The sequence below is a fragment of the Epinephelus lanceolatus genome, chromosome 11 (assembly GCF_041903045.1).
Source record: "Epinephelus lanceolatus isolate andai-2023 chromosome 11, ASM4190304v1, whole genome shotgun sequence".
NCBI classification, from domain to species: domain Eukaryota; kingdom Metazoa; phylum Chordata; class Actinopteri; order Perciformes; family Serranidae; genus Epinephelus; species Epinephelus lanceolatus.
The window spans coordinates 43586969-43659057 of record NC_135744.1 but is presented as its reverse complement, the minus strand read 5'-3'; the positions used below and the strand labels follow the sequence as shown (position 1 = coordinate 43659057).

Here is a 72089-nt window from a genome sequence, read left to right as displayed (position 1 = left end):
GGGGACATCTGTCCCAACTTTCTGCTTCATTTGTCAGAAAGTAAAAACCTCCATCGTCAGATAACGAGCCGAGAGAGACGAGACGCTAATGAAGGAGCGTAAATCACAGAGCTCTTCAGTCTGTCTCTGCGGACGGAGACAAAGACGGAGACAGACAGAGGACTTACATTTATTCAGCACATTTACAGAAATATCTAGAACGTTTCTGTTCTCTCTCAGGCTGCAACTTATTGTGTTATTGAAGCTGAAATTATTTTCACATCATTTTTATCATTTAGTGTCATTACAGAGTGAATTATACTCTGTGTTTTCATATATCTGATGATGCAGAGACATAATCTGACAGCAGTTTGGACTCCTGAAGTGTTTGGTTAAATTTTCATTTATTCGTCCATGCAGGCGACAGTTGGTGAAACTCCCTGATCATTTAAAATCAGCTTACTCACAGTGTTGTTTTAGAGTTTATTAAACACTTTAAACATGTTCATCAATATTTACGGCAGCCTTTAGCCGTGTTTAAAGTTTTACAGAGACATTATAAAATCAAAATATTCAGTGACTCAGACACCTGAGACTTTACTGTTGAGAGAAATAAACTAATTTCCCCAAATGTTGAATTGCTCCTTTAAAATAAAGCAGCTTCACTTTATGAGTCGTTGAAACAGAAACACTGAAAGTCAAAAGTCCCCCAGCAGTCAAATGTACCTACAGACAAACGGCAAACATGGCGTGCACCAAAAATATTCGACAGTTTCTACAGTCAGGCTTCCACCTCACCATCGATGCCAATTTCCCGCCTCCAAAAACATTTTTTCCATCAAGTCTGTTTTTATACATCACAACTTCTCTGAAGTGGTGTGCGCCTCTCTCTGGCCTCGTCATGTGCGTACACAGTGTTTGTAAATGACACCTCCAGGAACACAAAGTCGCTCTGATTTAGTGCCGCTTTTTGTCCTGAACTGTCAGAATCACTCAGTTACATCCTGAAAATATCAGAATGAGCCTTTAAAACCCAAAAAACCTCCCTCAGGTAAAACCACTGATATTTACCAGAAGATAGTACATGAGGGGAGTACATGAAGAGTATCAGTCATGAATGTTTTTTACTGCGTTCCTCTCCTGTTGAACAGCTCACAGCATCTCAGATTTTTCACTGAGCTCGTTTAGTATCAGGAGCCCTTTTTAAACAGGAGTTGTGCAAATTTGCAGGAAAGCCCAATCAGTCTTTTTTCAGCATTGGCAGTATAAAAACAAAATCGGGGAGTGCAGCAAAATGCCGCCTACCTACTTTTGTTTATACAGAATGCGCCTTTTTCGGGGCAATGGGGGGCGTGAGCAAGTAACAAAACGTGTAGCTCAGCGTGTGACGTAAACAGTGACGTGGGAGGGAAGCCGCGGCTGCTCAGTCCTTCGGCGATTCTCTCGTAAGTCGGCCCGTTCTTCACCGTCCCCGTCATCTGACGGTTAATGGCCTCTTCGTTTGCGAGGACAAGGAGGGCGCGCAATTCCTTGTCTCCCCAGTTGCTCATCTTTACGGTCCATACATTATTACTATCCACCACCAGTGGCTCGCACGTGCGGCGTCATCAACAGCTCCTCCCGTTGCAGAAGGCCGCCTCGGTCTGTTTAAACTAAAAGTGTTCCACCAATATGTCTACCCTACGAGGAGGAAAATTGGGCACCTCGGATCAACTCGCCAATCCGGCTCTGTGTGTCTAAACGCTCGCAGCTTGCCGGCAAAACGGCCCAACATTCGCCGAAAATCTGGCAGTGTAAAAGGGGCTAATAATTATCAGGACAATGAGTTCTGATTTAAACATTCAGCTCTGACACTTTCAGACAGAAACACAGGCTCATCAGAGTAACGTTAACAGATGTACTGAGAACACCATAAAGTCACAGTATTTATAGTCTCAAAACTATAAACAAACACATGTCAGTATTCAAACTACACCAGATTGATTTTTCACTGTTAATGGACAGAAGTGTATCAGCAGAAAAAGTGCACAAGTATCGTCAGCTTCATGCAGTAACAGCACATGGTGACATGTGATTGTGTGACGTCATTGGTGTCGGAGCAGTGTGGAGACAGTTTGAGGTACTTTGTGTACAGTTAGTTAGTCTGGTTCCCAACATGAGGGGTCGGGCCCCTCCAGAGGGTCGACAGGTAAATCTGAGGGGTCGTCACGTGATTGACGAGAGAACAAACACACGTGGTTACGTTTAGGAATAAAGAACAGGGTTTGGCTTTACAATCTTACAGGAAGTGTTCACTGGCTTTCTGACTTTCTCTGCATTTACTTTCGTTACACCGTGTTATCTCTTCACACCGCAGGGTGCCGTTCAACAACAACAGCAACCTGCCGCCCAACATGCCAACGTGAGAGGACGTCTTTTTTCATCACTGTCTGACACTGGAGGTCACTGCCCAAGTGCCGGATTCTGACGACTTGGGAGTGAGACCGGCTTGGACAGGTCATGCAGACGTGTCTCTGTAAAGGCTCCAGCAGCTGCTGAAAAACGCCAACCTGGCCTCACTCTGAAGTCGTCGAAAATCAGCATTTGGTCAATGAGTTCTGGTGTCAGACACCAACGAAAAAACAACCACCGACTTTCACCAGGAAGCTGGTGTTCACTTCCTGTAAGATTGTAAAGCCAAACCCATGTTCTTTGTCTGGAAGAGACACTCCTGACTTTGACCCAACTCCTCTGTGAGACGCTCAGAGTGACAGATGTGATATACAGAGTGAGAAAATCCTCGATGGGTCAAACATGCGCCAGACTTTGACCCAGGAGTCAGAACCTGAACCTCCACCAACACCTTTGACACCCAAATACAACAGCCTGACTTCTGTCCACATCTCACCCCAGACAACAAGAGACACGACACACTGACTTCACAGAGGCACCAGCTGAGAGTCACTACATTTATTCAAGCACTGAAGTACAAGTTTTATGTACATGTACTTCAGTGGAGTGTTTCCACGTGGCTTCATCTCAGAGAGAAATACTTTTACTACGCTCTGTTCATCTGACTGCTTTAGTGACTCAACAGATTCAGATTATTGATGCAATATATGATCAATAATCAATGATGATGTATTATTACAGATAATAAAGTCATATCAGTTCCACCTTCACATCAGTAATATCAGAGATTACTCTGAATGAGTAAGAGTACTATCAGCTTTAAGTAGTTCGAGTACACAAGTGTTCTCACTGTCAGGCTGATCACAGAGGAGCTCCTGTGTCACTGTGGACTTTATATTAACCTGTTGGTGACTGATGATCAGGTTCACACTGATCAATAAAAATCTGCTCTGATCGATGAACTGATTGTTACTGAGAGGAAGCCACACACACACACACACACACACACACACACTTCAAAGTGACTGTCCTCTTGTCCTCTCCGCCCAGAGACAAGCGGAGGACAAAGACACATTTACATCACAACAGCTTCAAACCAGCTCAGAGCGACTTCACACCTCTGATCCTGCACGAGACGAGACGGGACACGGCGGGAACAGGTCCCTCCTCCGTCCATTCACACACACACATACAGAGACACACACACACACACACACACACACACACACACCACATTAATGTCCACAGATTTTATGTGTGATCCGGGGCTTTAACGCTCCGCTCAGTTCAGGTTATTTTAACTTCTTCTGTCTTTTTCAGATCAGAAAAGAGGAAAAACCTCCAAATACACATTTAACTGTATTTATCTCCAGTGTAGAGTCAGTCTGCAGACACAGCTGCTCACAGTGAATGAAATGTTCCTCACGGCATAGTGAACTGGTGAACATGAACGCGCACTGTGATGCGCGTGACATCAGGTGGGAGCAGAGGAATAAATAAATATATATTAATGAACTGACAGATTCAGATTTCTCTTCTGGAAATGTGCGCGGGAAAGCGCATATTAAATTAGGCCACGTAACAGCTCATCTGCATATTCAAACACTTTCATAACATTCATTCATTCATTCATTCATGCTCTGTCCTCACGGCGGTCTCCTCCATGCTCAGTGATCTGATACAAAGTGTTTCCATCTGCTTTATTTCACACATGAAGAAGTGTCTCGTGTTTTTGTCCTCGACAAATAAATAAAGTAAATAAATTAATAACATTTCAATAGAATACCAAACTGTCTTAATGCGAGCAATAAATTACGAAAGTTTCATATGTGTGAGCGTGAACCTGAAACATTCATCATCCATCAAGACAAAGATTTAAAATCTCAACATCAAACTATGTCTGACGTCACATACAGAGAAACGTCACTGTTAAAAGTTTAGCTGAAAAAAATAAAAATAAAGGAGCGATGGAGGCGAAAATGTGGAAACTGTTATTATTATTATCATTATTATTATTATTATTATTATTACTATAAGGCTATATATATATATATATATAGCCTACATACATACTGTCGTCAGATACAGTCTGAGAGGAGCGTCTTCACTCCAATAGGCCTACCTTCTGCTATTAATAATAATAATAATAATAATAATAATGATAATACCAAAATACTAGGCCTTCTTATAGGATTATGGATATTACATACAGATTTTAACGTGTTTTAAACACATAAAATATTATACACACTCAACACCTGGTCAAATGTTTGTAGTTATTATCATTATTATTATTATTATTATTATTATTATTATTATTATTATTATTATTATTAACCTGTGACGTGTTTAATAATTTGAATTTAATAAAGCTGCTCATTATTTTCTCTGTTTTAAAACCAAACATGATTTTATCGGAGCCATTTTATTTATTTAATGAATTAATTAATTACTGTATTTATTTATTTATTTATTTATTTATTTATTTCAGCTCACTCTGTTGCCCGACTCTCAGATTGCCTGTAGAAACTTGCTGTGTGTCCGGACAGCTGAGGCTGATTATTGATTATTGATCCCGACAGTAGGCGCTGAAAATGAAACTCAGTGTGTGTGTGTGTGTGTGTGTGTGTGAGGCCGCTGTAGATATCTGCGGACAGATTTGAGTATCTGAGTTCATATTAAAATATGACGGATCTGTCATTAAAACATTTAAACACGTCATCAGACAGGTGCAAATAATTCATGTTAAATAATTTAAATATTTAAATTGAAGCGGAGGAGTAAAAACAGGACACATAAGTTATTAAGACCATTTTGGGGGTTTATATCTGCAGCTATTATAGAAATGAGATCATATTTATATCTGCTCAGGATCTGCAGGTGATTATTAATATTAGATATAAAGAACTGGTCTTACTGGGGTTAGTGGGCGGCGCGGAGCTCCGGCGGATCCAGTCGTACGGGTTCCTCCTCTGCGGGGATCCGGGGGACAGCTGCCCCGCTGAGGCGTTCAGGGCCGCGGGCAGCAGCGCGGACGGCTGTCCGGGGAACTCCGGGGGACTGAAGCCCAGAGGAGGACCCACCACCCCGGGCACGGTGGAGGCGGCGGAAGTCCCCCCGGCGGCTGCGGCCGCGGCGGCTGCAGCGTAGTGATGGGACGACCAGTCGTCCCGGGCCGGCGGAGGAGGAGGCGGGTAGGCCGAGCTCCAGCCGCCGGGCCCCGGGCCGGGCTGCTGAGACGGGTGAGGGTCGTTGTTGATGCCGTGGTGGTGGTGATGGTGGTAGGCGGAGAAGTCTGAATACTGCGGCGGGGCCGGGACCGAGAAGTTCTGCGGGCTGAGGCCCGGGTGGCGGGTCACCGGGGTCTGGTGCGGGTACATGGCGGGGTCCTTGTCCAGCTGCAGGTAACTCACGTACATTTTTCCAGGTGAGGGGACTCCCTCAGCATACTGTGGATCCAGCCTGCCTCTGTGTCCCCTCGGTGTCCCCTCGGTGTCCCCTCTGTGTCCCCTCGGTGTCCCCTCGGTGTCCCCTCGGTGTCCTCCCTGTCTCACCTGTCTCCAGGTGAACTGAGCTTCACTCTGTGTCCGAACCTCCACCTGTCCTCTGTCCTGTCTGCCTCTCACCTGGTCTGCAGGTAAAGTGAGCTTCACGGTGTGTTCTACCTGTCCACACCTCCACCTGTCCTCCGTCCTCTGTGTGTGTGTGTGTGTGTGTGTGTGTGTGTGTGTGTGTGTGTGCGCAGTCTCTCCATCAGCTGTCCGTTAAAACCTGCTGCAGTCACATGGTCACTTTTATTACTCTTATCTCCCTCCCTCTGCCTGTCTGTCTCTCTCTCTCTCTCTGTCTGTCTCTGTGTTTCTGTCTCTCTGTCTCTGCAGTGGAAAATATCACTTAACAACTATGTTTTAATACAAACCCAGAGACACATTTTAAATAACAACCTCATGAAGTGAAGGAGGAAATAACAACTGATGTGTGATCTGTGTCTGTGGAGCTGACTATGTTTGTTTGAGTTCATGTTGAATTTCAGTTTATCACATTTAATTTTGTAAAAATCTTTGTACTGAGGTCTCATATGTGCTGCTAATGTTGCTCTGTGTCCACCCGAGGACACAGCTCTCTGTCTGTCTGTCTCTGTGTCTGTCTGTCTCTGTGTCTGTCTGTCTCTGTGTCTCTGTCTCATTTCCATCACAGTCCCGCTGCTGCATTTCAAAGGCCTCCATCAAAGGAACAAACACGGAGCTACAAATCACCTCAGAGTCACATTAAAAAAAAGACTAACGTGTCGTCAGCAGTGACGACAGCTCAGCTGCGTCACTCATTCGTTCATTTTTCATTCATTCATTCATTCATTCATGAGGCTTCTCTTCATTTCCGTCCTGTCAGTCACTTCACTCACTTTTACTTTCTTGTTGAATCTGTTAGAAAATAATAACAATAATTGTGATTGTAACAAAAATACAGTAAATTACAATAAAAACAAACCAATATTTTAATTAAAATATATAATCAAATGAATCAATAACAATACTAGATGATTAAACTAATAAATAAAAGAAATTATTATAGAAACAAAAAATACAGTAAATTACGATTCAAAACACATTAAATCAATATGGTAATAAAAATACAATCAAATCAATGAATAAATAAATAAATAAATAACAAAACACAATAAATTATGATTCAAAATAAATTAATTTGTTAAAATATTTACAATCAAATAAATCAATAATAATCAAATTATAGGTGTGGTCAAGTCAAAGTCACATCTGCCTGTTTTATATCCTAGTTTTTAAATAATAATGATAATAATAATAAAGTTCATAGTCTACATTCAGTGCCCTCACACCAAAACACAGGAAATAAGTAAATACTGACAAAATAAATATGCAGATCATTAAAACTTGTTAAACAGTAAAACTGAAATTCTTTAATTCAGTGTCATTAAAAACTATTTACTGTTGTATATATGTGTGTATGTGCATATATATATTTATATGTGTGTGTTTGTATTTGATTTGCTAACATCGGTGACACTGTTTATGTTAGAATAATCAATATCAATAAAATATTAATAAAAAAACAATTCAATGTGTTTAAAATCAAATTAAAGGACAAATTAAAGTCAAGTCTCTGTTTTACTGATAAAGAATAATAATAATAGTTCTTATCCTTGTTCTTCATTACACGTTAAGTTTGAGCAGCAGGAAGTATTTTCTCTTCAGTGATGTTAAAACTGTTCAAACTAAAACTTTTCACACTATTTTAATTTTCAGGATAAATGTCACTGCAATAACAAACCTTTAGGAGATACATAATAATAATAATCTAAATAAAGCCATAACTTTTATTTTATTAACATCATCTTCTAATTTAAATGAATGGTGAAACAAAGCATGAAAATATATAAATATGATGTCATTAGTGACGTCTCCTCTTCAGTCTGCACTCACTCTGTCATTTTAACACTGAAAACATTCAAATCTGATTTTTAATCTCGTGGAGTCACAGTTTATATAATGATGTGTTTTCAGTCTGAATAATTATAATAACTGTTTCTTTGTCACATCATAAATATCAAACAGGCGACAGGAAATACATTTTAAGGTGAAATGTTCCTGCTGAGAAATTCAAAAATAAGAATTTAATTATGAGTCAAAAATAAGAAACAAACTGTGAAAAATATTTTTTAGATTTGATTTTACTGACGTTGTTTCTCCTCAGAGATCTGCAGAAATCAGTGGTGACGAAGTGCTAAAGTAAAACTGAGGTATTTGTTCTGAAGTATTTCCATTATGTCCTGTTTTATACTTGAGCTCCATCTCAGAGGAAAATTATGTTTTTATCTGACATGTAAAAGTTTCTTCTGTTAATGCATAAATTCTATTTGTATTTGATTATTTTCACTGCGACTTTCTCTAAAACAAATTCTGAATATTCCTCCACCTCTGGAGGAGATAAACTGACATTTAATTTAACCTCAATTAAAATATTTAAAGACATAATGAATGAACTCTGTAAACGTCAGACTGAGTTTATAACATTTAACTGTTTGTTTAATATTAAATTTATTCTTTTGGTTTCAGTTTCAGCTGCACGTCTCTGATATTCATGTTTTAATATGCATGTGGAGGTTTGAACTTTATTGTTTGTTTTATGTATTTATTATGTTTCATGTTGAAGTCTGTTTTATTCAGCGACACATTTTCTACCTGAGGAAGTAAAGTTCAAGTTAAAAGCTGAAGTTCTCTCTCTTAATTATTGGCTCTATTTATTTACTTATTTATGAATTCACTTAGTTTCAGTCTGTCAGTGTGCAACTGCTGAAATGAACTCTGGATAAATTATTTTATCTCTGTGTCTTTAATTGATTAATAAAGGGGGAAGGAAAACACAATATAAAAACAGACATTAATAAATCACAGAGCAACAGTCTGCACCCACATTAATTAAAGTGCAGTTATATTAGGACACTATATCAGGGAACAGTAAAAAAAATAAATAAATAAAAGAAGAAGAAATAAATTGAATAAAATAAACAAAATGAAATAAACTGATAATTCCCTCAGCCCATTATGATCTGTATTCCCTCAACAACAACAACAAAACAAATTTAAATAAAAACTGGAGACAAACTCTGACCTCTGCCAGGTCACAAACAGGTCGTTAGTTCACTGATTCATTTTGGGACTTTCAATCACAAAACCAAAGAAAAAATAGCATAAATAAAATATTCACAGATAGTTTTATGTTTGAGATCAGAAACTGTCTTTAATAAGAAGTGAAGAAAATAATAAAATAAAGTAAAATCCTTTTTTACAACATTGTCAAGAAGAGAGAAAGGAAAAATTATCAGTTGTTAAATTCACCGTCTGTAATTAACACACAGACAGACAGACAGACAGACAGACAGGAAGCAGTGAGGTCAGCTACAGGTCAGCAGCTTCACTCCTTCCTGAACTGAGAGCAAAGACAGAAGAGGAGGAGGAGGAGGAGGAGGAGGAAAAGCTGACTGACTCAGTCTGACCTGTAAACATGAGCAGAAACTTTTAAAACCAATAATCCATATTTTTATGTCAGTACTGAGCTGCTGACTCTCAGCTCATTAACACTCAGTGTTCACTTTATTAGGAACACCTGAGCAGTTTATTCCAGTTTAATACAGCAGCTCTGCCATAAATTCTCCGTTCACATCAGATTTGTTGAAATTGTTGGAAATGTGAAAATTTAATTAAATTACAGTTCTTATTAAAGTCACAGTATTCTACATCATATGGTGACGGGAGGCTCCTGTGTTTTCATTCATTCATTCATTCATTCATTCACTTTCCAAGCCTTTTCCAGCTGACACTGGGTGAGAGGCAGGGTTCACCCTGGACAGGTCACCAGACTATCACAGGGCTGACACATAGAGACAGACAACCATTCACACTCACATTCACACCTACGGACAATTTAGAGTCACCAATTAACCTGCATGTCTTTGGACTGTGGGAGGAAGCTGGAGCACCTGGAGGAAACCCACGCTGACACGGGGAGAACATGTCAGAGCACCTGGAGGAAACCCACGCTGACACAGGGAGAACATGTCAGAGCACCTGGAGGAAACCCACGCTGACACAGGGAGAACATGTCAGAGCACCTGGAGGAAACCCACGCTGACACAGGGAGAACATGTCAGAGCACCTGGAGGAAACCCACACTGACACAGAGAGAACATGTCAGAGCACCTGGAGGAAACCCACGCTGACACGGGGAGAACATGTCAGAGCACCTGGAGGAAACCCACGCTGACACAGGGAGAACATGTCAGAGCACCTGGAGGAAACCCACGCTGACACAGGGAGAACATGTCAGAGCACCTGGAGGAAACCCACGCTGACACAGGGAGAACATGTCAGAGCACCTGGAGGAAACCCACGCTGACACAGGGAGAACATGTCAGAGCACCTGGAGGAAACCCACACTGACACAGGGAGAACATGTCAGAGCACCTGGAGGAAACCCACGCTGACACGGGGAGAACATGTCAGAGCACCTGGAGGAAACCCACGCTGACACAGGGAGAACATGTCAGAGCACCTGGAGGAAACCCACGCGGACACGGGGAGAACATGTCAGAGCACCTGGAGGAAACCCACGCTGACACAGGGAGAACATGTCAGAGCACCTGGAGGAAACCCACACTGACACAGGGAGAACATGTCAGAGCACCTGGAGGAAACCCACGCTGACACAGGGAGAACATGTCAGAGCACCTGGAGGAAACCCACGCTGACACGGGGAGAACATGTGGGAGCACCTGGAGGAAACCCACGCTGACACAGGGAGAACATGTCAGAGCACCTGGAGGAAACCCACACTGACACGGGGAGAACATGTCAGAGCACCTGGAGGAAACCCACGCTGACACGGGGAGAACATGTCAGAGCACCTGGAGGAAACCCACACTGACACGGGGAGAACATGTCAGAGCACCTGGAGGAAACCCACGCTGACACGGGGAGAACATGTCAGAGCACCTGGAGGAAACCCACGCTGACACGGGGAGAACATGTCAGAGCACCTGGAGGAAACCCACGCTGACACGGGGAGAACATGTCAGAGCACCTGGAGGAAACCCACGCTGACACGGGGAGAACATGTCAGAGCACCTGGAGGAAACCCACGCTGACACGGGGAGAACATGTCAGAGCACCTGGAGGAAACCCACGCTGACACAGGGAGAACATGTCAGAGCACCTGGAGGAAACCCACACTGACACAGGGAGAACATGTCAGAGCACCTGGAGGAAACCCACGCTGACACGGGGAGAACATGTCAGAGCACCTGGAGGAAACCCACGCTGACACGGGGAGAACATGTGGGAGCACCTGGAGGAAACCCACGCTGACACGGGGAGAACATGTGGGAGCACCTGGAGGAAACCCACGCTGACACAGGGAGAACATTCAGACTCCACACAGAGGGGCTCCCTCACCTGGTGTATTCTCTTTTATGATCATTTTAACTGATTTAAAGTGCCTCTGTAGACATTGAACTGCCCTCTACAAATATGATGTATTATTATTATTTCCCCAGGTCCCTCTGGGAGGCGTGGGAAAAAATATTTGTAGCTTTGGAGGGTCAAAATAAATTAAAATAAAATCAGATTTAAAAAATGAAGTCACACGCCAACCAACCCGTCCTCTCCTCTGATAATTAAAGAACAGTCCATTAGAGACTTTTCAGATAAAACTGTTGCAACAACGCCTCATAAAAATTCACCAGAATGCAGGAAGTGAGGTGGAATATTTCCTCACCCTCTCCTGAACATGTACATTTACACACCAGTCCTGAGATCACATGTATCAGCACCCAGCGGCTGTTTGACGTGATGTGAGTCAACACCTTTATCTCTGCTCGGATTTGAGTGAAGTCTTTTGGGACCGTTGGTAAAAGTCAGTTAGCCTTCATCTCTCTTTATGACTTCTGGGAAAGTTTCTTATCAGCTGAGCTCAAATACTTCATTCAGACTGACGTCTGTTCACCTGAGTCCAAACACCTGATCTGACCTGATCTGATCTGATCTGATCTGAGAGTCACTGCTAATAATCTGAAAAACAACATTAATGTTTGAGAGGATCTGAAACTGGCTGTAACAACAGAAAGCCCGCAGAGGGCGCTACAGGGACACATACTGCAGTACAAGTACAAGTGTAGTAGTTAGTAGTGAGTACTTCCTCCTCTGCTCTGTAGTATGTGCAAAGAGCATGGACACCAAGAGGCGAAGCTCCATTGAATTTTTGCCAACAGCCACTAGGGGCGCTGCCGCCATCTTGGACTGTTGCGCCCAGACAACATGCAAGATGTCAAGGAGAGAGGAGAAAAAAAAGAAAACAGTGTAGTGCAATTAACTGCAACAACTATCAGTGGAACACCCCGCACCTGGCCTTCCACCGTTTCCCGAAGGATCCCGACAGGTAAGAACTCCTGACGTGTAAGTTTTAAAGTGTTTTAATATCGATTTAATATGCCAGTTTTCGTGGGAAGATATATATATATAGCTAAATTGGACCATTTAAGGTTTGAGCGTCTCAGCTCTTTAAAAGTTAACAGCCAATGAATGCAAATGATTTCAAACTGTTGATTTGATTTGATTGGTCTATGGTTGCTATGGTTGGTGGGGTAAAGCCTCATATTGAGACTGCGCCAGAGAACTGCATGGTGAGTGCTCTGACATACCAAATCTTAACTGCAAATGATAAAGTTGATAATTCAATAAAAAACAAATGTACATATATAAATAATGATGTATAATACATGTCCTGATGGCCTCCATCAGATATAATGCTAATGTTTTGCTAAATAAAATTAGTTTTGATGAAAAAGCATTTTTTGTTAGTGGCCCAATTTACCTTAATGTGTTCAGGTAAATCGGGCCACACAGTTCAGCTAAAATGAGCCACGTTCTGAGTTGAGTTTTAGCAAATATTTTGATGGTTCCTCTTATTAAAAAGTATTAATATATAAATATATTATTATATTATTGTATATTACAGGCCTCTTCACATTTTCCTTTGTAATTATGTATGTGTGTGTTAGCTCTGGTCCAGGGCACATTGTGAGCTAGCTCTCACTAGCTAGCGCTCAGTCACACACACACACACACGAGAAAGGGAAAGATGAAAGAGGCTGATGTACTGTAGCCTAGAAGTGATAGTGGAAGATGGTTAAGTAAAGTAACATGAAACTATAATTACAGTATGGCAAACAAGAAGGAACAGAGAGGAAAGGAGAGGAGGAGAAAGGAAGAGAGGGGACCTGAAGCCTGATCGCTATGTTATAACTATATTAATGTTATTTTTCATGAATTCTTTAAAGCATATAATGTATTTAAATGTAATGTTCTATTGTGTTATGTGTGTTGATATTAAAGATAATTTGATTATATTATGAAAAATGATTGTTTCACTTTGCAGTTTGAGTGGTCCATTTTACCTGAACACTGCGCATCTCAAAAATGGGGGACAGCTGATGTTTCAGCAGCTGTAGGGTCTTAACAATTATATTTTATTACATAAATTCAACACAAAAATATTAAAAACAGTCATTATTAATCATAGGAACACAATCAAATGTCATACATTGTTTTTTCTTAGTTTCCCAAGTAATTAACCAAAAAGTGGCCCAATTTAGCTGTTATAGTGTTATATGTATATATATATATACATATATATAATTATGTATATATATATATATGGCCTCTTGGACCATTTATATCAGAGCTGATTACTGCTTTAGCATTAAAATATATCATATTAAAATAGCCTATATATTATTATTATTATTATTATTATTATTATTATTATTATTACTGTCCCCTTACTGTACAAACTGTAAATAAATCTTTATTCCTGACTATGTGACGTCGCCATTAATGTGTTTGTAGTTAAAATATTGATTTTTGCTTTTAAATTTTTATTTTTTGGTAGATTGGCTTACGGGGTGATTTTGAAGGAGTAATGAAGTTAATCTTCTCATAAGTGGATGTAATATGTAGAGATGCCATCTCGGCCGTTTTTCCTCGTTTTGTTTTTTTTAAAGTCTATATTTTGCTTTACAAAAACGTGAAAAAGCAGCTGTGACCAAGCTATCACGAGGTGAGTAGCACTGTAAGCATAATTAATAGCGATATACTTCAGTTTGTCTGTGTGTTTCTGTATGCAAGCGGGTCTGCTGCGGTCTGCTGACAGTCCAAAATGGCGGCGGTAGGACGAAACCATGGGCGAGTCTGTTGCTATGGGGCGTTCTGTTGAGCTTCGCCTCTTGGTGTCCATGCTCTTTGGGTGTGTACTATGGATGATGTAATGTCGGGTGTGACCAGCAGGCGTCGCTCTGCAGCGCTCAGCTGTTGTGAAACCATAGAAGAAGAAGCTGAACGGCTTCGCTGCGGGGAGAATCAAAATGTCTGCCCCTAAAACCATCCCCAAAGACGCTCAGGTATTTGATCATGAACTGTGTTTATTCTTTACTTCTCATTAATCTGCGGGTTAAATTAACGCTTCTGTTTTTATGTTTCTGTGAACATCGACAAAAGATTCATATATCTGAACATGTAAACGTTAGCTAGCTTGTTAGCTAACGTTAGCACTGGATTACCGTTCAAAACAACGGCCACCAGCTAGCATGTTAGCATAGCCGTTGGGCTCCGGTGGAAAGGATTTGTTCCGGTGTAAACACCGTGTTCGTGTTTTACACCGTTACTGCAGATGTGTCTCCGGTAGAGGACGATCAGCGTTACCGGTCAGTTTAGCTCGTGTTGTCGGAGAGTTTAACACCCAAACTCCGGTAAATGAGTCCGTTAATCAGCCGGTGTTACGGTGAAACTGGTCACTGAGCTCAAAACAAACCACAACATGTGTGTTATAACAGTTTATTGAGAGTTTATATTAAAGTATAAATATTTATGACGGTCTTTGCACTGTGTCACAAACTCAGACTCTCAGAGAGAAAAGAAACTTTAATGTTTATTGAGTTGTAGCTTGTGTGTGTGTGTGTGTGTGTGTGTGTGTGTGTGTACAGCCACAGGTATCATTTATATTAAGACTTCATGTCTTCAATCAGAAAGATAATGAGAAAAAACAAGATGAAAAAGTTGAAAAAACAGTCATGATTACAAATGAAGATTTTCACTGTCTTACATTATTAATTTCTCCCATTCACTTATAAAAAAAAAAATCTTTCACTCTGAGTTATTTTTCTTTCTCACAATCTAAATCTTGTATAATTTCTAACCATTGTTCTGTAGTTTAATATAATATGTTGTTAGAATAGCTGTTTTAATGAGAGGCTTCACAATATCATATTCTCATGGGACGATATTATTGCAATTTTAAATATGATATTCTGAGTATTGTGAAAAAAAATTTAACTATAAATTATGCCCCCAAAGGAAAACTTTGTTAACATCTGTTTTATGTAGAAAGCTTTCAGTCCATTCATCTCACGTCATCATTTTTATTGCAGCAAAATGTTTTTAGTGGACTGAACAAGCAGTGATTAATTATTGTAGTAGGCTACTAAAAGTTTAATTTGTAATTTTAATATTAATAATGCATATAATAAAGAAATTGATACTTTGCGTCCATGTAATGATATGACTTTGCCACACAGAAGTATCATGATATTTTTCCCCACCCTCACGATAATCTGTGGCACACTCATATATATGTCAAAGGTCTTTGCAAGACTCAGATTTTTACATAAGTGAAAGTAGTAATGCTACGGAGTAAAATACTCACGTCATGAGTAAAAGTCCAAAAGTAGCAGCATCCAAATATACTAAGGAGGGTGTCTAATTCTATCTAGTCTCCTGTCCTCTGTCAGATAATGTCCTGTTATAGTCATACATGAATCCTCTGACCTTGAAGTCCAGGCGTCACAGGTTAACGCCACCCTGACTGCTGTACTCAAAGGTTCCTCAGCTTTATGCTTCACTTCTCTGTAGAGCTTGGGTACGGCTGTGTCGGAGACAAAACTTGGGGGCGGAGTTACATTCCTGGGTTTACGTGTTTTTAGCATGTAACAGAAGCCTTGGTTTCAACAGCACTGTATGGACGCAGGTCTCTGCACAGGAAGTAGGTGATGGACTGTGTTATTTTCTGATGGTAGTTGTGTCGAGCTAAGTGCGTCCAGTGTTGGTTGATTTTTCAGTGGAGCATGTTTAGCGTTAGCTTGACCTTCAGCAGCTAACACTATCTCTGGATGGTGGCGTGTGAGGTGAGCCGTCATGTTCGTAGTATTCCAACAGTATTTTATTCTCATATGACACTGCTGTAAATCACGTGTCATATCCAAGTCCTCCTTCTGTGTTTTAAAAAATCCAAAATAAGTCCAGATGTATGATTTAAACACTGACGGCACATTTCTGATTTCTGTCTCTGGTGCCTCCATCTTTGTTTTGATGAACTTCCTGCCACATGCAGCAGACTGAGACCTCTGCTGACCTCACCAGGAACAAAACATCAGCACCATCTAGTGGAGCGAAAGAGCAACTGATTCTATTATTCTAGCACCAAAAGTTTTATTGAAATGTGTATTTGTAAAAATGAATAATGTCTATAATAAAAGATAATGTGCTGTATGGATTTTTCCCCTCCATTCCTGGTGTTTCCAATATGCTGCTGCTGACGTGATGATGTGATCTGATGGATGTGAACTGTGTGTTTCAGGTGATGATCCAGATCCTGAAGGACATGGGGATCACTGAGTACGAGCCTCGAGTCATCAACCAGATGTTGGAGTTCACCTACAGTAAGTCAGAGACACTCAATCCATTTCTATGACATCAGAGGAAATGGACTTATTTAAAACCCCTGTAAACATGTCAGTGTGAGTGAAATGGTCCTGCAGTGAATGTGTCACAGTGGGACTAACACACCCAGATCATGTGACTCCTGCATGTATACAGTCAATCAGACCCAAACTGGCCGAGGCGCTCTGAGCATGCTCCACAGTTTCCGCCCCGGGCTTTGACCCGGAAGTCCAATAGCATTAAATGTGTAAGAGAAGAAGAAGCTGGTAACAACATGGAGAAATCTACATCCAGAGCCGTGACTTTTTGGACAGACCAAATGTACAGAGCTGTAAAGTTGTCCACCATGGTAGCAGTTAGCTGCTAGCTAACCGTAGCTAACTTGTTTGTCCATTGTTTGGTCTGTGACGTAATAGGTCAACAGGAAAAAGGTCCAATACTAACAAGCTGAAAGGGGGCATATCTCCACCTATTGTAGAGGAGTCGCACATACTTGGCTCAATAAATGGATTCCCCTCCCGTGCTTGTATACTGGGACAAGGACAGTAGGCCAGTTAAATGTCCTCGTGCAGCTGGGACTGTGGCTCCATTTCACTGAGCAGGGAAACGCACTGAGTGTTCTTACATGTGAACATCAGTACAGAAGTCTGTAATGGACATAAACTTGTAGGCTGCTGAGTTTGTCTCTTTGGAGTTTTCAGACCGTCAGTAGCCCCGCTGAATGTTTGTGAGACTGAAAGTTATCAAATATTGATGTAAACAGGATTTTAAAAAATAAATCTGCAGATGTTTAAAGGGCCAGTGTGTAATATTTGGCATGGTTTATTGTCAATCTGAATCTGAATCTGAATCTTCTACCCATTAATATGTTTATACAAGTGTATGATCGCTATAAAATAAAATTCGTTTGGTTTTCGCAGCCTTATAATTATGCTTTTATATATATATATATATATATATATATATATATATATATATATATATATATATATATATATATAGCAAGGGCCTTTTTTTTAGAGAGATTGCCATCTTGCGCCACCATGTATGTACGGCAGCCCGAGCAGACAATCCAGCCAGAGAACGCTTTTCGCGTGTATAAATAAACCAATGAAGACAGCGGGAGGAAGGAAGAAGGAGGAGGAAACAGCAGAGTGTTAGTAGTTCGTCGATAGAGAGTAGTGAAAAGTTTTTTTAGTTATAAAGTTTGCGAATGGACCACACTTACCACGCAACAGGAGAGAATGAACCTGAACCATCATCTGCGAGGAAAAGAAGACACAACTTCACTCCTTGTGATGCACTCTCTGCGACGCTTTTCCTCCTGATGATATATCTCCCCAACAATGGCAGCAGAAGCACCGAATCCCATTCTGTGCATTCAGCGTCTCTTCTCGCCCGCTCAGCATCAAACACATGGAGTTCCTCATCTGTGTGCTCTGGCTCAAACAGGTATGGCTCTGGGTCTGTGTCCGCTACAAGACACTCTTCAAAATCGCGTTCAAAGTCGTCCATTGCAGCTACTATAGTCCGGAGATATCGCTAGGCTAAATAAACAGCTGAGCTGTGTTTACCGGCTACGCTGTCAGTCAGTGTGCGGGCTGGAGATTGGTGGAGCAGAGAGGGGAGGGGGTCCCCACTTAGCATGGTAAACGAGTATGTGTGTAAAGTTAGAAGTGTGTCTGTTACGCCAGAAGAGTCAGAGTTTGGGACGGAGTCTTTTACCCCCTGGAGTGTTACCGGAGTTTCTGGAGTGCTCAAATAAACAGGCCTTTTTCCCGAACGCTCCTCTGGTCTCCTGCTTGTGAGGGATTCATTACAATATCGTAACATGGTTTAGATTTCTAAATAAACATTCACCTCGTCGCTAGATAGACCTACTCCTGAAAAACTCGTCCGCAAGGCTTTTTGTCCCTACGAGGCCACCGTCGTTTACCCGACGGGAGGGGTGAGCGAGTGAGCCCTGCAATCTAGAATTTGACCACTGATGTCACTGTTTCCAACGGTTTTCAACCCATTTTACACACTGGGCCTTTAACAAAGCAGGAATTCTGTAGGAAACACTCAGAGTTTTATTAAATCTGTCAGTCCATCGATAAATGAAAGAAACACAATGTATAATTCTTAAATGATTGTCTGCATCACTCAGCTGCTGTTTGTGTTCACAGGATATGTGACCACCATCATTGAGGACGCCAAAATCTACGCCACACATGCCAAGAAGTCCAACGTGGACGCAGACGACATCAAACTGGCGATCCAGTGTCGCATGGACCAGTCATTCACCTCGCCGCCGCCACGAGATGTAAGCCTCTACTGTCCTCATGTTTACTGTCCTCTGAGTGTCAGAGTTACAGTCATCACATCATATTGTGATGTCATGACGTCCTCTGGCGTCTCGTTTAGACTCTGGGTCAGTTTTTATTGGAGCAGCTGATCAGGTCAAAACTCAGCCACAGAACAGAGAACGACTTTATGTGTCAGATGTTTCAGCCTGTGGCCATGAGTCAGAAAACAACAGTCAGAGCCCGATGAAATCTGTTTGATTTATTTTAACAGATTCAGTTATGTTTTTTCTCAAATGTAGTGTTTTTCATTTGAATTGTTCTGAATTCTTCGTCCTGCTCCGCTGTGTGTTCAGTTCCTGTTGGAGGTGGCGAGGCAGAAGAACCAGACTCCCCTCCCGCTGATCAAACCCTACACAGGACCTCGACTTCCTCCAGACCGCTACTGTCTGACGGCACCCAACTACAAACTCAAGTCCATCCAGAAGAAGGTCGGAAGTTTTTACAGAAGTTTTATTCTGTGACGTTCTGTTTTTCTCTTTTTTTTCTCCTCATCAAACCTCTGTTTGTCTTTTCCCTCCAGGTGTCATCGTCTGCAGGCAGGATATCGGTGCCTCGCCTCAGCGTCGGTGCCGTCACCAGCAGGCCAAGCACACCGACCCTCGGTGAGTGTGGTCATGTGACAGAGTTGCTGTGATGCAGCTGTGAGGCTGCCGAGGGTGCTGCACACTGAACACCGTCAGTTTCTCTGAAATCAGAGCTGAACTGTTCTCGGACAGTTTATTTCTCTGATCATGTGTTAAACCTGCATTTGAACGCAACACTGTAGTGTGTCAGGAGGGGATTGTGGGAAATGAAGGCCCTCTCTAACTGAAGCAGTTCTAATGGAAGCTCCTGCTGACAGAAAGAATATCTCATCAGTATTTTATCTCTTTAAATACATTTTAAATTTGACCCAGAGGAGGAGTGTGAGAAGACTCAGGCCAACACAGGAAGTTAAAGATCTTTATACGATGTTTAAATGATGCTTATATGATGCTTGTGGTGCAGGATTAAATGTAAAACAAACATCTGAATGTAACTAAAGCAGAAGTTTGTCAAAAAGGGGATTGTGGGACATGTAGGCACTCTAACTGAAAGAGAAGCCGGTCACATTATCATAATCTGACCAAAACTTGATATTTGAAACCACTAGTCTGTATTAAAAGGTTTAAAATATCAGTTAAATGTGTTTTAGATAAAATTGATTTACTGATTTACTTTAAAACCAGTAAGTGAAAACAGAACTAGTGGCACCAGTATGAAGTGTCAGTTAGGAGTAATAAATTGCAGTCACAAAGTATTTAGCTCATCAAATCATTTCACTTTTTTCACATTTTGTTACGTTAAAATTATTTAATTCATTTTCCCTCATCAGTCTGCATTCAGTACCCCAAAATGACAGTGAAAACAAAATTTTAGAAAGTTTACAAATCTGTTGAAAAGGTAAAACTGAAGTAAATCTGTTTTTAAAAAGAAAAAAACTGAAAATATCACATTTTTAATAAATTTGCAGAAAACTCTATGACTTTGTTTTTATAGAGGACGAAGGGAAATATTTTTTTAAAAAATGTATAAATTAAAAAAAAATCTGTTTTAAAAAGGGAAACAGAAATATTATATTTCTAATAAATTCACACAAAAATACCAAAAATTCAGTTTTAGTGTTCATATTTTTGGGTGAGTGAAGATCGATGAAAGAAAAATGAATTAAAATGACTCATGATTAAGTGAAAGGGATCTGAGTACTGCGTGAATGCTCTGTGTTTTCTTCTTCACTTAGACGATACAGATGTGGCTGTTTATTTATTCCCAGTTAGACCAGTCTGTGTGTACTAGACCAGTGTGTTCTGACCAGTGTGTTCTCCACAGGAACTCCATCTGTCCAGTCCGTCACCACTAAAGTTGGAACTCCAGTGTCTCTGACGGGACAGAGGTTCACTGTTCAGATCCCACCGCCCTCTCAGACGGCCACCACCAAAACCAGTAAGAACCTGTTTCCTCCCAGTTACTCATTTAAACTCTGAAAGCAGAGTGACCTGATACAGGACTGACACCAGTGTGTTTATATCTACGTCAGAGGTCAGGCAAGAGAGCTGCACTTTATTTAGTCAGGAACAGCAAATGAAACAAACTACACAGATATGAGAATTAGAAAAAACAAAAAAAAAATGAAATGGTATTACTTTTTTATCATTTAGTTAATCTCTCTAATAAACTAACTCAAAAACAAAATGAATACATTTAAGCTTTAATATAATAACTTTATTAAAATATAAATATTGTGCAGGTTTTCTTGATGTGGCTGCGTTCAAACAGCATCCAGCAGTGAAAGTTAAGACACAATGAATATTTAATTCAGTATTCATTTTGATTATTTAAACGTTTTTTACATGAGAACAAGCAAGATTCATAAACGGATAAAGACACGGCGGTTGTGGTGGTTGCTCACCGTCACCTGTGTTTGCCTTGTCATTAGTGCAGTGTTGTAATATTCAGTTATCACAACAGCCTGATAATAACAATACCATTTAAAGTGTTAACAGTTTAATAGTCGTAGACACTGGAGGATTTCTGTATAATGTGAATATCAGTGGACCAGGAACAGACCCCTGTGGCACTCCATCACTGTTTCAGCACCATCACACTGCTGCTGTAGTTAAAAGTAAAAACTTAAACCAATAAAATAATAAATACATTTCACCCTCAAATCCAACAGTAATAAGAAGTGAACAAGAACTGAAAAAATATTCATTTTTGTAGTCGGGTATCAGAATGAACACTGACGGCATGTGAGTGTTGTGTCACATTTTTTAAAGACCAGTTTTGTTGGCTGCATTCATTCATCCTGTTCATGCTGAATATTGAAGGAATAGGTTTAGGTTTAGTTTATTTGCACAAACATGTATAGACAGGACGGGAAAAAAGAAATTGCAAGTTTAAAAAATTGTGCAGGAGAGGTTAGAAGCCAAAAATGGTTTATGAAGATATCTCCCCTGTTAAATAACAACAGTGGGACAAGAGTTCCAGACTAAGAACTAATGCAAAATTGTTAATGATGTACAATTTGCAGCGTCAAAAAAACAAACAAATGAATCAGTGAAGTGTTGACAGTCTTTTGTTTTATGAATAACAATAATGTAGATGAGGATTGTAGAGATGGAAGCAGGTTGTTCCAAAGAGATGCTCCTCTATATTTCAGTCAATATTGATTATGAGAGGTCCAACAATATGGAAGATAAAAGTCCTGAGAGTGTCTTGTGAAATATGAGTGAATGTCTGAGGAAGACTTCAAAAAGTTCTGGAAACGCTCAGCAGGTCATGAGTGAGATGTACATATTTATACATGAATACAGTCTAGTTTATGTTCACATTAAAAAAATGATATACTTCCCTACAATAAATGTCTAGGGGTCATAGTAGATGAGAAGCTGAAAATTTTGGCTTGGGTATATTTTTTAATTTTTGTCACAAAATATCACTGCTTTCAATTTGTCTAAATGGAGAGAGTGACTATTGTTTTATTTTGTCGTCTTTCATTAAGACTCCATCGAAGTCTGTTTGCACTGATATGATTTTATTTTTCTGTAATTAATTTTCACATCACATCAATGTCAGATAAACTTTAAAATATATTTCTGCTCAGGACGAGGCTTTTGTCCCCAGTATGAGCAGGAGGAATGATTATGTATAGCAATATTTCTTTCAGCCACACTTGAGTGTTGTTTAAAGAAAGAATTAAAGTGTGGACTTATTTTATAAGATGTTACAATATTGTTTTTTTTTTCTTTTGAGTAGAAAAACCCTTAAAAACCGCCGTCACATTTCTGACCTGTCAGTGAAAACAGTTTAACCCTCCCTTCTTTTCTCGTCCTGACAGCCACGCCGTCCACGCCTGCTGTCTCCAACGTCCTCATCAACCCGTCTCTGATTGGCTCCAAGAACATCCTCATCACCACCAACATGGTGTCACAGAACTCCAGTGGCGGCGAGTCGCTGAAGAGGAAGCACGAAGATGACGATGACTACGACGCTTTATGACAGCGCGGCTAAAGAAGGCTCTTTTCAATAATACTTAAAAAAATAGGTCGACCCCTGCCATCGTCTCACCAGACACTGATCCAGATCTTAAAGAACTCGTCTTAGTTTAGTGTTTTTAGAGCGTTTGTTTAACCAGAGACGACCTGTGGCTCCAGACTGGGAGTCAACCAGTACACCCAGTCTGAAGGCAGATCTCAGATCAGACTGTGGATTCAAACAGAAGCTTCAGTAAAACAGAGGAAACTTGATTTACAATAAACTGTGTTAAAATAAAAACTGAGCTGCGTCCGTTTTTTATTGTGTTTTACACAAACTTTACAGGAACAGTCCACGTTAAATCTGTTTTTAGAATTATGTATGATTGTTAGAATTTTCATTGGCATATGAGCCATTAGGTCCATTAATGATGTTATGACTTCATCCTGAATCGTGTGTTTAGGCTGTAAAAAATGAATTCCTAATATGTCTGACATTTAATGATCATTGAGATATCACTGCAAAGACTGAACATTTTTACTGTGTAAACCGTCATCACCGTAATATTAATGACTTAAAATAGTATGCAACAAAAATGTCATGAAAACTCATAGTAAAGTATCTTTTTAAGGCCATAAAAAATCAAAGTATTCAATGAACATTTTCAAAGATAAAGTTATACGAAAGTATGCAATTGAAATTTGATTAAGGCGTGATTAAAATCATGAAAAATTTCATAGTATGTTGCCAAACATTATGAAAATGGTCAGTATAATATATCAACGAAAACAACGTGAAAATGTCATAGTATAGTGTGTTGTCAGAAATCATGGAAAAACGTCATAGTATAATATTTCGTCAAAAATCATGAAAAAAAAAGTTATAGCATAGAAAGTTGTCAAAAACTGAAAAAAGTCATAGTATAGTATGTTGTCAAAAACGACATGAAAACGTCATAGTATACTATGTTAGTAAAACTCTTGGGAAAAAGTCATCTTATAGTATATTGTCAGAAATCATGAAAAAAAGTCATAGTATGTCGTCAAAAATCAGGTAAAAACATCATGGTATAATATGTCGTAAAAAATCATGGAAAAAGTCATAGTATGTCGTCAAAAACCACGAAAAAAACCCCATAGTATAGTATGTCGTTAGAAACCACGTAAAAGTATCATAGTATAGTATGATGTCAAAAATGATGAAAAAACGTTATCGTATAGTATGTCGTCACAAACCACGTAAAAACATTATATTATAGTACGTCATCAAAAGTCATGGAAAAAGTCATAGTATAGTATGTCGTGAGATACCACGTAAAAATGTCATAGTATGGTATGTCGTCAAAAACCACGTAAAAAGGTCATGGTATAGTATGTTGTCACAAAATAGTCAAAAACGTCATAATATAGCATGTCGTCAGAAAATGGTGTAAAACGTCATGGTATAGTATGTCTTCAAAAATCATGGAAAAAACATCGTATAGTATGTCGTCAAAAACCACGTAAAAACATCATATTATAGTATATCTTCAAAAATCATGAAAAAACGTCATAGTATAGTATGTCTTCAAATACCACGTAAAAACATCATATTATAGTATATCTTCAAAAATCATGTAAAAACGCCATAGTATATAGTATGTCATCAAAAATCACGTAAAAACATCATATTATAGTATATCATCAAAAATCGTGGAAAAAAGTCATATAGTATCAATCAATCAGTTTTATTTATAAATCCCAATATCACAAATCACAGTTTGTCTCACAGGGCTTTACAGCATACGACATCCCTCTGTCCTTAGGACCCTCACAGCGGATAGTATGTTGTCAAAATCCACGTAAAAATGCCATAGTATAATATTTCGTCAAAAATCACGAAAAAAAGTCATTGTATATTATGTTGTCAGAAACCACGTGAAAATGTCATAGTATAGCATGTCGTCAAAAACCACGCAAATATGTCATAGTCTAGTATGTCGTCATAATAATGAAAAAACGTCATAGTGTAGCATGTCGTCAAAAACCACGTGAAAATGTCATAGCGTGTCATTAAAAATCATAGACAAAGTTCATAATATGATATGTCGTTAAAAATCGCGAAAAAAACCCATAGTATAGTATGTCATTAGAAACCACGTAAAAATGTCATAGTATGGTATGACGTCAAAAATCATGAAAAAAAGTCAGAGTATAGTATGTCGTCAAACACTACGCAAAAAAGTCATGGTATTGCATCTCTTCAAAAATCATGGAACAATGTCATAGTGTAGTATGACTTCAAAAATGATCAAAACATGTCGTCAAAAACCACGTAAAAACATCATATTATAATATGTTCTGCAAGGTTCTGTGCTCGGACCAATCCTATTTACTCTATATATGCTTCCTTTAGGTAACATCATTAGAAATCACTCTGTAAATTTCCATTGTTATGCGGATGATACACAGTTGTATTTATCTATGAAGCCAGAAGAAAGTAATCAATTAACTAAACTCCATAACTGCCTTAAAGACATAAAAACTTGGATGAGCACCAATTTCCTGATGTTAAATTCAGACAAAACTGAAGTTATTGTTCTTGGCCCCAAACAACTCAGAGACTCTTTATCTGATGACATAGTTTCTCTAGATGGCATTGCTCTGGCCTCTAGCACTACCGTAAGAAACCTTGGAGTAACATTTGATCAAGATTTGTCTTTTAATTCTCATTTAAAACAAACCTCACGGACTGCAGTTTTTCATCTGCGTAATATTGTGAAAATTAGGCCTATCCTGACCCGAAAAGATGCAGAAAAATTGGTCCACGCTTTTGTTACCTCTAGGCTGGATTACTGTAACTCTCTATTATCAGGTAGCTCTAGTAAGTCCTTAAAAACTCTCCAGCTAATTCAGAATGCAGCAGCACGTGTACTAACAGGAACTAAGAAACAAGATCATATTTCTCCTGTTTTAGCTTCTCTGCACTGGCTCCCTGTAAAATCCAGAATTGAATTTAAAATCCTACTGTTAACTTATAAAGCTCTAAATGGTCAAGCTCCGTCATATCTTAGAGAGCTCATAGTGCCATATTATCCCACCAGAACACTGCGCTCTGAGAACGCAGGGTTACTCGTGGTCCCTAAAGTCTCCAAAAGTAGATCAGGAGCCAGAGCCTTCAGCTATCAGGCTCCTCTCCTGTGGAATCATCTTCCTGTTACGGTCCGGGAGGCAGACACCGTCTCCACATTTAAGACTAGACTTAAGACTTTCCTCTTTGATAAAGCTTATAGTTAGGGCTGGCTCAGGCTTGCCCTGTACCAGCCCCTAGTTAGGCTGACTTAGGCCTAGTCTGCCGGAGGACCCCCTATAATACACCGGGCACCTTCTCTCCTTCTCTCTCTCTCTCTCGTATTCTATTACTGCATCTTGCTAACTCGGCCATTCTGGATGTCACTAACTCGGCTTCTTCTCCGGAGCCTTTGTGCTCCACTGTCTCTCAGATTAACTCATATCACAGCGGTGCCTGGACAGCGTGACGTGTGTGGTTGTGCTGCTGCCGTGGTCCTGCCAGATGCCTCCTGCTGCTGCTGCCATCATTAGTCATTAGTCATACTTCTACTGTTATTATACACATATGATTATTGTCACACATGTATACTGTCAGATATTAATATATTATTATTAATTATAATATTAATTTCATTAATGTTGTTGTAAGCTACTGTCATTACCGTCTATCCTGCATCTCTCTCTCTCTCTGTCTCTCTCTGTCTCATTGTGTCATACGGATTACTGTTAATTTATCATGTTGATCTGTTCTGTACGACGTCTGTTGCTCGTCTGTCCATCCTGGAAGAGGGATCCCTCCTCAGTTGCTCTTCCTGAGGTTTCTACCGTTTTTTTTCCCCGTTAAAGGGTTTTTTGGGGAGTTTTTCCTGATCAGCTGTGAGGGTCATAAGGACAGAGGGATGTCGTATGCTGTAAAGCCCTGTGAGACAAATTGTGATTTGTGATATTGGGCTTTATAAATAAAATTGATTGAAACAATGTTAAAACATCATAGTATGTCATCAAAAACTCACGTAAAAAGGTCATAGTATAGCATGTCGTCAAAAATCATGGAAAAACATCATAGTATAGCATGTCGTCAAAAACCATGGTATGTTGTCAAAAATTTTTACGTGATTTTTGACGACACACTATATACTATGGCATTTTTATGTGGTATTTGAAGACATACTATAATATAACGTTTTTCCATGATTTTTGACGACATGCTATACTATGACTATGATCAAAAAACGTCATAGTATAGCATGTTGTCAAAAACCATGAAAAAAGTTATAGTATCGTATGTCATCAAAAATCATGAAAAAAAAGTCATAGTATCGTATGTTGTCAAAAATCATGAAAAAAAAGGTCATAGTATCGTATGTCATCAAAAATCATGAAAAAAAGTCATAGTATAGCATGTCGTCAAAAATCATGAAAAAAGTCATAGTATAGCATGTCATCAAAAATCATGAAAAAAAGTTATAGTATAGCATGTCGTCAAAAATCATGAAAAAAGTCATAGTATAGCATGTGGTCCAAAATCATGAAAAAAGTCATAGTATAGCATGTCATCAAAAATCATGAAAAAAAGTTATAGTATAGCATGTCGTCAAAAATCATGAAAAAAGTCATAGTATAGCATGTCGTCCAAAATCATGAAAAAAGTCATAGTATAGCATGTCATCAAAAATCATGAAAAAAGTCATAGTATAGCATGTCATCAAAAATCATGAAAAAAGTTATAGTATCGTATGTCGTCAAGAATCATGAAAAAAAGTCATAGTATAGCATGTTGTCAAAAATAATGAAAAAAAGTCACAGTATCATATGTCGTAAAAAAATCATGAAAAAAAGTCACAGTATAGCATGTCATCAAAAATCATGAAAAAAGTCAGTATAGTATGTCGTCAAAAATAATGAAAAAAGTCATAGTATAGTATGTCGTCAAAAATCATGAAAAAAGTTATAGTATCGTATGTCGTCAAAAATAATGAAAAAAAGTCATAGTATAGCATGTCGTCAAAAGTCATGAAAAAGTCAGTATAGTATGTCGTCAAAAACCACGTAAAAACTTCGTAGTATAGTATATCATCAAAAACCACGTAAAAACGTCGTAGTATAGTATGTCGTCAAAAACCACGTAAAAACGTAGTATAGTATGTCATCAAAAATCATGGAAAAGGTCATAGTATAGCATGTCGTCAAAAATCATGAAAAAAGTCAGTATAGTATGTCGTCAAAAACCACGTAAAAACATCGTAGTATAGTATATCGTCAAAAATCATGGAAAAACGTCGTAGTATAGTATGTCATAAAAACCATGTAAAAACGTCATAGTATAGTATGTCGTCAAAAACCATGAAAAAAGTCAGTATAGTATGTCGTCAAAAACCACGTAAAAACGTCGTAGTATAGTATGTCGTCAAAAATCATGGAAAAACGTCATAGTATAGCATGTCGTCAAAAATCATGAAAAAAGTCAGTATAGTATGTCGTCAAAAACCACGTAAAAACGTCGTAGTATAGTATGTCGTCAAAAATCATGGAAAAACGTCGTAGTATAGTATGTCATAAAAACCATGTAAAAACATCATAGTATAGTATGTCGTCAAAAATCATGGAAAAATGTAGTATAGTATGTCATAAAAACCATGTAAAAACGTCATACTATAGTATGTTGTAAAAAACCACGTAAAAATGTCGTAGTATAGTATGTCATCAAAAAACACGTAAAAATGTCGTAGTATAGTATGTCATCAAAAACCACGTAAAAACGTCATAGTATAGTATGTCGTCAAAAATCATGGAAAAACGTCATAGTATACTATGTCATAAAAACCACGTAAAAACGTCATAGTATAGTATGTTGTCAAAAACCACGTAAAAATGTCATAGTATAGTATGTCGTCAAAAATCATGGAAAAACGTCATAGTATACTATGTCATAAAAACCACGTAAAAACGTCATAGTATAGTATGTTGTCAAAAACCACGTAAAAATGTCGTAGTATAGTATGTCATCAAAAAACACGTAAAAATGTCGTAGTATAGTATGTCATCAAAAACCACGTAAAAACGTCATAGTATAGTATGTCGTCAAAAATCATGGAAAAACGTCATAGTATACTATGTCATAAAAACCACGTAAAAACGTCATAGTATAGTATGTCGTCAAAAACCACGTAAAAACGTCGTAGTATAGTATGTCATCAAAAACCACGTAAAAACGTCATAGTATAGTATGTCGTCAAAAATCATGGAAAAACGTCATAGTATAGTATGTCATAAAAACCACGTAAAAACGTCATAGTATAGTATGTCATCAAAAACCACGTAAAAACGTCATAGTATGTCGTCAAAAACCATGTAAAAATGTCGTAGTATAGTATGTCATCAAAAACCACGTAAAAACGTCATAGTATAGTATGTTGTCAAAAACCATGTAAAAACGTCATAGTATAGTATGTCATCAAAAACCACGTAAAAACGTCATAGTATAGTATGTTGTCAAAAACCATGTAAAAACGTTGTAGTGTAGTATGTCGTCAACAACCACGTAAAATCGTCATATTATTGTATGTCGTTAAAAATCATGAAAAAAACATCATAGTATAGTATTCAATTCAATCACTTTTATTTATAAAGCCCAATATCACAAATCACAGTTTGCCTCACAGGGCTTTACAGCATACGACATCCCTCTGTCCTTATGACCCTCACAGCTGATCAGGAAAAACTCCCCAAAAAAAACCCTTTAACGGGGAAAAAACGGTAGAAACCTCAGGAAGAGCAACTGAGGAGGGATCCCTCTTCCAGGACGGACAGACGTGCAGTAGATGTCGTACAGAACAGATCAGCATAATAAATTAACAGTAATCCGTATGACACAATGAGACAGAGAGAGAGAGAGAGAGAGAGATGCAGGTAATGACAGTAGCTTACAACAACATTATTGAAAGTAATAATATTATAGTTATAGTTCTGGCTACTGTGGTACAATATGTTGAAAGTATGTATTAATATCTGGCAGTATACATGTGTGACAATAGTCATATGTGTATAATAACAGTAGAAGTATGACTAATGACTAATGATGGCAGCAGCAGCAGGAGGCATCTGGCAGGACCACGGCAGCAGCACAACCACACACGTCACACTGTCCAGGCACCGCTGTGATATGAGTTAATCTGAGAGACAGTGGAGCACAAAGGCTCCGGAGAAGAAGCCGAGTTAGTGACATCCAGAATGGCCGAGTTAGCAAGATGCAGTAATAGAATACGAGAGAGAGAGAGAGAGAGAAGGAGAGAAGGTGCCCGGTGTATTATAGGGGGGTCCTCCGGCAGACTAGGCCTAAGTCAGCCTAACTAGGGGCTGGTACAGGGCAAGCCTGAGCCAGCCCTAACTATAAGCTTTATCAAAGAGGAAAGTCTTAAGTCTAGTCTTAAATGTGGAGACGGTGTCTGCCTCCCGGACCGTAACAGGAAGATGATTCCACAGGAGAGGAGCCTGATATAGTATGTTGTCAAAAACCATGTAAAAACGTCATAGTATAGTATAGTATAGAATCACCAGTAGTAGAATGTTCCAGAAATGACGTCTTTACGTGGTTTTTGACATACTAGACTCTGACGTTCAAAAATCATTAATGATGTCAAAGAAAAGTTTTTGTTAGAAAATCATGAAACGTCATAATATATTATGTGACTGTGAAATCGTGAAAAAAATAGTAGTAATAGTATAATAGTCATGCCATTCAAAAAAACCTCAAGAATGTGACACTGTCATATATCATTACAAAAACATTTAAAATGTATGTTGTTAAATAATCATCAAAAAATGTCATAGTACAATCAGTCGTTCATATCATAACATAGTATGCGGTTGTGAAATCATGCAAAAAGTCATGTTGTCAAAACATCAAAAATGTCACAATTTATTATTTCGTTATGTCGTTGAACAATCATCGAAAATCTCAAAGTGTAGTATGTTGCTCAAAAATCAGCGAAAATGTCGTATGGTCTTCATCTTCCTCTTCTTCTTTGGGCTGTTCCCTTCAGGGGTGGCCACAGCCAATCATCTGCTTCCATCTAACCCTATCCTCTGCATCCTCTTCTCTCACACCAGCTGACTTCATGTCCTCTCTCACTACATCTATAAACCCCCTCTCTGGTCTTCCTCTCGGCCTCTCGCCTGGCAGTTCCAACCTCAGCATCCTTCTGCCGATATATTCATTGTCCCTCCTCTGAACATGTCCAAACCATCTAACATGAGCTGTCCCTCTGATGTCCTCATTCCTGATCCTCTCCATCCTTGTCACTCCAAAAGAGAACCTCAACATCTTCATCTCTGCCTCCTGTCTTCTCCTCAGTGCCACTGTCTCTAAACCAAACAACATGGCTGCTCTCACCACCGTCTTGTTCACCTCTTCTTTTAATCTTGCTGCTACTCGTCTATCACACGTCACACCTGACACTTCTCTCCACCCGTTCCAACCTGCTTGCACACGTTTCTTCACCTCTTCTCCACACTCTCTGTTCCTCTGGACGGTTGACCCTCAGTACTTAACATCCTCCACCTTCTTTATTTCTGCTTCCTGTAACCTCACCGTTCCGCTTTGGTCCTTCTCATTCACACACATGTATTCTGTCTTGCTACGACTAACCATCACTCCTCTCCTTTCCAGGACACACCTCCACCTCTCTAGATTTTCCTCCACCTGCTCCCTGCTCTCACTACAGGTCACAGTGTCATCTGCAAACATCATAGTCCATGGAGGTTCCTGTCTGACCTCATCTGTCAACCATCCATCCATCACCATAGCAAACAAGAAGGGGCTCAGAGCTGATCCTTGATGCACACCTCACCACTGTCCTACAGCTCTCATACATGTCCTGCACCACTCTAACATACTTCTCTGCCACCCCAGACGTCCTCATACAACACCACAGCATCATCATATACATCCTCCCCCTTGGTGACATCCTCCGTCACTTTGGAATTCATTTTCACTGTTATGCCGATGACACACAACTTTACATCTCCACTAAACCAAGCACCCCCCCCCCCCTCACTGACTGTCTCCAGGCCATCAACATCTGGATGACAAACAACTTTCTCAAGCTAAATGGAAATAAAAGCGAAGTCCTTCTCGTTGGCACAAGGTCCACACTCTTCAACACTCATCCCTTCAATATTTCCATTGATGGTCACCCGGTCCACATCTCCTCCCAAGTCAAAAGCCTCGGTGTCATATTGGACAGTGTTCTTTCTTTTTCCCCCCACATCAGTAACATTACCCGTGCTGCCTTCATGCACTTACGTAACATCTCCAGACTCCGTCCATCTCTCACCCAACACAACACCCAGGTCCTGGTCCATGCCCTTGTCACTTTATGTATCGATTACTGCAACTCAATCCTCACTGGTCTCCCCAACAAACTTTTCCATCGTCTCCAAATCATCCAGAACTCTGCTGCTAGAATCATCACCCGTACCAAATCCACCGACCACATCACCCCCATCCTCATTCAGCTCCACTGGCTACCTGTCCATCAGCGAATCCAATATAAAGTCCTTCTCCTCACATTCAAAGCTCTCCATAACCTGCCCACCCAATAACTGTCAGACCTTCTCCACCCTTACACCCCCACCCGTGCTCTATGCTCCTCCTCAGCTGCTCTTCTGTCTGTCCCTAATTTCAAACTGACCACTATGGGTGGCAGAGCCTTCAGCTGCTCTGCACCCAGACTCTGGAACTCTCTGCCCCCCCATATCCGTCAGATTGACTCCATTGGACAATTTAAACCACAGCTTAAAACCCATCTGTTCATACTTGCCTATCCGGTTTAATTTTCTGTCATGTATTTTATCTATTTTTAATGTTGTATTATTGGTATTTTTGTATGTTTTTATTGTAAGGTGTCCTTGGGTGCTCAGAAAGGCTAATAAAACTATATAATACTAACTAATAATACTAATAAAATTTATTATTATTATAGTATGTCATGACATTTTTTTTTAATAAAAATTCCATAATATTCACCTTCAAATCACAAACTGGTGCCAAGTTTAATTAACATTTAAGATAAACTTAAACATTCAGCACTTTGTTGCACAAGCACGACACCACAGCAGGATCTGTTAGTTCATTTTACCTTTAATAATAAAAAGAAAACTAAAATAAAAATCTCAAAATAAAAAATACATGGCAAAACAAACAGACTCTTAAATGATTATGAGAATAATCATGGTCGCAATGATGACACAGTTGAAGTAATAATAGTCACCATAATAATAATAATAATAATAATAATAATAATAATAATAGTAATAATAATCAGAAGCATAATAATCATAATTCTATCTTTTCTGGTGTTCGTCTCACCAGCAGAAATCACTTCCTGTTTTATAGACATTATGGTTAAGCATCGCACAGGCCGGGGCGTGGCACTTGTCAAAATATTTTCACACTTAGCAAAGTTACCCCACATATGCACGACAAAATAAGGACAGAATCACAGCTCGTACGATTCACAGCACTGCTTGGAAAAAAAACAAAATAAATAAAAAAAATTAAAAACATGCTCCGTGTCTGTTTTCTTCTTCTTCTTCTTCCCTTCTGGGTCGCAGCTTCAATGACTGACTGAGAAAAGGAGGAACGGAGGGAATTTTTTTGGCAGCTTTTAAACGAAAAAACAACAAAAAAGTTTGTTGGTTTGTGTGAAGCCTGGAAAAGACACATCGAACAATTTCAAAAAAAAAAAAAAAAAAAAAAAAAAAAGGGCCAAGCGTCAACAAGATTCAACATTCTTCTTTCCTCCTGAAATTCGCAAAAATATAATGTCTGCAGTTCTGTGGGTTGATTTCATCCAATAAAAGTGCAGTGCTCTTGTGTCGTCTGAAATGTTGATCTGTGCAGTTTTTTGGGGGAAATTACTCGTTAAGATTTGACCTCTGAACTGCTTTCATCTGTTTTTAAGAGGAAACACAGAGAAAAGATCTGGTAGAGCTGCAGAAGTCCTTCACATCATGTCTGAGTTTGAACAATGAAAATAAAAATGAAAACATGGATGATGGAAAGGAAAAGAGGAGGAGGAAGTTCATGAGGAGGATCTGAAGGGAAACACTGGTGTCATTTGTTTTAATCACATCTCTCCTCTGTTTTCATGGCACTTTTACGATTTGGCCAATTGTTCTTAACGTTCACGCGATACTTCGTCATATGGCATCAACCTTAAAGGAGAAGGCAGGCGGTTTTCTCACACGGTATTATGACTCTCAAGGCATTAGTCGTAATGTTTAGGAAAAAAGTTGTAATTGTACAAGAAAAAGTCAGAATTTATTTTTCTAATTTTTACAGGAAAAATATTGAGTAAAATTTTGAGAAAAAAGTTGAATTATTTCACATTTTTTTCAAGACAAATTTGATAATTTCACAGGAAATATTGGAAAATGTGTTAGTTTTTAAGATACTTTGTCACATGGCGTCGACCCCAAAGGAGAACGCTGGTTGTGATGTCATGACGCAGAATCAGAGCTGAGAGATCTGACGTTGAGTGTTTGAGTATAAGGTTATAATTTCGACAAAAATAAAAAGAATTAGAATGTTGAGACCTAAGTCATAATTTTAAGACCGTTGCGTTACAATAATATGTAATATTGAAAATAGCGTTAACAGTACAAGAAAAGTGTTGAAATATTTTAGGAATTAAGTTGTGATATGTTAAATGTGAGGTTTTTGTGATATTTTGTCACTTTGACATTAAAAAAAGGAAAAAAAACTTGCGGTTCTTTTACAAGTATAAAATGGCAACTGTAAAATGAAACAGATCAAATTAAATTGTTCTGAGAAAAAAAAAGTTGAAATGTAAAAATAAGTAGAATTTTATAAGAAGAAAAAAACAAAAGATTCTGTCAGAAGGTGAAAATACTTAAGGAAAAATTTGGTAATTTGTGCTTAAACTTTATACGACACTTCATCACATGTGACATGGAGCTCAAAGAGCAGTGAGAAAAAAATACCTGTGATTTCAGGGATTATTTTTAAGTATTTTGTGAGTTGTTCTGAGTTTAATTTTTGAGAAATAAGTCAAACATCAGCAATTCAAGAACAAAGAATAAAAAGGTGACAATTTTGTGAAAAATCCGAGTACATCGTAATCTATGAGATAAAAGTCTTACGAAAAAGTCATCACTGAATACCGACATCATTTTTTGAGAGATAAGAATAATGTGCAACTTTTCTAAAACATAAATTTGTAATGTGACAGTTTGATATTACGAGAGACGATTTGTAATTTTAAAGAACAAAAAGATGTAATTTTACAAGAATTAAGCTTGATCGTCTCGTCACCGGAGGGCTTCCTGTTACAGGAAGGGCCATCAAAACATTTACCTTCCAAAATAAAACTTCCTGCATTAAAAACTGCTGAAAGTTGGTCAGAATGATTTTCAGCACCAAAATTAATAATTAATTAATTAATAATTACTGTAATAACCCCCAAAATAATCTCAGATTTTGTATCAATATTCAGCTTTTAAAATGAGACTGTGGATGATTTTTGTTCTTTTGTTTACAAGCAGAAAACCCTGGAAAAAAAATGTACTCTTTATTTAAAATTTTATTTATTTATTTATTTTTTTTTTAGACATAACTGTGAATCATCTCTGATACAGTTCAGCTGCAGTAGGCCTATATGGACAGATGATAATTATAATGACGTCAACGTGATAACTGACTTTTTCCCGCCTTTTTTCCGACTTACAGTAGTTTCCTGCAGTTTACCACCACGTAACATTAAAACTTTCCACTGAAGTTTTTAAGTCACAATATTCACATAAACAATAAACTGGCCTCATGAAGAGATCGTCTTGTTGGCAACAGTGAGATCCAGAAGGCACAACGCAGTTTACAGTTTTACCGTCTCTACGTTACAGGACACGTCTCGACCTTCAAAAACAAACTAATGTTTACTCAAAAATGCTTTTCGATTCAATGGCTGAGAGATGATGAGAATAAACAAAAAGAAAACAGCAGTATTTCCCTTTAACAGCCGACAGTGACCATTTGAATCAGGTGGGATCAAGTCACTGACTCAGTGAACCGCCCGCTGTGATTGGTCAGATTTATTCTGAATAAACAAACAGACGTTACTACTCCGTAAGAGTGCGGTTTTTAAAGCACTTCAGAACATAAGAACTGAAATCAGAGCGACTCTGAGCCTCAGAATTCCACTTAAAATGGTCGTAAGGTGTGAACAGACCAAATCAACAGAAAGCTATGGAAGACCATTTCCACCCCTCAAAGAAAAGAAAATTAAAATAAGATGAAAAGATTCCGTCGGTCATTATAATAAGAAACTTTATGGAAATTACAAGAAACTTTCTCAAAATAGTAACTCAGTAACTCAAACTAATAAACTTTGAGATACGAACGTCATTTTTTTTTTTTTTTTTTGAAAGTTTCTTTTTTTCAGAAACTCTTATTTGGAAAAAACTTATTTTGAGGAAGTTTCTCATTATTTTGAGATATTACGTAATTTTGAAACAGTTTATCATTTTGAAATATTATTTCATTATCTTTAGATATTAATTCATTACTTTAGGAAGTCAAGTCATTTTGTCAAAGTTTCTCAGTGACAGGATCTTTTTTTCTTTTTCATCACATTGGCACAAACAGGTCTTCCATACACCACATGAAGGTCAAATATTTTAGTCTGCTGAACGACAAGACTCAACTCATGTTTGGAGTCGAGTGACTTCAGGTCTGACTCGGGTCTTAAGTGTGAGCCGTGTTTTAAAAAACAATTCCAGCGTCATCAGAGTGCTCGTTCTTTACGGGAGAGGAGACGATTTGGTGTTTGAAATGTTTCAATGTTTAATATTTGAAAGTGAAGTGACATTTAAACGTTGGAAAAACTGAGTGAAAATAAATGTTTAATTGGCTCTGTTTTGCAGCCTGTTGCTGGTCGACAACTTTCAAACATTTCTAATAAATTGAGTACGAGTCATTTTTAAAAGAAAATTTAAATTAGTGAAGAAATAAAGAACAAATCGTGATAAACGTCCCTGATATCAACTAAACCAGAAGGAGACGCATCAAAAACCTGATTTGAGAAAATCTTTTCAACTTGCTGCACCAAGAAAAAATAAAACGTAAAGTCTGATGAGATTTTAGATTTTTCTTATTGTCAACAAATTAAATGATCAGATCTAAACAATGTCTGTGACCTGAGTCTGATGTAACGTCTTCCTCCGTGTCGAACACACATTTCTGAAGTTTATAGACAAAATGGTGTCAAAATTTCTCTGATTTTTCAATTTTACGCTTTGAAAAAGCTGCTGATACTTGTTTTTGCTCCAACAGGTGGAAACCCAGAGACTGGAATATCAAAATAACATTATTCAAATGTCACATCCACTGTAGTGATACCAACAACATTTTAATTTCCCTTAAACAAAATAATTTTATATATAATCTTATTTGGATCGGGACAAAACTACTTTAGACACCTGTGATACCTGATGTTGTTCAAAAGTGAAACTTTATATTTTTGAGGAGTTCATCGTCAGCAGGAACAAACTCCAACTGTGCTACAAATATTTGAAAATATTTATTTTTTTGTGAAACTGCAACTTTATTTTTGTGATATTTATTCTCCTAAAATAATCTGTTTTCACAAGTTACTAAACTTCTTTTTATTTTTTGATGAAACACATTGTTGTGACAGTTGTTGATGTGCAGGAGTTTTTTTTGTTGTAAAATCACAACTTTATTCTTGTAAAACTTGAAATACTTTTTTAAAAAGCAGATTTTATTTTCTTGAATCTTTTTCTTGTAACATCAGGACTTTTTCCCTAAAATTTTACTGATTTAATCCTTGAAATCAAATTTTTTCCTGCAGTGAATCTTATACTCCATATTATTTTATTTTTCTTTAAATCAGTGAATACAAAAAGTTTCAGACATGAACTGAACTGCTTTTCAAAAAATGAGACGTTGGTCTTCTCGTCTTCAATGTTCAGGAGTTATTTTTGTTATTTTTCTTGTAGAATTACAACTTTTTTCAGAGTATTTATGGAATTAACGAAACAAATACATTTTTATTCCTGGAAATTTCTGAACTTATTTTTCTCAAAGTATTTTAAATTTATTTCTTGAAATCTAATTTTTCCCTTCAGTCTGTCGAGTCTTCAAGATCTATATTTTTCTTTAGGTCGATGGATGCATGTTTTCAAAATTATTGAACTTTTATTTAAAAATTAAACACGTTTGGTCTTTCGTGGGATTTCTTTATTTCTTTGTAAAATAATTTTATTTTTTGTATTTCTAAGGAACACATGAATTAGATTTCTTTTTCTTGAAATTTCACAACTTTTTTCTCAGAATATTTTGATTTCTTGAAACTCCGTATTTTATATAAACCAACAAATCCTGCTCTTTGAGAAACATTTACTGAAACGTGACGGTGCCGAGATGTTTAAAGAAAGAACGGTTTTACGTTTTTGTTTTTGACGAAACATTTTGTTGCTTTTTGTCTTTTGATGTGATTGTTTGTTAATTTAAGAATTTGACACAAAGTCCAAAGTCCCAAAATGACAAATGTTCCTGTCCTGTAGGATAAACTTTTGTCATTTTAAATTAATTCAATTTTAAATTGAATTAGTTTTGTTTCTAAAGGTTTCCGTCTTCCACAGGAACCGATGACACAGACAGGAAGTCAGACAGTACTGAGGGACGGACTAACAGGTTGTTTTGCTTTTGTTGTCATGAAATCTGATGACAGAAAGAAAAAAACTTTGAACATAAACAAACTGATTTGTTAACTTGAGAAAGTGTTCGAAACAAAAAGGAAACTCTCCATCAACGCTGGAATGGTTCTTTCAAAATAAAAGCCGAAGAAACAAACAGTGCAGCTGACAGAACGAACATGAGACAAAATGGACAACAGGGTTCAGAGTGACGAGAGAGGATGCTGGTGAAATCTGTGTAAGACTGCAGAGTGTGTGTGTGTGTGTGTGTGTGTGTGTGTGTGTGTGTGTGTGTCCTCCCCTTGCAGCCATGATGTAAAAAGCATCTACAGGAATAATTTACTCGAAGAAGAAAAGCGGCGATCACCACGGGACACGGATCTCAACTGCTCGTACATTTTTTTCTATGTTTCAAATATATATTCTGTTTGTACAAGACGATGATCGTCGCCGTGGAAACGGTCGACATTCAAAAAAAGATTTCAAAGTAAAAGCAGGAACGAGCGCTGCAGCTTCCTACACGTCTTTTTTTTTCCTTCTGCGTCAGCTGATGGATCGTTCCTTCACTCGATCCGCTCCGCCTCATCTGTCCTGCAGCTGCTCAACATTTAGAGTTTATCAGCAAAAAGAGAAACAGACAGACAGATGGAGAAGACAGCGGCGAAAAATGGCGGCGGCATGACAAAAATGGCTGAAGCAAGAGAGGAAGAACACCAGCGAGCCCCCCCCCCTCCGTCCTGAACATGCCCTCATCCATCCCCTCCACTGGGGAATGTAACGTGAACAGTGTAGGAGTGTGTAAGAGTGTGTGTAAGAGAGTGAGTGTGTGTGTGTGTGTGTGTGTGTGGTTTCCGAAGCGAGCATATGAAGGGTTGGCGAGCTCCTAGCAGTCCTCATCTTTGTCATCCACGACGCCTTTGAGCCGCAGGCGGGCGAAGTCCTCGAAAACGAAGTCGTCGTCCTGGGAGATGCTGCTGAGAGGACGAACAGAGACACACTGAGTTTAGAACAACGAATTGATCAGTAAGAAAACTTACTGTCATATCACATCATATCAACATTTTTAATAATTCTAACAGCTACAGAGTCTCCCAGTGGACGTTTGTGTCAAATTTGAAAAATAAATAAATAAATAAAAAATCCTCAAGGCCTTCTTGAGATATTGCATTCATAGAAATACTACACACAAGGTCACAGTGACCTTGAACTCTGACCTTTGACCACCAAATTTTAATCAGTTCATCCCTGAGTTGAAGTTGACCCCAAAAAAAAATAAATTAACAAAATAAATATTTATTTATTTATTTATTTATTTTTTTACTCGAGGCGTTCTTGCGTTCACAAGAATGGGACGGATGGACTGAAAACGTAACGCCTCCGGTCGCAGGTATCACCGGCACAGAGGCATAAAAAATAAAGCAGCTTTTAAAGGACACCATCTCCCATCAGCCCACAGACCTGTAGTTCGTTCAGATCTCAGTAAACAGATATCTGCACATCTACGCAGCGATAAAATATTAAAGAAGTGTTCTGTAGTGTTTGTTGTTATTTATTTCCCTTTTTCCTGGCAAATAAATAACAACAAACACTACAGAAACAACAACAACAACAACAACAACAACAACAACAACAACAAAACATCGGTGTCGGCCCAGAATTTCACTCATTCAGAGGAAAGGTTTGTGAAACTGAACCATGAAATGTTTCTATGTGAAAAATGACTGAAAACAGATCAAATGATTAATGAATTAATGAAGTGATGACTGGACTCATTGATCACTGGGTCATTTACTGATCGATTATTGTTCTCAGGTGGACGAAGACTTGATACTCACTTTGTGTCAAATTCTATCAAATTGGTGTCGATGGGGGGGTCCATCTCTGGCACAGCTGTAACACACACACACACACGCACAAACACACACACATATTATAAGCATGTCACACCACGGTTTCCATGGAAACTGTTTCTTCTTCTCCATGGAAGTTCAGCTCATGATAAAGACGGGACGAGGATGGAAAACACCAGAGAGTTACATAAAGACCGACAGTGTTTGTGTGTGTGTGTGTGTGTGTGTGTGTGTGTGTGTGTGTGTGTGTGTGTGTGTGTGTGTGTTGTATGTCCTGAGCTAACGTGACCTCTGACATTAAGAACTCCTTAAATTTCTGGGGCCGGCTGCACAGAGCGCCTCAAGTGAGGATTTCTTAAACTTGATACAAGACAAAAAGAAAATCAAACAAGACTTTCTGTCAGGACGTCGTGAGGCGTCCCAGACGTGGCGTCGGTTGTCGTCTACTATGACACACTACACGAAATAAAATGATTATGATGATCGCGTGCATGACGCTGCACCAGACTTTCATCAGGCTGATGCTGTGTAGTGTGTAACGTCTTTCCTTTACTAAGAAAACCTTTTAAGAGATTCTGAGCAACAGCCTTAAGTAATTTGCTCAGCTAAGGAAAAACTAAACCTTAAGAGTCACACTTAAGGAGCAGACTTAAGGTGCTTTGTGCGGCCGGCCCCTGAGCTGGTCGTCAGATTATTGATATGACAGATGAATGTTGGTAATAAACAAACAGGTAACACTGAGTCGCTCTGATTGGTTGATGAATGCTTGTGTCAGTGTGTTGTGAGGTCACCTGACTGTGGGCGGGACAGCGGCGGCTCCACAGGTTTAGGATGCATTAAGATGAAGGGCAGCTCCACCGACACGTCTCTGAAAAACAAACAAACAAACAAACAGGCCGTCACTGATCCTGGACCTGTTTAAAGTGTTCATCACAACAAAAGCTAAACTAGCTTAGCATGAGGCTAACTCAGTCAGTAAAGAGAGTGATGTCATCACTCTGCTGTTTGACACTGATACTGATGTTTCACATTAAAAGCCTTTAGTTTGAGTCGTCACGTGCACAGAACCTCAGAGGGAGACGGTTTCATCCTCTGGGTATGATCTGTAAATTAAACCAGTTTATTTCTGGTTTAAAGCAACTTGTCTCTTATTATAAAAGATTTAGAAACAGTTTATCATTTAAAATCAGTTAAAACCTGCTTAATACGAGTTTAAACTAGGAATGAACGATATGTATCAGCCAGTAAATCATCTGCCGATAATGGGACATTTTTATCATTATCCATTATTCTGATAATAAAAATTACAGCAGATAAACAGCGCTGATAATACGAAGCCAAACTGCTTTCATTGACTTAACAAGGGCAACAGTGGGTGGCGCTACATGTTCCTTTAAACTTGGTTTGTGAGCCGCCAATAAACACAGGGAAGAACAACAACTGCAGCAGCTGTCGGGAAGAAATAACGTGTTGCGGTGTGGACGTGTTGCACAGCTCCAGAGGAAGACAACAGGACGTCACCGAGGATCTGACCTCTGACCTCCTGACACGTTAGACAGAGCCCTGAAGGCCTGTCTCCAGAGTGTTAGCACAAGCTAATTAGCAGCAGCGGCTAACACACACAAATACAACATGCTAATGTTTTTAGCACAAGCCTATGGCATTTTACATTGTATAAATTAGCCTAGCAGCTAGCAGACTTCTTCTCTACTCATATACAACCAGGGACAACAGCAACATTAAACAAAGGTAACGTTACACAATTCAGCTCAATCACAGCTCACAAGGTTCAACTGTTTTATACTAAACACATTTTCCAAACAAATACAACATGCTAACGTTATTAGCACAAGCCTTTGGCATTTTAAATTGTATAAATTAGCCTAGCAGCTAGCAGAGATTTCCTCTGCTCATATTTCAGCCAGGATAAATCACACACAGTGTGGCACGTCAGGTTAGCAGATTTTCATTGTGTTTTAAATCATGTTTTCTATGTTTCAGGATCAGACTGAGTGAACTCTGAGGCTGTCGTCACATTTACCTGTCCAACATGCCTCTCAGCAGCCTGCAGGGGGACACACAGAGGGAGGAGGAGGAGGAGGAGGAGGAAGAGGAGGAGGAGCCAAACAAAAAGCCAGAAACACAGAGGGAGATGAAATGAAAAGCAGGAGGCGACACGTTCACAACATGTTGACAAACTAAGCGAGCACAGTGAGAAGCAACTACAGCAACAAGCAGACAGTTTCCACGGTAACTGACGACAGGAAGTTAGAGGACGAAGCAGGAAGCTGAGGCCGAGCTGCACTGACATGGACAATCAGGGTTTAGAATTTTCACACACACGTTTGACACTTAAAATAAACTGAGGTTAAAAGTTTAATTTTGACCTTGTGAACGTCAGTTGATTAAATCACCACAAACTTTTTCTCTTCTCTTATCACAGAAGTTCATTTCTGCCAAAAACCCCCCAAAACATTCAAAATCCAGTTGAGGACAATTTAGCAACAAGAACAAATTCAGACGGGAAACAGAACTTTTCTCTACAGTTGACCTGCGACTCGTCTCGTATGTTCACATCAGAAAAAAACAGAAATATTACACTGATTTTGTTTTTTAAATCCTTCAGGAAAATGTTTATATGATATGGACGCAAATTGCTGCCACTTCATTTAAACTAGAATCACCACCCTGCCATTGTATGACTCCGCCTCATTCAGAGCTTCGAGACAGATATTCAATAAGGTTTATGAAAAAGATGAAAGTTTGGGTTAAAATGAAAAGGTGTCTAACTGATCCCAGGCGCTGTTTCCTGTGTGTTAGTGGAGTCAGTTTAAAGTCAGCTTTACTGTTATTATTTATGAGTTGTTTATGTGTTTTATGGTCCAAAGTAAAAAGTAAAGCTGCAGCAGCTTCTTCAGTAACAGACTGAGTTAAATGGACATCTAATGTCTCCTAATATCGATCTTCGCCCCCTGAATCGTATCAAATCAAAATCGTATCGTGGCAGACTTTGTAATATCGGAAAATATCGTGTCATTGTCCAAAGAATCGATATAAATGGTATCGTGATGAAACTGGTGATTTACGGCCCTGATCAGGATTTGTTGTGAGCATGAAAGGTTCTTTGTTATAAAGTGAAATTATCTTGTAAAAACATAAAAAACTTCTTGTTATCACAAGAAACTTTTCACGTGTCCACCTGACACTGATATTTTTGTTCACTGGCGTGGCAGCAATATGCTTCTGTATCATATGAACATACTTCTGAAGGATTTCAAAAACAAAATCAAACTAATATTTCTGTTTTTTTGTCTCTGATATAAGCACAGGAGGTGAGCTGCAGGTCAAACTGTAGAGGAAGGATGGGAACAGAATCCCTCATCTGGATTTGTTCTTGTTTAAGTCGCTAATATGTTGATGGGATTATGAATAAGGGATGGATTTTATATAAAAATACTTATTACAAATATACAACTGACGATAACTTAAGGACTGATGTGATTAAAACTTGATGAACGTGAGCACAGCTCGACCTCAAGGTGCTTAGAAATATCAAAACTCCACTGATGACATCAGCAGTGAGGCTGAGAGGACAGGAAGTGATGTTAGCAGTAGGAGGGGACTCTGTGTGTGTGTGTGTGTGTGTGTATGTGTGTGTGTGTGTCGTACCCTCCACGTGAGACCACCAGCTTGACTTTGACTCTGTAGGACACCAGGATCCCCAGGACCTCCTTGTTGGTGACGTCCTTCACACTGAAACACACAGCAGAGAGGTCGTGGGTCATGTGACCTTCCTGACACACCTGTACACCTGTGTGCGGACCTGTGCGCTGTGTGTGCACCTGTGTGCTGTGTGTGTGCTTACATGGTGGAGGAGGCCAGGTTGGTGTCTTCATGTTTGAGCTTGCCGTCCAGAGCGAGTCCTCTCTTCTCTCTGTTCTTGTCGAGCGTCGGGGTGAGAGTGTACACCTTACAGAAGGTGGAGCTGGACGACACCTGGTCGCTATGGAGACGACACACTGCTGTTAATCAAACTGTTCAGGTAAACCCGCCTACTGATCCCAGGTCAAAGGTCGTCAGTACAATCACAGTGTGACGGTGTAGTAACATCATCATGTTGTTCATCTCTGGTTCAAACCAGTAAACATGAACTTTATGCTAAACTAGTTACAGCCAGTTAAAACCAGTTTAAACTGACTTAAATCTGGTTTATTCATGGTTCAGTCCAGTTTATCTTTAGTTTAAACCAGTTTCTCAAACTCATCTTTGTAAAATATGATCAAAGACTGGAAGCTTTTTCAAGGTTTTGTTTTATCACTTTCAATAAATGTTAATCTCTTGTTTTACAAAGTAACTCTGAAGGCCAGAAACACATGAGCTGAGTCACAGAATCAGGAGGTGTTCAGTGTCACTTCATTTCTACTTAATAATCTTTAATTATTCTTTTACTGGGAGCACAGCGACATTAACTGGGACTTACTCTGCCTCCAGCTGGGCCACTGGACATTTATACTGGGCAGTACTGAACAGACAGATGTCTGCATACTGACGCACTGCAGAGACACAAAGAGATGGACAGAGACACAGTAACGGTTTCACTCTCAGGACTCAGATCAGCAAACAATGGTTCAGTTTCTGTTCAGATTCAGAACAAATCTTGACCAAATATCCAAAAGTCACCAGAGTAAAAATGATCTGACTTTTCATAATCAAAGAAAAGAGGAAGTCGAGATGACAAAAGGAAAACAAAGAATGAGATGACAGAGAGGAAGGAGGAGAAAAAGAAGACAATGAAGAAGAAGAGATAACAAAAAGCAGAAGTAAATCCAGGAATAAATACAAAAGAAGAGGACGAAGAGAGAAAAGGAAAAACAACAAAGAAAGAAGACGAAGGAGAAGAAGAAGACGAAGACGTACCAGAGATCTTGACTCTCTTGACGGTCTTGGTGGAGTTGTTGGTGACGTGAACGTTGACGCTGATGGGCTCTCCGTGGTAATACAGCTGGGATCATGGGAAAAGAAGACATTCATCAGTGTCTTATAAAGACAGTATCACACAGTCAGGGGTGAATCATTGACATCAGTGGTCACTGCTGGTGAACATAAGCAACAGCAAACGGGACAAAGGATGATCTGTGACGCTTAGTGCCGTGTACCTCCTTGTCCAGAGACGCCTCCAGGTGTAGAGATCTGTCAGACATCAGGAAGCTTCGGGTCGTCTCCACCATCGGCTGAGGACCAGGCTTCTCTGGAGCATACTGAACCTTCCTGATCACCAGACGCACCGAGTTCCTGCAGTACACACCAGATACTACAATTATACACACAGTACTCCACTACTACAGGACACATATGCAGGACTCCAGCACTACAGGACACATATACAGGACTCCAGCACTACAGGACACATATACAGGACTCCAGCACTACAGGACACATATACAGGACTCCAGTACTACAGGACTCCAGTACTACAGGACACATATACAGGACTCCAGTACTACAGGACACATATGCAGGACTCCAGTACTACAGGACTCCAGTACTACAGGACACATATGCAGGACTCCAGTACTACAGGACTCCAGTACTACAGGACACATATACAGGACTCCAGTACTACAGGACACATATGCAGGACTCCAGTACTACAGGACACATATGCAGGACTCCAGTACTACAGGACTCCAGTACTACAGGACACATATGCAGGACTCCAGTACTACAGGACTCCAGTACTACAGGACACATATACAGGACTCCAGTACTACAGGACTCCAGTACTACAGGACACATATACAGGACTCCAGCACTACAGGACACATATACAGGACTCCAGCACTACAGGACACATATACAGGACTCCAGTACTACAGGACACATATACAGGACTCCAGCACTACAGGACACATATACAGGACTCCAGTACTACAGGACACATATACAGGACTCCAGCACTACAGGACACATATACAGGACTCCAGCACTACAGGACACATATACAGGACTCCAGTACTACAGGACACATATACAGGACTCCAGCACTACAGGACACATATACAGGACTCCAGCACTACAGGACACATATACAGGACTCCAGTACTACAGGACACATATACAGGACTCCAGCACTACAGGACACATATACAGGACTCCAGTACTACAGGACACATATACAGGACTCCAGTACTACAGGACACATATACAGGACTCCAGTACTACAGGACTCCAGTACTACAGGACACATATACAGGACTCCAGCACTACAGGACACATATACAGGACTCCAGCACTACAGGACACATATACAGGACTCCAGCACTACAGGGCACATATACAGGACTCCAGCACTACAGGGCACATATTAGGGTTTGGTACCAAAACTCGGTACTTTTTGTACTTGGTACCGATTCACATCGGTACTACCGAGTACCGATTCACTTAAAATGAAACGGTGCCAAATTTCGGTACCTGAGGTGGAGGCGGAGCGAGAGCGCATGACTCGCACCTCAGACTCAGCAACAATGGCGACAAAAACAATGTGCAGACAAAAGTTAACGTGCAGCACTGTTCCTAAATGTTCTCAATAAAATGTTGAAACTGAGAAGTTTAGACTATGGGCCTGAACAACGCATAGTGCGTCCAAATTCACACCCGTTCTTCTCTGTGGATTTTCTCCACGACCGTGCGTCATAGCAAGAAGCCATGCAAATCAGCGGAAACAGCAGAATTGTAGCTTTGTGACAAGACCAAGCACTTGTCGGTAATCCAATGTTTTCACAGCGAAAATTACAATAAAATGATGTATAACAGAGCTTTCATACAGCTTTGCACACACGTTACTCTTGGATGGATTACTTGCGAACGCAGGCTCGCACAGAAATGCCACGCATATCACATGAAAGCGCAGGACCACACACATTGTGCTGTCATCCCATCGCGCTCTAAATCCAGATCAATTGTCTACAAAATAAAAACCTGACGAATTTCTTTACAATCCATTATACAGATCTTGTTATCAGTCACTTCATACAGTGAAGAATATCGTATCTTACCACGTCTTAGGCTTGTGTGTGTTTCTCCCTGTCTATCCACATTTGTAGTCCGGCTTTCAAGATGCAAATATCTCCATATTGTCCAGTTGACACTCCGTCAAACTTTGTATGACAAGACCAGCAAACTTCACCTTTGCGCACCCAGACAACTGCAGCCTAATTATGCATGCTGACAGGGCCGTAGTCACCATATACATTGAGGGGGACACGTGCCCCCCCACCAATGCCCAAAATGCCCCCCCAATATATAACTGAAACTGAAAAACAAATATTATCTTGGAGGACATCATTGCACTTGGTTGACTATTTTTCTATGATCTTAGATGTGAATATTGCATGTTTCTTTCAGATAAAACACATTTTTGACTTGTGAATGAGTCAATGGAATTTCTTGCAAGAATGAAAAAATACTGTCAATCATGTCCGCCTGGCACAAACCATATGTTTTGGACAACTGTGAAGTGACAGAATGTCCCACCATCATGGTTCTTATATTGCCAGATTCCAGAGAGTCTCCCCTCTTCATATATGGCAGAATATGTCCTTTTCCAACTTGCTATGGTGAGATACACGTAAAAATGTAAGAATTTAGGCACACAGATTTGTTTTTTTCATTGATATAAAAATAATATAAAATACAGGCACATAGAAGAAAAAAAACAAGATATAGCATGTGTATGTAGCCTTTATAATGACTGTGAGCTTAAAAGTAAAGGCAGTAAAAATACCCCAAAAAGGCCTAGGGCCCATAGGGTTAAAAAGTACCAAAATAAGGTACCGTTTGGTACCGGTACCGAATTCCAGATACCGGTACTGGTACCGTATCGGTTCAATTATGAACGGTACCCAACCCTAGCACATATACAGGACTCCAGTACTACAGGACTCCAGTACTACAGGACACATATCCAGGACTCCAGTACTACAGGACACATATACAGGACTCCAGTACTACAGGACACATATACAGGACTCCAGCACTACAGGGCACATATACAGGACTCCAGCACTACAGGGCACATATACAGGACTCCAGCACTACAGGACACATATACAGAACTCCAGCACTACAGGGCACATATACAGGACTCCAGCACTACAGGACACATATACAGGACTCCAGTACTACAGGGCACATATACAGGACTCCAGTACTACAGGACACGTATACAGGTCTACAAAAAGCCCTGTCCAGAGTAGGGCTGCTCGATTATGGACAAAAAATCATAATCACGATTATTTTGGTCAAAATTGAAATCACGATTATGCGGCACACGTGATGACTTGTATTGTTTACATGACGGCATATCATTTCTGTCTCTACATGGTCGCGCGTTTACAACTCTCCTCTGCTCTCTGTATTGCGCACAGTGGAGTTCAGCCCTGACACGCATGCACAGAGCTGTTCACTGAATCAGGACTTCAATAAAATAATCTGTTGATTCTCTGTAGGATCTCTGAGTCCTCATAACCCTATAAACCAGTTATTTCCTGCAGGTGTGAACTCACCTCTTGTGAATCTTCTCTTCTATTGACTTGGCACAGAAAGCTCTGATCTCAAAGTCGACACCGCAGGCCTGCAGAGACACGAGGACAGACTGTACGTTCAGAGACTGCACACATTTAACTCTGATTATATGTAAACCTGCTGAAACACACCTGAGGACACACCTTTATATTTTATAACTGTTTTATTTATTCTGATCTGTGTCACAGATTGAGCAGGTCGAATTCATCCTGTCTGTTTACACTGAACCTTTGACCCAAACTGAAACCTCCTACAGACTGAGAGATTTTGTCTGTCTTATAGGTTTAGCTCAGGCACAAAAATGAAAATTAAAATGACAGGTGATATAAAAGCTTTAAGAGGAGACTGAACAGGAAGTCAACGTGACTAAGATGAAAACTAAATACACAGGTCATGGTGTATTCAGCTCAAGGAAATACTTAATCACTGTGTGTGTGTGTGTGTGTGTGTGTATGTGTGTGTGTGTACGTTACCTTCCCAGTGTCCTCTGGGCCGGGCTGTAAAGTGACTGAACACGGAAGGTTCTGAGGAATCTGAATCAGCAGAGACACAAACAAAAACAATACAATCAGTGCTTCATATCTGAATTTCTGAAATACAGACACTTCATTCATTCATTCATTCATTCAAAAACCTACTGAATGTAATTTATTAAAACTCAACAGTTTAATGTTGTGATGATGCAGATTTCTCTGCAATCAGAGGTTTGAACATGCAGCTGTGAGGTCAAGCCGATGGCGTCACGTTGTTAATTTTTTCAGTGAGAAGTGCGATCACGACTCTGATGAGATCATCAACATCCTAAAAGCTGCTTCAGCACACAGACAAACCACTGAGGGCTTCACACACCGAGCAGGACTTTAGTCTGTCTGCAGGAACGTGAAGCTCTGTCAGTCTCATTTACAGGATTTACTCAGAGCAACTCTGAGGAAGTGTTTTAAATAAAAGCCCCGTCACTTATCAGTTCACTGTCACATTTTTCCAGGAACTTAACATTTAATGGGCCCTTTATTTGTATTCAAATCCACCTGCTGCCAAAACAGGAAACAACAGCACAGAGTCATCTGTCTGTCTGTCGTAGAAACACCGAAACATTTTCCCACTGCTTCATAAACTCCTGACAACATCTGTGTGACTGATTACACCAAACATTTTACAGGAGACGATGTTCATCGATGATGCTCAGAGTGCTTCACATTAAAAGCATTTTACTGAGCTGACTTTTACTATGAAGAATTCACAGGAAATACAGTCAGGGTTCCCACACCTTTCATGGACAAAACTTTACCAGGATTTAAAAGGACCTATAACAAATTTAAAAAAAGTCTTGCAAACCTGCCGAATGTTTTTTTAAACATCAGATTCAAACATAATTCCAGCTTGTTGGCACACAGGAAGGGGAGAGATGGACTACGAGCAAAACATCTTAATCCATGCGTCGGAGTCCTGCAGCAGGTCAGGTACCCGACAGGTAACACACAACATGCTGTGTAACAGGTAAAAATATGTATTTATACATAAATTCACAGGTAAAAATTAACTCCGCGCAGGCCGGCAGCAGGTGGGGACAAAAATCTATTGGTTTATTCTTCAGAAAAAAATAATACAAAGTAAAAAGCTGTGCAGTATATGGGTAATATTCTAACATCTAAATCTCTGTTATCAAGCTGCGGTTCGTTCCATTCTGAAAGTCAGTGACACCAATGTAACCTTTGGGGTTGCGGGTGCAGGTTTTCAAAAATGGACCCGTGCAGGACTCTGCCATGCTCTACTTTATAACCGCACTGGTAGCGTCAAAGCCAGTGACTAACACCCCGATTTGGGAGTGAGTGAGTGAGTTTGTAACAGTGGGGGCGGATTTAGTGATTCTCTAACTGGGACACTGACGTGTGTAAAAGGAAAGAGGCCCACTCCAAACTTATTTGCTGAGGTGAAACTATTAACCATTAATGTAAAACTCTTAAAACTGTGCAGTAAAAATTCTGCATTCCAATATTTACTTAAACTGAAGACTGAGAAACAAACAGCATCATCATCAGCCCTGTGTACTTCATTTACTGCACTTCTGTTCAATGTGTAGCTTTTATATTTCATATAAAACTGATTTTAATTGTTAGATTTTTGTTAAGGTAACTGCAGACCGACAATGTGTTTCCTCTGTGGTAGTACTACACAGTGAGTAAGTAGTGTGCCAGGGTACAACGACTCAGAACAGCAACACCATTAAATATTTTTCATCTCTAAACATCATCTTAAATCTGCAGCTGTGTGGTGAGTTGTTCAGGACACAAAGAGGCTCAGTGTCGACTGTGAGGTTGTTTAGATGAGCAGCAACACCACAGACCGAACAATCTGTTCATTACAAACAGGCATGTTCTAAAACGACAACAAATTCCATAACTTTTCCAGGTTTTCCAGGACAGTGTGAACACTATGCTCTTGTGCTTCAACATGTTAAGACGGATTACAGAAGAAATCATACGACAGACGGACTGATGTGTTCGTGCTGAGGAGTTTCAGACATGATGAATAAAACAGCCGTCACTTATTCATATGTCAGCGGACTGATGTGCGTCACCTTCACTGATCCTTAGACAGCCGTGGAAACACAAACAACAATGAGCTGAAGGAACCTTTTAGTTCCTGGGACTGAAAAGTTGGTGGAAACTCGACTTTAGTTCCTGTTTCCTCTGGTTGAAACGCACATTTACTTCCTGTGGTGGAAACAGCCTGAATTTCTTCTTTAGTATAACTTCATCAAATCAAACAGGAGACAAAGGTTTGTTTCTGTCTGTCTACGTCTAAGTCGAGTACAGTCAGACCTCGAGGCTGGACACAAGCTGCAGCAGCCCGAGGACGCTGTCTGACCACCCGTCTGTCCGGACCTGTAGCTGAGGGCACAGCCTGCTAAAGCTAAAGTCACAGTGACGCAGACCTCCTGTCTGTCTCTGTAAGCTGAAACCATTTCCCTCAGTGGAAACAAAGCTTTGATTTACTTTAATTTCACAGATAAGAAACAATAAATTGTGAAGACAATAAAGCCTCCACACACTGTGTGTGATTTATCCTGGCTGAAATATGAGCAGAGGAAATCTCTGCTAGCTGCTAGGCTAATTTATACAATGTAAAATGTATAACAAGTGTTTGTCTGTGAATGCTGCGAGTTATAGTGAAGCTGATTTGTGTCTGAAACTGTCTCTATTAAGCCATGTTTAACCTGTGTTTAATGTGTGTTTGAATCAACTAAACTTTACAGCACTTCACAGAAACATCCACCGCCTACTAGTGTTTTGGAGGTGTAACTGCAGAGTGACACAGACACACCACCACACAGGTACAAATGCTCACATCAGTGTAGGCCACGTGTGCAGGCTCTGCTGCACAAGTTTTTATCTCCTTTAAACTGTAGAGAGACATGTCGAGGACAGGCAGGGACTCACAGTGAAGTAGAAGGGGTGTGCATGTTGGCCCAGTTTCTTCAGCAGCCTCTCCTGCAGCCGACTGTTGGGTTTCTTCTCCTCAGGCACCGGAGGGAAAGCCTGAGGAGACAGAGGGACGGAGACACGGGGACAGAGGAGACAGTATTTAGCCTGCAGACATCTGATTAACCTTACAGTGAAACCTGGAAACAACTACAGAGGTGTAGTCGGAGGTGTGTGAGGTGTAGTCGGAGGTGTGTGAGGTGTAGTCGGAGGTGTGTGAGGTGTGTGAGGTGTGTGAGGTGTAGTCGGAGGTGTGTGAGGTGTGTGAGGTGTAGTCGGAGGTGTGTGAGGTGTAGTCGGAGGTGTGTGAGGTGTGTGAGGTGTAGTCGGAGGCGTGTGAGGTGTGTGAGGTGTAGTCGGAGGTGTGTGAGGTGTGTGAGGTGTAGTCGGAGGCGTGTGAGGTGTGTGAGGTGTAGTCGGAGGTGTGTGAGGTGTAGTCGGAGGCGTGTGAGGTGTGTGAGGTGTAGTCGGAGGTGTGTGAGGTGTCGGAGGTGTGTGAGGTGTAGTCGGAGGGGTGTGAAGTGTGTGAAGTGTGTGAGGTGTGTGAGGTGTAGTCGGAGGTGTGTGAAGTGTGTGAGGTGTGTGAGGTGTAGTCGGAGGTGTGTGAAGTGTGTGAGGTGTAGTCGGAGGTGTGTGAGGTGTAGTCGGAGGTGTGTGAGGTGTCGGAGGTGTGTGAGGTGTAGTCGGAGGTGTGTGAGGTGTCGGAGGTGTGTGAGGTGTAGTCGGAGGTGTGTGAGGTGTGTGAGGTGTACTCGGAGGTGTGTGAGGTGTGTGAGGTGTGTGAGGTGTAGTCGGAGGTGTGTGAGGTGTGTGAGGTGTAGTCGGAGGTGTGTGAGGTGTGTGAGGTGTAGTCGGAGGTGTGTGAGGTGTGTGAGGTGTGTGAGGTGTAGTTGGAGGTGTGTGAGGTGTGTGAGGTGTAGTCGGAGGTGTGTGAGGTGTGTGAGGTGTAGTCGGAGGTGGAGCTCTGACCTGGAAGGTGGAGATGTAGAGATCCTTCCTGAAGGACAGACCCAGGACGTCCAGGTCCTCACGGCCGTAACGAAATGCACAGGTGAGTGTGACGAAGACTACAGGGAGGAAGAGGAGCAGTGTTACCTGCTGCTTCATCTTTAGGAAACTCTTTATCTAATACTCTAGTGTTCTGAGTAAGGTTATTGTTCTGATATTTTCTTCATCTCTGTGTCCGTCTCTGTTTCATTGTTTCCTGTTGATCTCATTATAACACATTTATTTTATTTTTGCTTTTTAAAACCATTTGAATTCATTCAGTTTATCTGAGCAGCAGCTTTCACACACTAATTAATAAACTCTGGATGAATCCATCATTTAAAAACTGACTAGATTTATTCATCAGAAAGACTTTTAACAACACGTCTAAAATAAACGCCACATATGATAAAATAAATCCATCATCAAGCTTTGACACATATTTAACAGCAGACATAATAAATCTATGATGAGATGTGAACACACTTTAACTGAGGTAAGAGTTCAGACTGCTGCAGCTGTGACTGCAGGCTCCTTCCTAACAGGAAGTTGTCGTACCTTTCCTGTCCTTCAGGTACTCGGGGTCGACGAGGATCACTCCATCTGTCAGCAGGAAGAACACAGACGGACACACAGACAGACAGATCATCACAAACCTGCCTCCAACAAACTTCACGTGACAGTTTCTGCTGTGACAGATTCATAAACACAAACTCTGCTCAGGTGACTTTCATATAGGGCTGCCACGATTAGTCGACTAATCGATGACTAATCAACTATTAAAATAATCGGTGACTATTTTAGTAGTCGACTAATCGGTTTGAGTCATTTTTCATAGAAAAGTACTATAAAAGTACTCCAAAATACTCTTATTGCAGCCTCTTACATTCAGATATTGGCAGCTTTACACACTCTCCCGTGACAGTGAACTAAAACTCTTTGGCGTGAGTATGAAACAAGACATTAGATGACATAATTTTGGGATTTGGGCGAGACAGACGGACATTTTTCAACATTTTAACACCTTTTTCCATGAAATGATTAGTCGACTAAACAAAGAAATAATCGACAGATTAGTCAACAATGAAAATAATCGTTAGTGGCAGCCCTACTTTCATAATCAACTCTTATTATTATTTATCATTAACGACATCATCATCAGGTTTATTTGGAATAAACAGACCAATTACTGTCGAGAAATTAGTCAAAAAATCATCATAACAAAGAAAACAAATAATAAATGAAATAAAATAAATAATTGTGATTTCATAATAAACGATTAATTACTCAGATAATAAAAATGAATGAAAACAAACAAATAGCGAATTAAATAAAATAAGGTATTATTAAGAATTACTATTATTACTGTCATTCTTAAAAAATTAAACAATAATAACAACAAATGAAACAGTAACGGGAAAATAAATGAAATAAACATAAAAATAACAATAATAACAACACGGATACCTCGTTCATTAAAATAAGGGAGAAAGAAATAATAATAAAAATGTATTTTTAAAAAATAAAACAAATACCAAAGACAAACACGTCACCTGAACAAACATGACGACATCTGCAACTTTTGACTTCACGAATATTAAAGAACATTTGAATGTGAACGTAGAAAGAGAGGAGGCGACTCACCCACTGGGTCCACGTGGTCCAGGTGATCCACAAAGTCTCTCTTTCCCAGGTAAACTGTCACCTGCACACATTAGAATTATTATTACTGTCTCTATACATCAGCTGTGATCACAATAATGCATACTTATAAAGATGTCACATCATCGGCCCTGTTTATATATTGTGCATCCCTACTTGTAGCCGTGAGTGTTGTTGCTATGGGTAACAGTATGACATCAACAAGTCGAGTTTAATGACATGAATCTTTTAATATGATATTAAAAATCATGCTGGTATTACGCCAATCGGAGGTCACTAAAATTAATATTGCCTCGGTGTGTGAATATGCAAAAACGATGTCGGACTCCGTAGTTTTCTCTGGACCCCTCCCAAATCTGACCAGTGATGACATGTTTAGCCGCATGTCATCATTTAACCGCTGGCTGTCCAGGTGGTGTCCAGCAAACGATGTGGGTTTCGTTAATAATTGGCAAACTTTCTGGGGAAAACCTGGTCTTATTAGGAGAGACGGCATTCACCCCACTTTGGATGGAGCTGCTCTCATTTCTAGGAACCTGGCAAATTTTATTAGTAATTTAAATCCCTGACAACCCAGAGTTGAGACCAGGACTCAGAGTCACAGTCCTATACGCTTCTCTGAGCTTCTAGTTCAGTTACCCAGCCATAGTTTTCATAGTTTTATACAAACGGTGTCTGTCCCCCGACCACCTAAATTATTTAAATCTAAAATTAAACAAAGAGGAGTTGTGCATAACAACCTCATAAAAATTAAAACCTCTTCTGTGACAGAAAGACAAAACAGGAGAATTAAATGCGGACTGTTAAATATCAGGTCTCTATTGTCTAAAGCAGTGTTAGTAAACGAATTAATATCAGATAATCATATTGATTTACTCAGTCTCACAGAAACCTGGCTGTGTCAAGATGAATATGTTAGTCTAAATGAGTCCACTCCTCCCAGTCATAATAATACCCACATTCCTCGAGGCAGCGGCCGAGGAGGGGGAGTTGCAGCCATTTTTAACTCTAGTCTGTTAATCAGCCCTAAACCTGAACTAGATTATAATTCATTTGAAAGCCTCGTTCTTAGTGCTTTACATCCGACCTGGAAAACCTCGCAGCCACTTTTATTTGTTATAGTGTACCGTGCTCCTGGCCCGTATTCTGAATTTGTATCTGAATTCTCAGAGTTTTTATCCAGTTTAGTTCTTAAATCAGATAAAGTTATTGTTTATTTCTCCAGGATAATAATTTATTTGAGGAATTTCAGTCAGGATTTAGAGTGCATCATAGCACTGAGACAACTCTAGTTAAAATTACAAATGACCTTCTGATTGCTTCAGACAAAGGACTCGTCTCTGTACTTGTTTTATTAGATCTTAGTGCGGAGTTTGACACAATTGACCATCAAATTCTACTGCAGAGACTGGATCACTTAATTGGCCTAAAAGGTTCAGCACTAAGCTGGTTTAAATCTTATTTATCTGATCGTTTTCAGTTTGTTGACGTTCATAATGAATCATCCTTATGTACAAAAGTTTGTTTTGGAGTTCCGCAAGGTTCTGTGCTCGGACCAATCCTATTTACTCTATATATGCTTCCTTTAGGTAACATCATTAGAAATCACTCTATAAATTTCCATTGTTATGCGGATGATACACAGTTGTATTTATCGATGAAGCCAGAAGAAAGTAATCAATTAACTAAACTCCATAACTGCCTTAAAGACATAAAAACCTGGATGAGCACCAATTTCCTGATGTTAAATTCAGACAAAACTGAAGTTATTGTTCTTGGCCCCAAACAACTCAGAGACTCTTTATCTGATGACATAGTTTCTCTAGATGGCATTGCTCTGGCCTCTAGCACTACCGTAAGAAACCTCGGAGTAACATTTGATCAAGATTTGTCTTTTAATTCTCATTTAAAACAAACCTCACGGACTGCATTTTTTCATCTGCGTAATATTGCGAAAATTAGGCCTATCCTGACCCGAAAAGATGCAGAAAAATTGGTCCACGCTTTTGTTACCTCAAGGCTGGATTACTGTAACTCTCTATTATCAGGTAGCTCTAGTAAGTCCTTAAAACTCTCCAGCTAATTCAGAATGCAGCAGCTCGTGTACTAACAGGAACTAAGAAACGAGATCATATTTCTCCTGTTTTAGCTTCTCTGCACTGGCTCCCTGTAAAATCCAGAATTGAATTTAAAATCCTACTGTTAACTTATAAAGCTCTAAATGGTCAAGCTCCGTCATATCTTAGAGAGCTCATAGTGCCATATTATCCCACCAGAACACTGCGCTCTGAGAACGCAGGGTTACTCGTGGTCCCTAAAGTCTCCAAAAGCAGATCAGGAGCCAGAGCCTTCAGCTATCAGGCTCCTCTCCTGTGGAATCATCTTCCTGTTACGGTCCGGGAGGCAGACACCGTCTCCACATTTAAGACTAGACTTAAGACTTTCCTCTTTGATAAAGCTTATAGTTAGGGCTGGCTCAGGCTTGCCCTGTACCAGCCCCTAGTTAGGCTGACTTAGGCCTAGTCTGCCGGAGGACCCCCTATAATACACCGGGCTCCCTCTCTCTCTCCCTCTCTCTCTCTCTCTCTCTCGTATTCTATTACTGCATCTTGCTAACTCGGCCATTCTGGATGTCACTAACTCGGCTTCTTCTCCGGAGCCTTTGTGCTCCACTGTCTCTCAGATTAACTCATATCACAGCGGTGCCTGGACAGCGTGACGTGTGTGGTTGTGCTGCTGCCGTGGTCCTGCCAGATGCCTCCTGCTGCTGCTGCCATCATTAGTCATTAGTCATACTTCTACTGTTATTATACACATATGACTATTGTCACACATGTATACTGTCAGATATTAATACATACTTTCAACATATTGTACCACAGTAGCCAGAACTATAACTATAATATTATTACTTTCATTAATGTTGTTGTAAGCTACTGTCATTACCTGCATCTCTCTCTCTCTCTCTGTCTCATTGTGTCATGCGGATTACTGTTAATTTATCATGCTGATCTGTTCTGTACGACATCTATTGCACGTCTGTCCGTCCTGGAAGAGGGATCCCTCCTCAGTTGCTCTTCCTGAGGTTTCTACCGTTTTTTTGTCCCTGTTAAAGGGTTTTTTTGGGGAGTTTTTCCTGATCAGCTGTGAGGGTCATAAGGACAGAGGGATGTCGTATGCTGTAAAGCCCTGTGAGGCAAATTGTGATTTGTGATATTGGGCTTTATAAATAAAATTGAATTGAATATTATTATGATGGAGATGATGGGACACAGTCACGTCTACGCAGTCGTTCTTTTATCCTGCTGCAGCTCATTTTATGTTTTAATGTGTTTATGTTTCTATTTTAATTCATTGTGTGAAGTTATTTTTGTTCAGAAACAGTTGGTATTGTAAATAAATATTGTCAATGACATCATGAGGAAAACAAAACTGCAGATTTTCATTTTGGAGCTGAAAACTATTAAAATAAATCCACAGATCCAGTTTGAGCCGGAGCATCACTGCTGCTCGGTCTGAACCCTTCGGCCTCAGCTGGTCTCTGTATCTGTATCCATCACCTCAGCAGAGACGACTCACCTTACAGTTGGGGCTCGACTTCTTGAAAACTCTGAGAAGGTTGGAAAGAGGAAGAGGAGGCAGAGAGGGAGGAAGAAGAAGAAGACTCATGTTAGTTTTTACATTTGTCTCAAATCAAACTGACACGTTTCAAACATTTGGTCAAATAATCAGAGGAAATGTCGTCAAACGAGGACGCAGTTTGTTTCAACACAGGCAGGAAGCCCAGGAGGAAGTGGTTTCAGAGAAAGACTGGTCTGTATGATCTGGGTTATTATAGGCTGTCACCACAGAGCTTTAATGGGGGCAGGTGCAAGAGAGCTGCAGTCCATCCTGTACCCAGAACCCCCCCGACACCCACCCACTGTTCAGGCTGCGTTATGTAGTTGGAAACATGTCAGAGGTTCATCAGAGAAAGAGACGATTTAAGGAGGAGAGCGTCAAGAAATGTGTCGTCATTTTGATTCTTCCTGTTTGGGGACGCCAAAACTTTTAATACCTCACTGTTAATAATTAATAAATAAATAAATAAATAAATGTTCCACTGTGAGTAAAGGAAAGAAATGTTTGACTGTGTCGGTCGAGATGCTGTTTCCTTACTTATTAAACCTCAGGATTTAATGTCCGCAGTTACTCTTCTAAATATTTATCTTATGTATGTATTTGAAATGTGCCACAGCTGCACTGCTGACACATCAACGTCCAGAGGTCAGGGGTCAACATGCTTCAGTGAGTCCTCTATCGTCAGTATCGATGATCAGGATCATCACTTTAACCATGACTTCGCCGCTTCATCACAGAGAAACAAAGAAACAGGAAACTCCACCACTGAGTTTCACAGCACAGGTGTGAAATGGTCACTTCCTTCAACAACTGGTGCCACAACACAGGAAGTAACAAACACAGTTCATTTCTCCTCTGTGCGTCTCCAGCTCGACGCCAAAGCAGTTAAAACAAAAACGAGGCGTGGCGTTGGGGAGAATCTGGAAACACAGTCATCTGAAATGTTTTAACAGCCAGTAAACTGTTTACAGCAGAGCGGCGGCTCCAGCTGATGGCTGCTTCCTGTCACAGAGCCTTTCCACACCACCGCCACCAGCGGTATATTTAGATCACTTCAAAGTCCAAATGAAAACTCATTTACAGGTTTGTGTGGCTCCAGTTTTAAGCCCTGTTTATTACTGAGCTGCTGAAACACTGATGAGCTGCAGCACCATGAGCACCATACAGAAACATATCATCTCCATACAGACGACATAATAACTTCATAGGTTGGAGAGAATATCCGGTGGGTAGGGGACAATATAGGTATGAAGTAATATCTTGTATAAAGTAGAGCAGGGGATAATTTACTGTACGCAGGACATAATAACTTGTGGACAGAAAATATCCCATAGGTGCGAGATAATATCCCTTAGGTAGGAGTTAATATATGGCACTTAGGAGATAGTATTTCATAAGTAGGAGATGATGTCTCAAAGGTAGGACGTAATATCTTGTTGGACGGGGACTATATTTATTTATTTATTTTTATTTCATTCATTGAAAAAAAGAAAAAAAAACAATACAATATAAACACAACATTCCCAAATCTGAATGAAAGGGAGCAGAAAGAAGAATAATCTTATTTAATCTGCCCCTTTATCCCAAAAAATCAATTTACAAAGCACTTAAATTAAAACAACAAAATAAACAAAAATAAAATAAAATAGCTGCCAGCCACAACATAAACAGTCACATTCTTTTTGGTTCCCGAGTTACAATTCAATCGATACCATTCAAACATTTATTTTTTATTTTTATTTATTTATTTTTTTATTTATTTTAAATTTATATACTATACCTTTCATGACAATGGGTATGACAGTCAAACATAACTAACATATTTCAATATATTTCCGTAACACTGGCTTTAATTATTCTTTTAAAAGTAATGTTTGACTTGGATTCTTTGGTTTCTTTGTTCAGATTGTTCCATAAACTGATTCCTTTCACAGAAATGCAACGTTCCATCAGTTTAGTTCTGAATCTTGTTTTTTTTAAAGATCTCTGTTCCTTTTAAATTATACTTGCTTTCTCTTTTTTCAAATATTTTCTGAATATTGATTGGTAAAGTTATTTATGGGCTTTAAACATAATTTGCAGAATACTGTAATCTACTAATTCATGAAATTTCAACAATTTTAACTGAAGGAATAATTTATTTGTTGGATCTCTATCGTTTTCTACTGATTATTCTTATAGCTCTTTTTTGTAAAATGAAAATTGACTGAGTATATGTTTTAAAAGCATTTCCCCAAACTTCAACACAGTAGGTCAGATACGGAACAATCATGGTGTTGTATAAAATGTACAATGCTTTATTATCTAATGAATCCTTTATTTTGTGTAACAGAGCAATTGTTTTTGATATTTTTACCTTTGTATAATTTATATGTGATTTCCAACTCAAATTCCTGTATATCTATATCTGTATATATGTTATACTATATCCTGTATGTAGGAGACAATATCTCGTAGGTAGGAGACGATATCCCGTAGGTAGGAGACGATACCTCGTAGGTAGGAGACGATATCCCGTAGGTAGGAGACGATACCTCGTAGGTAGGAGACGATACCTCGTAGGTAGGAGACGATACCTCGTAGGTAGGAGACGATATACCGTAGGTAGGAGACGATATCCCGTAGGTAGGAGACAATATCTCGTAGGTAGGAGACAGGATCTTGTAGGCAGGCAGGAAACAATATCTCGTAGGCAGGAGATGATATCCCGCAGGTATGAGACGATATCTCGTAGGTATGAGACGATATCCCGTAGGTATGAGACGATATCTCGTAGGTATGAGACGATATCCCGTAGGTATGAGACGATATCTCGTAGGTATGAGACGATATCCCGTAGGTATGAGACGATATCCCGTAGGTAGGAGACAATACCTTGTAGGTAGGAGATGATATCTCGTACATAGAAGACATTATCTTGTAGGTTGGAGATGATATCTTGTAGGTATGAGACGATATCTCGTAGGTATGAGACGATATCTCGTATATAGAAGACAATATCTTCTAGGCAGGAGACAATATCTCGTAGGTAGGAGATAGTACTCCATAAGTAAAGAGTTAATTCCCTCTTGCTAGCGATAATATTCTGTTTGTAGGATTTATCGTGTACATAGGAGGTAAAACCCTGCACGTAGGATAGAATATCTCGCAGGAGGTAAACTTCAGTTTCTACCAAAATAACGTTCAAACATTTTGTTTCGTTTGAGTACAAACGGTTCAACAGTCCAGTATTTCTCAGCTGAACTCTTCTGTACAAAAACAGAAAGATTTTTATTCCATTTTATTTTCAGTGTGAAACAGGAAATGACAAATGGATTAAAAAGAAAGTTTAAGTGTTGCTGGGATCCAGTGGGACATGAAGGTGGTCGGAGGTGACCTGAGATGATTCAGGATCTGAAATGTGACGCGGTGTTTTTAAACTCTTGTCGTGAGTGTCACATGTTTATCTCTGAGCCTCCTTTGGATCCACTCCCCCCGCCGTCACTGTGACGGGAGGTTGGACCAGCTCCCGAGGGAACAGAGCTCTTCCAGAAAACAGCCTGCTGCATGTAAACACACTTTAACACCCGCCTGGCTGTGTCCAAAACTTTCCAGCCGGATAAACGTGTGAAGGAGCAGCAGCTGATCCACCTGCAGCGGAACAGTGGCGGTCTGCAGGGACAGACGGGCTGAGGACGCCACCGTCCCCCCGTGACCTGAGGTGATGCAGTCACTTCATGTCTGGACAAGAACCGACTGTTTGTGTCTAAATTTAACTGCTTCATATCCAGCTGTGAGTTCAGTCTTGACTTCAGATGAATGCTTTATTCATTCGTTCATTTAACCTTCAGCATTTAAACAGTTCATCATCAACCACTGTTTTTTATTATTATATAATACAGCATTAAAATCTTTGACAGCAAGGAAACAAAGGTTTGATTTATTCCAGGACTTTATTCTATAATTCCACATTTATATATTATTGACTTATTAATTAATTCTATAGTAATTATTTTTTATGTCATGAGCATATTTATTTCATTTATTCAACTTCCTCTGTGGCTTGTGTTTAATGTCACGCACATGTAATGATCCAGCAGCTGCAGACAGGTTATAATCATGGGACATTAGAAACCTGAAGAACCGGTAACTGTTGACACCGTGTGATGCTACAGACACACAACTCAGCTGATCATTAAACACAGCTGATTAACACAGCTGATCTTTATCAACACAGCTGATCTTTATCAACACAGCTGATCATTAAACACAGCTGATTAACACAGCTGATCTTTATCAACACAGCTGATCTTTATCAACACAGCTGATCATTAAACACAGCTGATTAACACAGCTGATCTTTATCAACACAGCTGATCTTTATCAACACAGCTGATTATTAACACAGCTGATTATTAACACAGCTGATCTTTATCAACACAGCTGATCCTTATCAACACAGCTGATTATTTACACAGCTGATCATTATCAACACAGCTGATTATTAACACAGCTGATCATTATCAACACAGCTGATTATTAACACAGCTGATCATTATCAACACAGCTGATCTTTATCAACACAGCTGATTATTTACACAGCTGATCATTATCAACACAGCTGATTATTAACAGCTGATCTTTATCAACACAGCTGATTATTAACACAGCTGATCTTTATCAACACAGCTGATCATTAACACAGCTGATCGTTATTAACACAGCTGATTGTTATCTTAATTCTTTAGTCTGTAACATTTAATTCATTTAGAACAGAAAATATCTGCATGGTGTTTATTTTTTTCTCCTCCTCTCTGTTTATCATTATTTCCTCTTTTATTATCACCACACACACATTCCTCTGAACTTTGCTCCTTCGGAGCAGTGGCAGTAACGTCGCCTCTAATCTCACCGGCTGTAGGTGGAAATGTTTCTAGAGTTTAAAGTTCAGGACAGTTTTTGTGGACTTAGACAAGATCATTAATCAGTCGACACAAAGCTGCAACTTTATTTAATGATTCATTGTTTCGGTAATTTATCATAATTAAGTAATTTAATTTTAACAAACAAAGATGTGGAGCCAGGTTTCTGTCAGGGAGCAGACACTTTGGGCTTTTTAAGATAATTTGTGACCAAATTTAATACTTAAGATTTTTAGATGAAGCGTCTTTTTCTTATCAAAGTGTTGCAGCTGAGTATAAAGGTCGGAGTGTGTGTGTGTGTGTGTGTGTGTGTGTGTGTGTGTGTGTGTGGTTGGGTTCATTGTGTCCCGACAGGTTAGAGCAGTGTATGAAGTAAAACTAGAGAATCAAGTCCCAAAGTAGTTTAACCTTTAAAGTCTGCTATAGGAACAGTCACCCAGCACCTACTGTGCTATCTGTGCTCACTGTGATGTCATTTCCTGGAGTATCTTCAAATTAGGGCTGGGCGATAAAACAATCTCGAAACAGGATCGCAATAAAATGTATGTTGATGATAAACTAGTCATTTTTTCAGGATATAGACAGATCCAGATCCAAACAGCAGAAGATAACAGAGAGCTGTCAGTCAGTCTGCAGTGTTGGCCATGTGTGTCATTAACTCCAAGTTTGTACCAAGGTGAGGAGGAAGTGAAAGCAGCGTGGACATAGCGAAGGGAGGGGAAAATGAGGAGCAAAGCGGCGGTGAAGCTGAAGAAGAGCTTCAACCAAACCGTGGATTAACAAAAGGTCACACGGCGTCAATAATCTGGACGTGGTTTGGCTACTTGAAAGGTGACGACACAAAGACGGTCTGCAAAGTATGGTTGGTGCCAACCAGGACAGGAAACACAACACATCTTCTCCATCACCTGAGAAGGTGGCGTCCCAGCGACGACACTGAGAGCAAATACAGGAAATATTTCTCTCAAACTGCTCAGCCGCAGCTTTACGATGAGCGCCGCAGGAAGCTGGACATCATTTAGTTTCTTCAGGTGTCAGACGTCATCAGGACACTTTTCAAACTCACAGCGTTATTAAATTTAGGGATGCACGCGATTAAACGTCTCAAAGATTAATCGTCCACCCCCTCAGTAGTCTGCACCAGAATTATCAGTCAGTTAAACCAGTCAGTGTTTTGTTCATGTACAGTCGTGACTCTGCATCATGACAGGTGACTGACAGGTGACTGACAGGTGACTGACAGGTGACCTGGACTCCTCCTCTCTGTTTATTATCATCATCTCTTTTATTCCAGTTTATTCTCTGGAGTTTTATCAGCAGGATTTTATTTAACAGTGATGATGTGTTTAAATTTTATATTTTTGGAACAAGTTGCTCTTTATCTAATCATCATCATCATCACTCAACAGCACCTTCAGCCTCAGTGAAAGTTAAATGTGACGTCTCTGTCGGTGTCTTCACTCTCGTCTCTGCGGCAGAGCTTACAGATGAAATTTATGTGGAAACACTTCTGTTGAGAAATAAACGACTTCATCATGTGAAATAATAACCGACCAATCAGGGCTGAGAGTGGATATTATGGGATGTTAAGAGACTGAGTCTGGTTGACTTATCCATACAACATCATCACGATCATGACGACCACAGCTGACCTCATCCTTCCTGTTTTTATTAACAAGTATAAAATGATTCAGAACAGACAGTTAAAGTTCTTCAAACATTTTTCTGTTTTAGTTTAAAGTTTTTTAAACGTCTTTATCTACAGTCGGGTCGTTAATCTGAACATTTCTGAAGATCATCGTGTGTTCAGTAAATAAAATCGTTCTCCGTGGTTCAGATATTAAAAACATGACGTCATTAACGCAGAGCAGCGAGACGGAGCGTGACGACAGCTCAGAGCTGATACTGATGATTCTCCGTTACGTTTACCGTGTGTGAAACACACATGATGATGTGGTGACACTCAGTCTGCCGCTCAAACAGGTGACATCACAGAAACACGTGTGAACACAGTCAGAGAGTAAAATACTGCTTGTCAAAGTTTCACACGTCACAGTGAACTGAGCTGCATCATATTTACGTTAAATACACAGTTTAAAAAAGGACGGAGCTGTGAGTCTCTGATTTCATAAACACAGCGTCCACCATCTGAAATCACACAGGAAATATCTAACGACAGAAAAACAGCTGCGACCTGATAACGAAGCAACGAGTCAGACGCTCTGAGGAGCCGACTGATTATTATCATTATTATTATTATCATCTGCATCACAACTAGCAACAACCTTAAATTAACATTAATATTCATTGCTGCAGCTTTAAGTGCAGAGGATGAAAAATGAGTCAAGTACGAATAAACAAATAAATGTAGACATCTGAAAATAAAGAAATAAATCTGATGATAAATAACTGAGTATTTGTATCAATGTGTGTTAACAAAATGAAGATAACAGTGTATAGAAATATGGAAATAAATGACTGAATCTGAAAATAAATTAATTAATAAATGTATAAATAAACACAAATAAACGTAACATAAATAAATAAATATATGCGCTAATAAAAATTATTAAAATAAATTTATAAATAAAACTTTACTAAACAGGACTTAATTTTTTTGCTACATTTTGTAGAACTTGATTATTTTCCGTGTTGTGTATTTATTTATCTATTTATCTATGTAGTTATTCATTTATTCCTGTATTTATTGACACATTTATTTTAGTGTCGTCACAAATATAGATTTACTGATACGTAATGATTCTGAATGTTTGGATGCAGCGTCAGCAGCTGTTCATGTTTCCTGCAGTCGTTCTGCTGCCAGCCAAGAAAAAATAAAGTTGTTGTTGCTTTGTAATATTTATCTTTTAATTAAAAATTAATATTTAAAGCTCTCAGTGTTTAATTTTCCCCGTGGTTTTAAAAAATAGTGTCAAATATCAGTATTTTTAGGGACTTGTATTAAAGTTAGTATCTCCAGTATCATGACAACACTATTTATTTATTGATACGTTCGTCATTTTCCGTCCTCCATATTTGGGCTCCTGCAGTGTGACAGGCGTCAGATAAATGTACAACGTTCCCTCGGACTGTTGTCGTGTCAACACTGAGCGATCGCAGCAGCTCCACATGCTGATGGTGGGTTTTTTTTTTTCATTATCTCCAGCTGATCGCTCACACACTTCCTGGCCGATAACAACATCTATACATGCAGCGAGGTTTCTTCAACAGCCTCACTGTTTGTCTTTCCTCCCGCTCGTTTCCTCTCCTCCATGTTTCCCACCTGTTTCCTAACAGGAAGTGAAGTGTGCAGGGACGCAGAGAGGCAGGAAAGTTTGTTTTGAATCACAGTAAATACACGGCGCCGACCGCAGAGTTCAGTCCGACAGTCGACCACTGCCTCCCTCATATCTCTGATAAAAGCAGCAAACAAAGAGGCGTTTGTCCCCGCTGTAACACGTCCGTATGACAAACACGCAGCATGTAAACAGCCTCCGATTAAAGCTGACAGTCAGCACTTCAACCTCACTGTCACTGTTTCATTAAAGCAGCCAATCAGGCGGAGAGCAGAGTGGAAACACTCAGCTGTCTGAGAGTCACACTCCGCTCAAACACCCAGACAACATTTAAAAACCTAGTTCAGAGCTGAGACGTCTGAAACAGGATCTGTGACTCTGAGCAGGAACAACAAAGACACAAACACCACAGCTGATTAACGGAGGGTGAAGGTAAAAAGGAGGCGACTGAAGCTCAAAGACACCTGAACATGTTCAACAAATCGTCGCCATCAGTTGAAAACAAACCCAGTCAGAGGAGTTTCCTGCGTCTAAAACAAACTGCATTCACCTACAGCTGATGAGCAGCTGTGGTACCAGTTTACCTGGAGTCAGTAGCAGCTTATTACGGCTCCTCAGTGAGCGCAGCTGCACCAAACTCCATTAGAAAATATTCAGATTTAAATGTTCCATGTGTTGTCAGCGAGTCCAAACACATCTCTACATGTAGTGATTAGTTAAAACTGGCACTGACGACCTGCATCAAGCGGCATTTTGATCCAATTTTAATCCAATAAAATCACAATCGCACCAAAGTCCATCTGAAATATTCACATTTTAAACATTCGGCGTGTAGTCGATAAGTTAAAACTCAACTCTACATGTTTTATGACACATTCAAGTGTTTAGTTGAAACTAACTTTGATGGAGCAGCTTTTGGATCCAACAAAATCACAATTGCACCAAACTCCAATCCAGAATATTAATATTTTAATAACGCTTGGTGTGTAGTTGACAAGATGAGCAAAACACTACCTGTGCTCTGGAACATTTGAGTGTTTTAAAATCAGCATTGACAACATGCTCCAAGCAGCACACTGATCCACAATCCAAATCACACCAAACTCAGTTCAACAATATTTCAGCTTTAAATGTTCTGTGTGTAGTCGACACAACAAAACACAACTCTACATGTTTTATGAAACATTGAAGAGTTCAGTTGACATCAGCGTTGATAACATTCAGTAATCTAAATGTTAAACTGTCTTGGTGTTATCTGTGTGATAAAACACATCTCCACGAGTTTTATAAAACGTTCAAGTGTTAAGATAAAAACCAAGCAACATCTTGATCCGATAACATCACGATCGCACCAAACTCCATTCGACAATATCTAAATTTCAAAGACGGTGTGTAGTCTGTAAAATAAAACACATCTCTACATGTTTTATGTCACGTATTAGTGTTAAGTGAAATTCGGCGTTGACAATATGCATCAAGCAGCAATTTAATCCAATTTTAATCAAATGAAATCAAGATTGCACCAAACGCCGTGAGATGATATTTACATTTTAAATGTTGTGTGTGTAGTAAGTGAGATAAAACACAGCTGCACGTTTGTTAAACAGTTAAGTGTTTAGTTGAAATCAGCGTTGACACCATCCATAAAGCAGCATTTAATCCATTAAGATCACGAACGAACCAAAGTCCATAACAAAATATTTACATTTTAAATGTTCGGCGTGTGATCGACAAGTTCAAACACAACTTTACATGTTTATGAAACATTTAAGTGTTAGGTTAAATACGGCGTTGCCAACATCCACCAGGCAGCATTGTAATGCAAGAAAATCCCAACTTTAACTGCAGGTTTCCATCAGAGGATTCCGCCCACCGCGGCCGTATTTTGTTGGAAAAGCACCGTGGGAATTCCTGCCTACGACACTGCTTCATATTAAAACACGAGCGGCTGCATATGTAACTTGTGTGTTGGATTAAAACGGCAGCTTTAATGATTTGTTAACTATTTATCTTTTCATAAACAGAGTCACATTAAGCAGATATGTTCATCTGACAGATATGTGAGCGGAGGCTGGAGCACCGTCCTGTCCGCTGGAGACGGTTAGCTAACCCCACCCTGCTGAGCTAACTTCGCCTCCTCCGAGCGAGGTCATCGCATTACAGGCTCCAACATGCCCCGGGGAGCCGCCCGGTGCTCCCCGTGTCCGGGTTTGTCGTGTTTAAATCGGGTAAACCTGCGCTGCGGAGAAAAGCTCCCCCCGCCCGGGCCAGCAGCAGCTCGGCTAGCGTTAGCAAAGTGCGTGATGCTAACTAGCTGTTAGCCGCTGTAGCTTAGCCATCCTACCTGGTGCCCGCCTTGTCCCCCATCTCCTCGGCAGGCGGACGGCACGATGATCCCGACTAAATGAGCCCGGTCCCGGTGATGTGTCGACTGTAGAGACGGTGTGTTTGTTCAGGCGGCTCGGTTCATCCGTCCATCCACATCGGCGCACTGCTAACTAGTTAGTATGCTAATTTAATTTAGCGCCGCCTCGGCTCCTCTGGCTTCCGCAAAGGCAGGATCTGTGTGTGTGTGTGTGTGTGTGTGTGTTGCAGATCACACGTTGCGCAACGCAGAGTCTCTCCAGCAAACATGACAACATGAAGCTGCAACATCAGTCAACTAATCGATTCTTCTGTCGACAGAATATTAATCAGCAACTCTTGATTATAAATTAATCTTTTAAATCTTTTCTTTGTCACCAACATGTTAGGATGATGACTTTCATTATTCATATTATGGATTAGGGGAGACTGGGGTTGGTTGGCACACAGCTGTGTTCTGGCGGGGCCTCAGTCAGACCGAATCTAATGGCCCCTGACTGACAGGGCCCCTGACTGAGGAATATTAGAACATTAAGATTTTTTAATGCAACAGAAAATTATTTACCTGCCATAATTAATAGAAGAGTTTATTTACAATGTGTCAGATCAAATTTATTTATGAGGCACATTTATAAATGTATGCGATAAAATAAATAATAAAGACAAAGCAAAACGTGTGAGAAATAACATCAAACGCCAAAACATGCACAAATAAACAAGTGAAAAAGAAAACAGAGCACAGAATAGTGAGATCTGATAATAAAGTATGAGGATTAAACACAAACCTGAGGGACGATCAAAGACCTGAGAAAACGTGTCTTCAGCTTAGATTTAAACGCGTCTACAGACGAACGCTTCACTGAAAAGAGTAACGTTAAACAAAGCTCTGAGGTGGTTACTGTGAGATAAGTATAGCATAGCTTAGCAACAGCTAGCTGGCTACTTTAGCTAGCTTTCTTGTGAACATTATTGCTATCTGAGTGTCATTTGTTGGTGTGCCGTTTGTAGATGAACTTATCATCTAGCATTACAAAGCAATCAACATCAGATGCACAATGCAGTGTAGCTTAGTTACAGCTAGCTGGCTAACCCTTAGCTGGCTGCTTGCTAACGTTATTGCGAGCAAAATACTATCTAAGTGACAATGTTCGTTAGCTAGCTCGCTGTTTGCTAATCATTTAATCATCTAATGCTACGGAACAACCAACATCAGATCAACACAGTGTAGCCCAGTATCAGCTATTTGGCTACCTTAGCTTGCTTTCTCGACAACATTATTGCCCGCAAAATACTATGAATGTAGTTAGTTAGCTTTCTGTTTGTGAATTATTTTTATCTGCTAACATTACGCAGCAACCAGTTCAATACAACGCAGCTTAGCTACAGCTAAAAGGCTAAACTTAGCGTGCTGCTTGTTAACATTATCGTTAGCAAAATACTATGTAAGTGGATTGTCAGTTGGCAAGTTTGCTAAATTACTTTATCAGCTAACTTTACGAAGTAACCAACATTAGGTCAATACAGTGTAGCTTAGTTACAGCTAGCTGTCTCATCTTAGCTTGCTTTCTTGCTAACGTCACTGCTAGCAAAATACTATCTGAGTGTATTGTTAGACAGCTTGCTGTTTGCTAATTATTTTATCAGCTAATGCTATAAGCAACCAGTATCAGATCAACATGGTGTAGCTTAGCAACAACTTTCTGGCTACCATAGCTTGCTTTCTTGCTAACATTATTGCTGGCAAAATATTATCTGGGTATAGTTAGCTAGCTTGCCATTTGTGAATTATTTTATTAATTCTTGTTACGAAGCAACCAAAGCCAGATCAATTCAGTGTAGCTTAGTAACAGCTGGCTGGCTAACCGTAGCTTCCTCACTAATGTTATTGCTAGCAAAACACTATCTCAGTGTTTAGGTTAGTTACCTGGCTTACTGTTTGCTAATTACTGTATCAGCAAACGCTACAAAGCAACCAACATCGGATGCTGTTTGCTGATATTACTGCTAGTGGAGCGTTGGTAGCGTAGTGCATAGTGCCGGTGCCCCATATACAGAGGCATTGCCTCGCTGCAGCGGTCGCGGGTTTGATTCCGGCTCACGACCATTTGCTGCATGTCATCCCCTCACTCTCTCTCACTCCCCCAGTTCACTCTCTTATGTCAATTAAAGGCAAAAGCTAAAAAAAAAAATTAAAAAAAAATGTTACTGCTAGCAAAATGCTACCTGAGTGCAGTTAGCCAGCTTGCTATTTGCAAATTACTTTATAAGCTAACGTTATGAAGGAACCAGATCAATACAGTGTAGCTTAGTTAGCTACTTGGTTTACCTTAGCATGTGTCTTGCTAACGTTGTAGTGAGCAAAATATTACCTGAGTGGATATGTCAGGAAGCTGGCTCGCCAAATTACTTCATCAGCTAACAAGATCCATAATATTAACTTATGTATTGTGACAAACAGCTGATTTAAACAACAATAAATCATGTTCATGTACAAAGTTCTTTATGCTAGCTAAGAGTGGTGCAGGAGCGACAAACAAGCTAACT

At 39.6% G+C, this 72089-nt stretch overlaps 3 protein-coding genes across 4 annotated transcripts in view; 1 reads left to right on the top strand and 2 right to left on the bottom strand.

The window, feature by feature from the left end:
* Positions 1–5919, bottom strand: part of cdx1b (caudal type homeobox 1 b) — an 11620-nt gene extending 5701 nt beyond the window's left edge. Inside the window, exon 1 of the mRNA XM_033639611.2 lies at positions 5288–5919. Within this exon, the coding sequence (XP_033495502.1) occupies positions 5288–5789 (502 nt within the window). The 5' untranslated portion in view covers positions 5790–5919. The remainder of the gene's footprint in view (positions 1–5287) is intronic.
* An 8288-nt stretch (positions 5920–14207) lies between these two features.
* Positions 14208–23314, top strand: taf9 (TAF9 RNA polymerase II, TATA box binding protein (TBP)-associated factor). The gene is made up of 7 exons (XM_033639188.2): positions 14208–14359; positions 16591–16672; positions 18842–18978; positions 19315–19449; positions 19542–19623; positions 20870–20983; positions 22878–23314. The coding sequence occupies exons 1-7, from the start codon at positions 14324–14326 to the stop codon at positions 23036–23038; spliced, it is 747 nt and encodes a 248-aa protein (XP_033495079.1). The 5' UTR covers positions 14208–14323; the 3' UTR covers positions 23039–23314.
* A 14765-nt stretch (positions 23315–38079) lies between these two features.
* arrb2a (arrestin, beta 2a) lies at positions 38080–69720 on the bottom strand. Of its 2 annotated transcripts, none has more exons than XM_033642097.2 (16): positions 69526–69720; positions 58943–58973; positions 55346–55406; positions 54260–54304; positions 53684–53781; positions 52673–52771; positions 49706–49765; positions 49214–49281; positions 45806–45941; positions 45567–45651; positions 45130–45202; positions 44515–44652; positions 44319–44402; positions 41441–41517; positions 40635–40689; positions 38080–39773 (listed from the first exon to the last, which is right to left on the bottom strand). In XM_033642097.2, the coding sequence occupies exons 1-16, from the start codon at positions 69546–69548 to the stop codon at positions 39683–39685; spliced, it is 1224 nt and encodes a 407-aa protein (XP_033497988.1). In that variant the 5' UTR covers positions 69549–69720; the 3' UTR covers positions 38080–39682. The 2 variants fall into 2 exon arrangements, with proteins under 2 accessions (XP_033497988.1, XP_033497998.1); XM_033642107.2 differs by having other exon boundaries at positions 38080–39770.
* Positions 69721–72089: the final 2369 nt, after the last annotated feature.

Excerpts from the sequence above, each read along its gene's own strand:
- taf9 (XM_033639188.2), top strand. The coding sequence starts at position 14,324 with ATGTCTGCCCCTAAAACCATCCCCAAAGACGCTCAG. Across the intron at positions 16,673-18,841 it reads GATGTTGGAGTTCACCTACA|GATATGTGACCACCATCATT; the intron begins GTAAGTCAGAGA and ends TTGTGTTCACAG. Across the intron at positions 18,979-19,314 it reads CCTCGCCGCCGCCACGAGAT|TTCCTGTTGGAGGTGGCGAG; the intron begins GTAAGCCTCTAC and ends CTGTGTGTTCAG.
- arrb2a (XM_033642097.2), bottom strand. The coding sequence starts at position 69,548 with ATGGGGGACAAGGCGGGCACCAG. Across the intron at positions 45,652-45,805 it reads AGGCGTCTCTGGACAAGGAG|CTGTATTACCACGGAGAGCC; the intron begins GTACACGGCACT and ends CCATGATCCCAG. Across the intron at positions 44,653-45,129 it reads GTGGCCCAGCTGGAGGCAGA|CGACCAGGTGTCGTCCAGCT; the intron begins GTAAGTCCCAGT and ends TCGTCTCCATAG.